The sequence below is a fragment of the Tursiops truncatus genome, chromosome 5 (assembly GCF_011762595.2).
Source record: "Tursiops truncatus isolate mTurTru1 chromosome 5, mTurTru1.mat.Y, whole genome shotgun sequence".
In the NCBI taxonomy this organism is placed as follows: domain Eukaryota; kingdom Metazoa; phylum Chordata; class Mammalia; order Artiodactyla; family Delphinidae; genus Tursiops; species Tursiops truncatus.
In genome coordinates, this window is record NC_047038.1 from 17999495 (window position 1) to 18071583 (window position 72089).

The 72089-nt window shown below is 42.3% G+C and overlaps 1 long non-coding RNA gene across 2 annotated transcripts; it reads right to left on the minus strand.

The window, feature by feature from the left end:
* Positions 1-13505: 13505 nt before the first annotated feature.
* On the minus strand, positions 13506-56296 carry LOC109548766 (uncharacterized). 2 transcript variants are annotated; one of them, XR_002174910.3, is made up of 3 exons: positions 55158-56296; positions 49287-49383; positions 13506-15410 (listed from the first exon to the last, which is right to left on the minus strand). It is a non-coding gene; the product is annotated as an uncharacterized lncRNA (long non-coding RNA). The 2 variants fall into 2 exon arrangements; XR_002174911.3 differs by lacking the exon at positions 13506-15410 and adding an exon at positions 23342-26490.
* Positions 56297-72089: the final 15793 nt, after the last annotated feature.

The following is a 72089-nucleotide window of genomic DNA, read 5'->3' on the forward strand; positions in this document are numbered from 1 at the left end:
TGAAATTGAATCAAGACAAGTAAGAATTAACCAAAAGCTCTTTTACAGACCCAGAACTAAACATAACTCCTTTAAAAGCTGTGGATTTTGAGTGTGGTTTTGTTAGGTTTTGTTTTTGCAGAAATATAGAAAACAGCAAAAGAAATTTGACCCCATCACGTGATAATGAATCTTCTCATTTTTTTCAGCATAATTTACATTTTAAAAGGGCTTACTATGTCCCATGCACTGTTCTAAGTGATTTGTATGTATTAAATTAATTCAGCCACTACCTTATGAGACTGTTAATATTATTAGTCTCAATTTACAGATTAGAAAACTGAAGCTTACTGAAATTTAACTGTGGTTTATTATGCTAAAATAATAGACCCAGGGTAGAGTCGTAGACCTATGCTGAAACACTGAGCAAGAAAGAACCTTGCATCTAATCACAAGTATTTTTAACTTCGAACAAGAGATACAAAGGGCCCTCCAAAAAAGTGACAAGAAACAAACCCATATTACCCAAGAATCAGCGCTCCTGGACATAAATCAGGTTATACAAAGGGGTGTGCAAACTTCCTTATGGCATTCCAGGGATAACGTGGTTAGGAAGAAGAAAAAAACCAGAGAACAGCTATAAGCCTTCTTGCTTGCAGGGGAAACAGAGGAGGAACAGAGAGACAGATGAAAGAGAGTTCTGCTGCTACCCGTGTCTCCAATGTAACAAACCACCAAGCATCCAGAACTGCAATGGGAGTAAGAGGCTGGCTGGAGGAAATGAAGGTTGGGAGAAAGCAATAACTTCAGTTTCGGGACATAACTATTAGGTTGAATCATATAAAATAGTTCTTTGACCGTTTTTCATCTACTTTGGTTGCGTGGTACAACCAAAGGTTTTGAGAGATCCAAATGGCGAGGTTTCCGATAACAGTGTATTACTCTGGATATATGTCTGTTACAGTAAGAGCTGCATATATGGATTTATGAGTCACCGAGACATGGCAGATGACTTGAAGCCGTGTCAGACGTTGTATTTCCTAGGGTAGAAAACAAAGAGGATGGCCAGGGATACTCACAGTTTGAAGAGAGAAAGAAATCAGTAACATGTGAGGATAAATAAGAAACTCTGCCATCACTAATGTTAGGCCAGAAGTGATTAACATTTCGAAAGGTAAAATCAGAAGCAAAAACTTTGGGCACAGACAAAAGATGACGATGGTATAAGGGATTTCTGTCAAATGGCAGATTGTAAGGGCTGGGGGTATGAAGGGTGGATAGTAGGGAAATATGTAGGTATAAAATGTATACATGCATTCCATGAGCTTACTCTTAGGAGGGAGATAAATATGCTTTTTTCTTTCTTAATGAGATGACATTATAAATAAGAAAGTGTGGAGATTGCTTGGTACTTTCTCGAAGACAAAAGAGACCCAGGTATTTTTTTTTTTTTTTTGCGGTACGCGTGCCTCTCACTGTTGTGGCCTCTCCCGTTGCAGAGCACAGGCTCCAGACACGCAGGCTCAGCGACCATGGCTCACGGGCCCAGCCGCTCCGCGGCATGTGGGATCTTCCCGGACCGGGGCACGAACCCGTGTCCCCTGCATCGGCAGACGGACTCTCAGCCACTGCGCCACCAGGGAAGCCCGACAGTGGTATTTTAAAACATAATACCAGACGCCCATTAAACTACAACTCCCAGCCCCCAGAAGGCAGAGGCAACATATCCTGTCACCTCCATGTGAAACGATCATGTTCTTACCTGGACAGGAAAACACATTCTTCACCTCTAGGCCCACCAAAACATCAAATATTTAATTATTTCACAGCTCTCTACTGCAGCTTCTCAGATGATGTTCAAATACCTCATAAGACTGAACTAGCAGCTGGGAGACATAACTGAGGAAGCAATGACCCTCCAGCCAGGAGATGAGAATGATCAAGCTCAAGATGCCAGGCCCTATAGGTGCACATCTAGTTACAGAATCCAAGGTCATTGCAAAAGGACTGTTGCATTTTAATTTGAAAAAAAAAATGGATGAGTGGATTCTGCCCAGTTTGCCTGAAAACAAAGCACCTGCCCCCAAATGAAGAAGTACCCCACAAAGATAAAGTTCTCTTTTCTTCCAATGAGAACAAAGAATTGTAACTCTACCATATTTTTGGTATATCCTTATAGCAACACTATATTTAAGTGTAACCAGATTACACCTAAAGACTGTTAAAGGTTAACTGTCATCAACCAGAAAACTATTATTATTCTTGTTGTTTCCCACCTTTGAGCTCCCCCAATAGCTTAGGCTGGCTGAAATGTCCAATACTGCAACAATTTCTTTCAAGAATTCCAAAGCCTTTTTAAAACCAGAGGTTATTTTTTCTTCTCATTAGCAGAAGGGAAATCCTGTCCTTTAGTCAAAACCACAGAAAAGTATTTGGTGGATCACCATGAAACACAAGAAAAAAAAATGTAATGATTTCTCATCTTCAGAAATTACTTAGCATTTTGCTTACAGTTCAACTCAGAGAGAATTCTTTGCAGAAGAGCATAGGACAAGAGGTATATTTTCTCAGATTAACAGATGGAGGGGTGGGGGGGGATGCATACCACTCGTGTGTGTGTGTGTGTGTGTGTGTGTGTGTGTGTGTGTGTGTGTGTGATTTAAAGGAAGTCTCACTTTCACAGGAAAACCACCCGCGGTACTAATGATGATGACTCTGACCCACCAGGTTGGCAGCTGGGTGCCGATTCCTGGGAAACCAGTCTCTGTGGTTCACCTCACTCTCTGATAATGACAGGCCCTTGCCTTACTCTCAACCCTGAGAAAGAAAAAAGTCAACACTCTAAAAATAAGAAGAAAGAAAAGGGGAGTGAAGTTCTTGCCAATGCTAGTAACCAGGAGGTCTAGAAAGAGGCCACTGGATACCCTGCTATTTATTGCCCATTTCCACCCATAGGAAGCTGAGCTGAGAGCTTGCCAAAGGGAAAGAAAAAATGAAAATGTTCTCCATCCTTCCTGTTTACATTAATAGAACAGAGTCACGTACAGCATTCCAGCTCTATTATTTTCCCCTTCTACACAAAGCAGCTTTTTTAGGTCAAAGTTTTTAAGAAAAAAAATGTTAAATAATATCTTCAAGTTTTAAAACCCTACCTTTCCTGTATCTTATACTTTCTTCTATTACTCAGTTGAATTTATAGAAATAAAAGGTTGCTTTCATCACCTTATCTAAGGGGCCATGTTTGCTTATTTTAATGAATATAAGTTAAACAATTAGAAGTTCCCCGAGTCCACTGTTCCAGAGTGAACCAGCTAGTTAATGAAACTGAGTTTACACTTTTAAAGAAACTTCTTCCCAAAGGAAAAATAAGGTCAAATTCCTAGGATAAGAAACCATAAGAAATGTAACTTCACTGCCCAAGCCAGGGGTTTGAGGAAAGCTCAACCCAATCCCCTAAATCATTATATCTTTAAAACAAAGAAAGTAAACACTGTTACTGATGCACAATTATTTGTAGAAATTTATAAATTATAAATTTCTGAGTAGAAATTTTACCACATGGAAGGATTCCCCTAAAAACAAAAGAATTTGACTTATTATAGACTGTAAAGCCTACAGAGAGATGGAGTGCTATCATGGGGGGCTTCCCAAAACTTTTTGTATATACAGTATAATTTCCCCCAGAGTCTCAGGGCTCAGCCTTGCAGCCTTTTAGTCAGGTGCTGCACAGCATCTAGATCCTTGCTTCTAGAGGCTTTCACCACCCTGTTCCCTCAGCCTGGGTAGACCTTTCCTTCCCCCTTACCACTCCCTTGGCTTCTCCAACCCCTCTTGTCACTTCCTCAGAAAATTCTCCTTTGTCTCTCAGACTATATTAAATCCCAGGCTGCCCTGCCCTCACCTCCCTCCACCCCCCGCCATTCTTTGCTCTCATGCACTCTCACTTAGGGTCCAGAGCCCTTAAAACATTTGTGATAAATTAGTTCTTTGTGTAATCATGTAGTTAATGGCTATGTAATTTTTATGTAACGCCTGCCTTCTGCTCTTAATAAGCTCCCACGCAGCAGGGGCTGTATCTTGCTTGGTTACTGCTTGAGCATAATAGAGACACTCAGTGAAGTGTTCTGAATGAGGGACTGAAGTTTTGAGCAAAATATTCATTACGATTCTATCAACTCCGTATCCTTTTCAATTTTCCGGAAGCCCTAGAGAATAGGGTTGGGAATACTTCATCAGAAATCATCCTGTCTGAAGCAATAACATGAAAAAAGGAAAACAGGGCTTCCCTGGTGGTGCAGTGGTTGAGAGTCCGCCTGCCGATGCAGGGAACACGGGTTCGTGCCCCGGTCCGGGAAGATCCCACATGCCGCAGAGCGGCTGGGCCCGTGAGCCATGGCCGCTGAGCCTGCGCATCCGGTGCCTGTGCTCCGCAACGGGAGAGGCCACAACAGTGAGAGGCCCGCGTACGGCAAAAAGAAAAAGAAAAAAGGAAAACAGTCCATGAATCTCTGACCTGTGGAAAAAAAGGATGGCCAATAAAATAAACCTTCCTGAACAGAGGGCCACTGATTGGGATGGATGATAAATCTACAAATGCAAGTTGGGGGTGGGAGGGTCAGATTATGGAGAGTTAAATTCAGGCTTGAATGTAAACAAGCAAAAGTGTCTGCATAATAAAGTGACATGATAAAGTTGTGAGGTTTTTCCAGAGGTCAAATACAATATTGACTCAAGGGGTAGAGATTAAAGGCAGCAACCCATTAGGAAACTAAAATAGTCTAAGTTTGAGGCAAATAAGAACCTCAGTGATGGTGGCAGGTGTGGAAATGGGAAATAAAGACTGGATTATGAGAGATCATGAAAGAAAGACTGATAAGACCTGGTGAGGGAAGAGGGTGCAAAGTTCCTAGAGACATCAAGCCTGGGTGCCAGGGAGTGGGGATCCAGCACACAGAGGTCTTCCCTCCGTTCTCAACTCCCTGGGTAACCTTGAACAAGTCACTTAACCTCTTCAGCCTCATCTAATTAATGAAAAGATTGGACTAGATGATCAGCAACATTTCACATTCTCTGAAATCAGCTATTCACGGAAACCAGGGGACAGCAAGGGTCCTGGGCTGGGAAACAAAAGATTTGTGTTTCACCTTAGCTATGTTGAGCCCAAGGTAAAGTGAGACAGCCAGAAAAAGATCTCCATCAGGCAGCTGGGAATACAGGACAGATGAGCCCGGAAGGAAAGCAGGCTGGAGACACCGAGTTAAGAGTCAGGCGCCTCAAGTTTTAGTTGAGGTGATGGGAGTGAAGAAAGCCGCAGAGGAAGATTTTGAAGAGACAGGAGAAAGTACCCAGCTCAGACCCTCTCTAGTCCTAGGAACCTCAATCTCAGGTCACTTGTGGCCATAAGTCTCTCCCGGGGGTTAAAGGGTTCATTTCTGCTCCAGGAATGGAAAGGTCAGGACAGGTCTTCTGAGCCCACTGTACACTTGGACCTGGTTTAATTCAGACAGGTAGTCAACTGTAACCCCTAAGTAAGGTGGGGTAGGGGGAAGAGGTAAGAGCTTGCACACCCTATTGGTCCTGTAGCAAGTGGAGAATCCCTGAAGTTGTGTTGCCAACGCAAAAGGGCTCTGTGGCCTTCAGTGCTCTCCACCAAAAAGCCAGTGAGCCATTGCGCCTTCTCGCTCCTGATGCCCCTGCCTGGGACCACTTCAGAGTGACCCAGCGGCACACCCGACCGTGGGGGAACAGCGGTGCGCGCACAGCATTCCCGCAATGCCGAAGGGGCAGTTCTGGGAAGAGAATCCTGGTCCTCTGCCTTTCAATCCAATTCTCTTTTCCAGTAATCATCCCGCCTATTAAAAGCATATGTGCTACACCTTAAAATTCCCATTGCCCTTAGCTGTGAATAGGGTTTCATTGTCCGCTGCCATCCTACCAGAGAGGGAGCATTGTGCACTTTGACAAAACTCGCACCCTCGAGCAGCTGAGGGCTCAGTTGCCTCCAGTGATCCGCAGGCAGGCGATCATTGCCAAGGGCATGCTTGTATATTGGTTCTCCTTGAATTGAATATAGGAATATTGTTGCTATGTGGCCCGAGCCAAACAGTCCAAGTCACCTGACATCCTCCGTCCAACATCTAGGAGTCATCAAACTTAATTTCCCCTTTGTGCAATAAAACACCAAGAGGAAGTTTTAATAGATTGTATTATGTAACGGTTCTATAAAAATAGCAGGCCAGCACTGGAGCACTTCCTTCCTGGGGCCCAGTAACCTATGCTGAAAGGATACACACTGGTTGCCCAGGCAACCATGAGAGATGACACTAGGGAAAAAAACAGCAACAAAAGGACCATTTTTTGGCTCAGTCAAATGAGGTCTGGCTTCAAGCTTGTGATACAGTGAATACAGACAGCCCAGCACAGAGAGAGGGAACCAGTTAACAATTCTACTCAGGCACCAGTAGCCTTGCAAAGCGGCCCCTGCTTTCATTTTTTCTTTTTTTTTTTTTCCCTCTTGTTTCTTTAAAGAGGAAAAAAAAAAAAAAAAGCCTTCCCCTAGTAATTTTTTTTTTAACTTAAAAAAGCAAAATATTTGAGTGGAGTTGAATTGTAGCAGTCAGTAAACAATGATTATACTATTTTTTCTTTCTCTTCCCAGGGGCTTAAAAAATAATTCCAATGACATGCAATTGTCTTTTCTCCTAGATTCTTGGGGATTTGATCATGAAGGAAACAACTAGTTTAGTGGCAGTAACCCTTATAAACAACCTCTAAATAAAAAAATAAATCAAGGACACTCAAGGAATAATGCATGATAAAAGTGAGAACCATTTCTGGAATCCCTCTTCACAGTAGACATCAAAGGACTGTTTTAACAGACTATAATCTCCTCTCTCCTGCTGTACTGAATTAGAACCCCTACATTTTATTAGCATCATTATCATCATCATGATTGCCTCGAAAAATGGACTGCCGTTTTCATTTCAGAAAATTGATTTTCCCAATATAATGAGACTAGTGGCAGAAGGTTCGTAAACTCCTGACATGCACCTAAACGTTTTTCCTCTTACACGGAGGAAATGGACCCTGAGGGATTTACAAACATGATTTGGAACCTCTGGAAAATAAAACCAAGGATGAATCAAATGGGATTAAGTTCAGATTTCTAATATAAAGCAACATCAATAGTTCTTTCAGAATGATTCTTGAAATCAGTGCTCATAAATATGTAATGCACTTTTTATCCAAAAGACCTGTTTAAATCCTCATATAGTAAATGATTTATTTCAAGATTAGGCACTCAGCACAAAGCAGGCACCCTCTGATCAAGTGGGAATAAAAATCTGTGAAAGCGAGTGGTAAAGCATTATGTAAATGTAAACGGCTGTGATGATGATTATCCTGTGAACTGGTATGTTTGAAGGAAGAAAACCAAAAAAAAAAAAAAAAACCAGCTATGTATTCTTCAGAAAAATATTCACTATCTGTCCTTTCTTTTCAGGCTCTGTTCCTACCTCTTGCTGCCTTTCGTCCATTAATTCAAACCCTTGCAGCACCTTTTAATCATCTGCCTATTGGCAATTAACTAATTTTAAGACTGTCTTTACAAACCAAAGGGAAATGGAGATTTAGAAATTATTCACTTATTTTTATCAGTGTATGTTGCCAAACTGGAGATTTTTGTCTCCGAAGGGTAGGATTTGAGGCAAAATTCCAATCCTTCCCCATAAAGTTGGTTGAATCATCTCTATTTACTACATCTGGGCTCTCCTCAGGATGGATTTAGAGACAGATTAATCTTTAAACATCAGATGCTGTTGAAACACAAAACAGCCTTTATTATCAAAGTTGCAAACTTCAGGCTTAAGTCTTTTAAGACCCGAGACCCTGTATCTTTGGAGAAAACATATGCAGAATGCATGTGCCTTAAGTTACTTAGCCTTATTTTCCTTTTGTGCTAAGGGTTTTGAAATCAACAGGATTAAGTTGCAGATAGTTGGGTTTTATCCAGATCTTTATTTCTGACTCTAAAAAAGGATTGAAGAAGGCTTTGATGAAATGGACATAGAGTTAGCATTCAATAGGGGCTCAACTCCAGGGGAGAAGCCTGACTTCGAGGAAACAGAACAGTATATGTTGCTTGATTTTCTGGTCCGTGATTTCAATTCACTGATGCTTAAGCACATGCCACAAAATAAAGTGTACAGGAGTTACAAATCTTGGTATATGCCATTAAATCCATAAATCCTTTTCAGTTATTGAAGAAATACTAAATAACATGAAGCTAGGATAAGTATTTCCCAAGCTTCAGGTTTTCAATTTAGCGTCTCCTCTGATTGCTTCCTGAATGGACTACGTCAACATGAATAATGATGTTAATCATATGGCCATTCCTTTCAGAGGTTACAGAATCTACAGTACTCTGCGTGTATTTATCTAGGAGGAAAAGGACATCATAAAGTATGAGATAAAGCGCTAGTGTTCATTGAAGCTTGCTGTACGCAAGGCTGTTCTGCCTTGTAGGAGTTTACAGTGTAGATTTGGGTTTGGCACATAAACTTATACAAAGATAACTTCCACTACTAGGCACTCGGTAAGCCCTAAAGAAGTACTACAGCTAACAAATGCCAGAGGAGCTTTTTGGGTAACAGAGATCTCTGTGGGCTGGACGGGCCAGGGAAGGCTGAGAAAAAGATAGAATCTAAGCAAATAAAGAGTCGTGAGAATGGGAAAGGACAACATACTAACAAAGGGGCCCAGATACTCACACTCATGGCATACTCAAAGCACTATGGGGAGACAGAAGGTGTGGAGGTGAAAATACAGGCCTTGAGGGAGACAAAGGCAGGAAATAGCATTAGTTGAGTTTATAGGAAAGAAAACGTAGACCATTCACCATGTAATACTGAGCTCCAAGGAAACTGAGAAATCATTTTCATGTAATTTGGGGCAAGAGTCTTAACCTGTGCTTGCCTCAGTTTCCTTGTCTAGAAGACGGAGTTAATAACAGTCATAATGACACTATCTTATAATGCATTAAACAAATATTGGTTGTCAGCTTACCCAGGCCCCTCAGCTTACATTTTCATTTCATTTCATATACCATTTCTGTGTTGATTTAATCAGTCTCAACGTGCCATGTCTACGCAGTGAGGCTAGTACCCCCGAATCCAGCCCACAACGTGTCCTCTTTAAAAGGAATTGAAGGCAGTAAATTCTCCCCACTGGCCGGGAGGAGAGAAGAGGCCCTGAGAGAACAGGGATCCAGTTTCCCAAAAAGATCACACCATTTACCCACTGAGGTTCTGATCCAAGGGTGGCCATGGGAGAAAAGCAACATGGCGTCAGGTCAGAGGGAACGCCCACCAGCACCTCGTCTCCCCGCGGCCAGCCAGCTCTCTGACTTACAGTTTGAGGTTGCTGATCAAATAGACCAAAGGCAGTGGATGCCTGGAACACGGACTCCCGCGTCTCGGGCTCCTCCAATGGCTCTGACAGCAGTAAAGTTACTCATTTTCCAACCTTGGCACCCTGTCAAGGGCCCCCAACAAGAGAGGAGACGCCCCTTTGCCCATTTCTTTCAGAGCATCTTGATTTTTTAGTAATGCCTCTCTCATCCCTGGAGCACATCAAGCCACAGACTCATGGAACCGCTTCCTTGCAACCCACTTCTTTTTGTTTACTTAAAGATTGTTTTCGTGACTTTTAAAAAGCCATGCTTGCATCTGGGATTTGTAATTCTAAGTCAGAGAAAGACAGTTGTTATGTATTGTTTAAAATTTGTTTAATAAAAAGGAATTTCTTTGAAAACATCAGGCCAAGCTTATGATGTAAATTTACTGTCTGTAAATTTACAGTGTAGTGACAGAAACTATAACACAGTATGTTAATTGATCAGTGTTGTAAGAAACGTTCACTACAGCAATGAAAGAGTATATGGTGTTTTGTTTAAAAGATATTAACTCAAGATGAGAAATAAGATGTTTTTCTTTGGGGTAATTTTCCCTTTTATGGTTTTTTTTTCTTTTTGTCCATCTATATTTGCTAACTTTTCCATAACAAATATAAATGTCTTACATAATTAGAAAAGAAAAAGCAAATAAGATGTTGATAATACGACTTCAGACTACCCAGCAGGTGATCTTCAACTGAAAATTAGAAATTAATCCTGGCCTTTGGCAACGGTTCTTTAGAAAAGGAAGTGACATTTCAAAGGAGCACTTCTCTTGATGCACCGAGTCCGCAGTCTAGATTTCCATATGGCTCAAGCAAAAAGACAGCAGGAGACAGTAAGGTCTTTCAGAGACCTCACCTTGGTTCTGCATTACGTAAATGCTACCTAAGACTTTCTTTTTTCTTAATTTATTTGGTTGTACCAAGTCTTAGTTGAAGCACGCAGGCTCCTTGTTGTGGCATGCGAACTCAGTTGCAGCATGCACGTGGGATCTAGTTCCCTGACCAGGGATCGAACCTGGGCCGCCTGCATTGGGAACGTGGAGTCTTAACCACTGCGCCACCAGGGAAGTCATTGTACCTAAGACTTTTCGTCATATAAAAGCAAATCCTGGGACTTAAAACCTAAAATGCTCCCTAGCATTGGGGAGAAACCACTTGGCATAGTCCTCTATTCAGTGAAACATGTACTGAGGATCTATGCTGATCATTGTAGGGAAAGGAGGGCAGAAAACACAGCCCTCATTCTGAAACCAAGGAGGCTATGTCATAGAAGGGCAGATAAAACATGAACTGTACCATGAGAAAATGGCCCCATGACACAAGGTAAGACCATGATTAGTGCCATTCCCAGATGACTCTGGGCCTCGTTCTTCTGAGCACTTGGTGGGGTTGTTCCTCCCTGCCTCTTTGAAGTTAGCTGGGGCATGAGATTTGCTTTGGCTATTGAAATGCATATCACTTCTGAGCAGCAGCTCTAAGAACTAATGCACAACTCACTCCATCCCCTTCCTCTTGCCACATTGACTGTGCTATTCCAGTTAGTGACAGTTCCAGCAATATGAACATTCAAGGTCCCTGAATGTGAACATTGTAGAGCAGAGTTCCTGCCAGCCTGATATGGACACGGAGTGTGAGCAAGAAATAAAATTTTGTGGTTTTAAAACACTAAGATTGGGCTTCCCCGGTGGCACAGTGGTTAAGGATCTGCCTGCCGATGCAGGGGACATGGGTTCGAGCCCTGGTCTGGGAAGATCCCACATTACGTGGAGCATCGAAGCCCATGCGCCACAACTACTGAGCCTGCGTTCTAGAGCCCGTGCTCTAGAGCTCGCGAGCCACAAGTACTGAGACCTCGTGCCACAACTACTGAGCCCTCGTGCCACAACTACTGAAGCCCGCACGCCTAGAGCCCGGCTCCGCAACAAGAGAGGCCACCGCAATAAGAAACCTGTGCACTGCAGCGAAGAGTAGCCCCCACTCGCCGCAAGTAGAGAAAGCCTGCGCGTAACAACAAAGACGCAACTCAGCCAAAAACAAATAAATTTTTTTTTAAAAAAACAAAAGACACTAAGATTTGGGTTTGGTTTTTCCGGTAAAATAACCTCACTCATCCTGATTAATGCACAGTTAATTGTCACACCAATTCTGTTAGTTACTCATTATCTCCATGTTACAACTTTAGGAACTGAGCCATAAAGAAAAGAAGCTTCCCCACGGGAGGTCAAATGGGGATAGTTCCGAACCATAACCCATTTCATATTTAAGGAAACTGAGCCTTATATATTAAATGGGCTGCCAAAGGTCACACAGACAATAAGTAAAAGGGTCATAGTCAAACCGGTTCTCTTCTCAGTGCCTCAAAGTAAGTGGTAAGGGCCAAATGATTGGTTTAACAAGAGGTGGCCTAAGTAAGAAAGACCTCTAGACCTCAGAAATACGGCAGCTTTAGAAAAGAACTAGGATCTGAACTGGAGTCAGAATGGTCAAGTTTATTAAGCAGTGAACAGGCAGGAGAAACAGCGTCACGCCCAGGTAGAGATGTAGGGAGACCACTTGGCAACACTGGATCCAGGTCCCGATATAGGGGTGGTGGTAGAGGATTCTGAAAAGGCAATCTGGAGACAGATTATATAAATCCTTCAATGCCGTCCTTAGGAGTTTTGACCTATTTGCTGGCAACCGGGAGACACTGGATGACTTAAGGGAAGTGGTGGTTCAGTATATTAATTTACCAGTTAACCATTCAAGTGATACGTTTGAAGGGCCTGAATAGCATTTTAGCTTTTGCAATAGAGAGGAGAAGATCAATCTAATATACTTCATGGAGGAGGAATCCCAGGACCAGGCTAGTTGACTGATTAGAGGAGAGGCAGATGGGAATGAGTATGTAAATATCTGTGTTGAGTGGAATGCTGCTTTATAATTGCACCCATGGGGAATTTACTTAAATATCTAAGGCTATAAATTTACCAGATTCATCTATTTCACTAGCAGCTCAGACCTAGGAATTCTAGAAAAACAGACTGTAGGCATGGGTTTTCATGAAAGATTGGCTTGCCACTTACTACTTGTGTGACCTGGGAAACTTGGTTAAAGTTTTACAGATCTCAGTTACTGCATCTTTAAAATAGACGTAGTAAGACCACCTCAAGGGATTAAATACACAAGTACATATAAGGACCCTGCAAGGTTCCTGGTTCATAGCAGGCAACCAATAAACATCAGTTTCTTTCATTAGCATTCCAAACTAGATGGAGGTCCATACTGTTATCCAACATTGTTTAATACTCCCTAAGAACCCACAATGTGGATTTTATAAATCTTGACTCAGCTAAACTACTTTGCAAAATTCTACTCATTTTTCTTAACTTATTTTTTTTTCTAAAATCTCTTACTATTAACTTACTATGACTATTTATACTTTAAAAATGGAAAAGTTTAGACATCATGGTAAAGTTGCTCCTTGACAACTTGGTGACATAGAAAGAACTGAATTAAGAACTACAAAAGATCATTAAGCCTTTCTCCAGTTTAGAGGATATTCCACAACAGACATTGACCATCCTGAGCAGAATGAGGACCTAGAAGAGGCTAGAAGTCCTACAGCTTCCTTCAGCCACACATTCAAGACTAACAATACGGGGCTTCCCTGGTGGCGCAGTGGTTGAGAGTCCGCCTGCCGATGCAGGGCACGCGGGTTCCTGCCCCGGTCCAGGAAGATACCACATGCCGCGGAGTGGCTGGGCCCATGAGCCATGGCCGCTGAGCCTGCGCGTACGGGAGCCTGTGCTCAGCAACGGGAGAGGCCACAACAGTGAGAGGCCCGCGTACCACCAAAAAAAAAAAAAAAAAAAGACTAACAATACTTCACTGTGAAAGATCAATCTCTCTCCAATATTTATGATAACCTATTACTGCCACCTCTTTCCCCAGCCCTGATGCACATTAAGTTGGGCAGAGAAATGTTTAAAAGAGTGGTGGTCACACCATAGCAAAGGCAGCTAATACTCTGATCCACTACCATGTTATCACACACAAAACCTCTTTCCAAGGAAGTGGTGTCTGGGGAAGACAGCCTTTCAACAGGAGAGACATACCTCCTGGAACATACTAAAACGCCTGTGCTAGAGAGTGAGTTCAGGCTTACATGTACTGAACATTAAGTAAATATACATTGTAAATATCTTGTTTTCCTATGCATTTTATTATTTCTCATAATAACATCAATAAATAGCTGCTATCCATGTTTTAGACACTATTTTTAGCACTTACAAAGTAAACATACTTTTAAATTCTTTGGTATTGTAGGAAGGATTTCCAGAAATTATGCTGACCCTAGCACTGTATGTTGCTCTGTTGTATCAAGTATAACTTTCTCAAAGCCTTGAGAAGTTCTCAGTTTCTAGGGCTACAGCATAAAAGAGCGCCAAGAAATATTACAAGCTTAATTCATTTTTGAGCGATCAGTTGACATGGAGGTAAATAATTTTGCTAACACAATAATTTACAATAATTAAATAAGTTTATAATAATTTTATAACACAAATTCCCTGGCCAAATAAAATAAAATAAATAAATACCTCAAATACATTTCCATGCCTGAAGTTAAAAAGGCAACCAACCGCTATGGTGCATGCACCCAGAGATTCACTCACTGTGTGCATCTTACATCTTAGAACTGAGCTGCAATCTTGGTGCTGAGCTGCAATCTTAGTGCTGAGCTGCAATCTTGGTGCTGAGCTGCAATCTTGGTGGTGAGCTGCAATCTTAGAGCTGAGCTGCAATCTTAGTGCTGAGCTGCAGTCTTAGAGCTGAGCTGCAATCTTAGAGCTGAGTTGCAGTCTTAGAGCTGAGCTGCAGTCTTAGAGCTGAGCTGCAATCTTGGTGGTGAGCTGCAATCTTAGAGCTGAGTTGCAGTCTTAGAGCTGAGCTGCAGTCTTAGAGCTGAGCTGCAATCTTGGTGGTGAGCTGCAATCTTAGAGCTGAGCTGTACTCTTGGTGCTGAGCTGCAATCTTGGTGCTGAGCTGCAGTCTTAGAGCTGAGCTGCAATCTTGGGGCTGAGCTGCAGTCTTAGAGCTGAGCTGCAATCTTGGTGCTGAGCTGCAGTCTTAGTGCTGAGCTGCAGTCTTAGAGCTGAGTTGCAGTCTTAGAGCTGAGCTGCAGTCTTAGAGCTGAGCTGCAATCTTGGTGCTGAGCTGCAGTCTTAGAGCTGAGCTGCAATCTTAGAGCTGAGTTGCAGTCTTAGAGCTGAGCTGCAGTCTTAGAGCTGAGCTGCAATCTTGGTGCTGAGCTGCAGTCTTAGAGCTGAGCTGCAATCTTAGAGCTGAGTTGCAGTCTTAGAGCTGAGCTGCAGTCTTAGAGCTGAGCTGCAATCTTGGTGCTGAGCTGCAGTCTTAGAGCTGAGCTGCAGTCTTGGTGCTGAGCTGCAGTCTTAGAGCTGAGCTGCAATCTTGGTGCTGAGCTGCAATCTTGGTGCTGAGCTGCAGTCTTAGTGCTGAGCTGCAATCTTAGTGCTGAGCTGCAATCTTGGTGCTGAGCTGCAATCTTGGTGCTGAGCTGCAATCTTAGAGCTGAGCTGCAATCTTAGTGCTGAGCTGCAATCTTGGTGCTGAGCTGCAATCTTGGTGCTGAGCTGCAGTCTTGGTGCTGAGCTGCACTCTTGGTGCTGAGCTGCAATCTTGATGCTGAGTTGCAGTCTTAGAGCTGAGCTGCAGTCTTGGTGCTGAGCTGCAGTCTTAGAGCTGAGCTGCAATCTTGATGCTGAGTTGCAGTCTTAGAGCTGAGCTGCACTCTTGGTGCTGAGCTGCAGTCTTAGAGCTGAGCTGCACTCTTGGTGCTGAGCTGCAATCTTAGAGCTCAGCTGCAGTCTTAGAGCTGAGCTGCAATCTTAGAGCTGAGCTGCAATCTTGGTGCTGAGCTGCAATCTTGGTGCTGAGCTGCAATCTCATCTTTCCTCAGCACAACGTTTTCTTCCCTAGACCCCGACGTGTTGAAGAATAAAGAATCAGGTCACCATTTCCTCTGAATACCAAAATTTCACAGCCTAGCCACTCTTGTTCACTGTGGTCCAAAGCACAGTTAGAAATATGCAGCAAATTTTATCAGCATTTCACTCAGACATTAGTCTCCTCACTACTTAAAAGAATGAAACTGTCTTAACCTGGAATTCACATGACAGGAAAAACAAAACAGTTCTGAATAGCCAAGCGAGTTATCCAATATCCTTATTTAAAAACAACAGCAACAACAGCAATAGTTAGGGAATCTAGTTAATGCGGGTAAGAGCATATTCTTTAAATTGTAAGATTCTTTTGCATAAACCAATTGCAGTTTAATGAGGTTTCCCTGTAGTTCATTTCCAGTGAGTTTATTATAAAAGAACATCTGCACTATTCCTACTTTTTAAGAATCCAATCGTTCTTATCTCTATCATGTTAGTTGTTTGTTATCATAAGTTTACCACTTTTTTATTAAAGATAATTGCAATAGAATTATTTCTTGAGAAAGGGAATAGGAAAAAATTAAATCCCAGGAGGAAAAAAGATTCTATCTGACTAACAGCATTATTATTAATAAAGCATGCAACAAGGAAACCAGAAAATATCTTGTTAATTAGAACTGCTCTCGAGTAAGAATTTTCCAAAGGATGTCATAGGCCTCAGTCATGACTGGTTCTTAAATTATATATGTTTACATGCACTGTGGTATTTTTTTAAAGTTTACCAATAACCCAAAAAGCTCTGGGCGCATATACAAAAAATAATTTTTTAAATACCACAATTAAATTAGATTCTGTGGTTAAAAAAAGAAAATCTAAACCTTAAACTACCCCATAAAAGAGGAGGAAAGAAAAAATAACCCCACTGGATAGTCACAGAATGCCAAACCAAAACTAGATACTTTTGTCCCATGCCCCAGATGTCAAAAAACTTGGGATGAAAACAACCACAACCAGCCCTCATGCCACCTTCTATACCCAGCCACACTGCTGGCACACAAACCCCGCATGTGATGTTCCAGTGATAACCATATGTATACATCTGGTCAACTGCTTTCCAAACATAGGAATGACCTATAGACTTTATTCCATCTTTTCTGAGGAGAGAGGCAACATCCAGCTCTGAAACCACAAACCACACCCTAGCCACTTCCTAGCCTCAAACCCGCTGGCCAGCAAAACCTTTGGGAAATGGGCCAAACGGCTATGGAAACCGTACAACTTCAATGTTCTCTTCTGGTCCAGTCATTTACCAGAACTGTAACCCAGTAGCAAAACGCACTGGTTTGAGTCTCAGCATTTTTTGCTTTCCGTCTTCCACCCTCTGGTAGAGATGCTAAAGAGCAATCAAATCTCCAAGAGGCTGCCAGCCAGATAACAACACTGTCCCTCAGATAGTCCAGAGGTAACTGGGGCTTCTGGAGACAACACAGGACATAAGCACACAGGATCCTACAAGAACAGGCTACAGCTGCAGCAGGACGTGAAACATCTTCGAGAGGAGATCACACCGTGGCACTGGATATCGAAGGAATAAAATACATGCATTCTAAATGCCAAGAGTCCTTTCAAATATCAGATCAAGGTGTGACACGTCATCCGAGTTCCCTGGGGCTGAGGACACAGGAAAGCAGAGTGAAGAAATCTGGTAGTGGACAGCCTTCTTACATCTACCTTTCCAGAGTATAAGACAAAAATTGCTACATGATTTGTCCTTGATTTGTATCGTGATCAATACAATCCTGTAAATAAAGCTCTGGCACCACCTCTGGCTTAGGTAGGTGGTCAATAAATGATATCAACTTGATTTATTCATTTCACAACTCTGACAGCACCTACTACCTACCTGGCAGTCCGTTGATCACCATGATTACAGAGACTAAAATACCTATTTCTTACCTTCAGGGATCTCCTCAGCTCTGTGATGCTAAAGGTCTTCCAGAGCAAAACCAGAAACTGGAGAAGGGTTGTAGACTATGCAACTATTCTACCAACAGAGAGCTCACCATCCCACAACTTGAATCCTCAACAATTCCAAAGAGAGTATGAAATGGCCAAACTCCAAGATTCCAGGAAATTCAGTATGAAGATGCTACTCAACAGAACAAAGGAGGAATCATCCCAGCACCGTCTGACGGTGGTGCATCTCAGCGTGCAAAAACCATGTCTTTGTTGATTAACACTCCTGATAGTGGACTACAAATATTTCCTTTCATACTTCATGGCACTATACAAATTCAGAAGCAGGAGGGTCCTAGAAATTTAAGTTCTCATTTTAGAAATGAGACTCAAAGAAGTAAACACCCAACCTCAAGTATCTGTTAAGCAAGTGCAAACAAAGGAGTGCAAGGGAGGGAGATAGGAAGGGAAACAAATAGTATTTGCTGAGGGCTGACTGTTTGCCAGACCTTGTTATATTATAAATGTCCACTGCTCACAACCAAATACCGCAAAGTAGGTAGGTATTCGTATCTCTATTTTACAGATGAGGAAACTGAAGCTCAGATAGGTTAAGAAACATGCCCAAAGCCACACAGCCAACAAACAGGAAAGCGTGTTCATTCAAAAACTCATGGCGCTGTCACAGGCCCCCTTGATCAAGGCTGCTCTTTTTACAACTGCCTCTTTGGAGTAGAAATCAGCTTATCATCCTTGGTAAACTCCCAGCTGCAGCTGACCCTGAATCTTGAGGACTGGTGTGATGTAAAAAAAGGAAAAACCATCCACTAAAGTTTAGTGATCTTTCCTCATCTAGAAAAGTTGATGTTGTTCAGATAACTGTCTCCCCTATAGGCTATCCTTCACAAGGTGTTCTATCTAGGTCTAATTTTCATCTTCACGGTCAACCTTGATATTCACCACGTGCAAGTATTTAGCTTCTAAACCACAAAATTATCAATCTCTAGCACATTATTGTTCTTCAGCTGCCAGAAATCTCTTCAGAGGCCTCATCAGAAGTGGTGGTAATCCTTCAAAATGCCACCTGGCATCTTTTCCAAACTGTTCTGCAACGTTGTCTCAAGCAACATCCTCTCAAGCCACATCCTCCATGAAGACCTCCAGGAGGTAAGGTCAATACTTTACTGAAAGTCTTCACTACACATGTGGAACTAGCTACAGATGAGGGGCTGTAATATATTTAAGAGGTCACTGTAAGTGCAGAAAGGAAATAGCTGCATATTCTACTCCCAAGACAAAGTCTGTTTATAGGAATTATTGATTAAAACTATTAAAACAACTTGGGTATCACAGAGTACCTTCCTTTCAGTGATAACAGTCACCAATAAAATTGGCGGTTAAAAGCTATCTTAAAATACGTCCCATGTTTAGATTTGAAAACACTTTAAGCAGAGCAGGAAATGTTGAATTGTTCTTAGGGGCGTTAAAAAGAAAAACCAATAAGAGGGTCGCATAACGAGATTTCTTACCTTAACTGCCATAAATGAGACTGCATCTCAAAATCTTTTTTTTTTTAAATTTACCAAATTGCAGGGAGAATGGAGAAACTAGGACTCTGTTGTCCAGATTCTTAAACAACCTGTGCTGCAGTCATCAATGAATTGTTTAAGCCTCCACTTCCTTTGGTCTGGGTGTTGTTGGGTTGGGAGGGGAAGGAAAAGAGAAAGGGAGCACATCGAAAACAGATGTGGAAATAAATATTTATCAACACAAAATCTTGGCAAACCTTGATCTTTATGTTGCGCTTGCACTGTATCTTCCAAGTTCCCTAGTTCCCCCAATCCCCAAAGCATTTATAGCCAGAAAGGAAGGTCAAAACCGTTTATAGGTTTTCCACAGTGCGAGGGAAGCTTCTTTGGCGAATTCTGGATGCCTCTCCCTTAATCTAATATTAATAAATATTTTTGACCCAAGGAATTCCTGCCAGAGAATGGGAGGAATAAAAGGTTCATTTAGCTGGGTTGTCCTGTCCTTGGACTTCCAGGCAGAATAAACAGCACCTTGTGACAAAGGCGGACCACACGCTGGCAGAGCTCCAGGCAGACACTGGGGGATGCAGTCTGTTTATCAGGCAGCACATTGTCTTAACCAGGATGTGGTCGGCCTTTGTAACAAGAAGTATGCAAATGAGTTTCCCAGGGCCCCAGCACCCTGCCCCCCCACCACCACCACCCAACCCCCCATCCACTTGTTCCTTCAGTAGACACAAGCCAACGGTGGCCGTCCTGAGAACAGAAGACAGAGCCACAGAAAGACAAGGGAAGAGGAAGCGGCCAGAATTAACCAGATTAGCCCAATGGCACTTTTCAAGAAACACACGGCAAAGAATGCACCTCCAAACCACCCTGCTTCCAAAAAAAACAAAAACAAATTTTAAAACAGGATTGCGTGTTTTTTAAGGTTCAGGAACTAAAAGCATTCTGAAGCTGGCTGATTTATTCCCGGGGCAGGGGAATGCAGTGTGGCTTTAAAATGCTCCATTTTCTCGCAGGAAAACTGCATCACCAGACTCTTCGCAAGACAGCTGCAAGGGCATCCCTCTCATCTTCAGTGGCCTCGTATAGAAAATGGTGCTGAGAAGAGTACCTGTGATATTTGGTTGCTGGGAGGATTAAAGGAGGTAATTAAAGGGAAACAACTTTTAGCACAACGCCCAGCACCTAATCTGGGCTCAGAAAATGTTGCCACGTTTTATATTATGCACATTGTTGAACCATGTATCATAACAGCACAAAGAGTGAGAGGAAAGTACCAAAGGAGAACAGGGGTGGGGAAGGCAATCCTGGAAAGGGAAACAGTACTCCGCCTTCTGGTTTAGAGAGTTTAATGAGTTACTAGCGGGGATAGACTCTGGATCCAGACAGGCCTGGTTTCACATACCCTTGGGAAAATTCCCTAACCCTATCTGAGTCTCAGTTTCTTGACCTGTAGTACGAGCACAACACTTCCTTCACGGGGTTAAACACATGAAAGTGCCTAGCGCTGCACCAGGCCAGTAGGAGCCACTCCACTGTGGTGATTATTTGCTTGTTTTAGTGACACAACACTATGGTTGGGTTCAGATTCACACTCCGTAGCTGTGTGATATTCAGCAAATGGTTTAACCTCTCTGGGCCTCAACCTCCTCATCAGTAAGCCAGGGAGGATAATAATACCTACCTCACCAGGTTTGCAGTGAGGATTCAATAAACTGCAAGGCCCTTAGACTAGCTCCTGGCACGAAATGAAGGCTGGCCATTCTTGGTGGTGATCGTAGGCTAATTTATTACTTGACATGTACAGTTAATCTCATTTTACTGCTAAATTCATCGAGGCATGGGATGGCTACTTGGCATACCTGTGATCGAGCTGTCATTTCTGGCCATTAGAATTGCACCAGGTATCTTGGCAAACTTTCACATAATCCTAAACACTGACATTAATTATGCCTCATTATTTCAAAATGGTTTCTTCAAAGCAGGCAAATATCCTGATGGTTGGCCACACTGTCTTTACGTCCCTAAAATCCCCTTTCATCTTCTAAAACATCTCTCTCTTAGCCAGGGTCAAGGAATAGGAAAGCAATATCAAAATCATTTTGGAAAAAGAGTCCAGTCTTACAGACTTCTGTTTTGCAGTATGTTTTATACTGGAAAGCGTTTCATCTTGCTACCTCCCCGTTTCTACAGGAACGATGCCGGATACCTTTGTAAGCAAATGTAGATGACCCAACAAACACACGAATGAAGGTATTTCAGAATTTTCTAATGCATTTTAATAAAAGAAGATGTCCCACGTATATGCTTTCCTAGCCCCCCTTTGATGCCTGGAATATAAAACTTATCAGGCTTTATTGTGGTTTTTCTTTCACTTGCCTATCTTTCCAACTACTGAGTATTCAAGAAGAGTGTCTCTGCCTCATTGGGATCTTTTAACTCCTGAGACTGCATAGCAGTGCAGAGTCTTTGCCGAGGTTCAAATCCCAACTTTATCATTTAATAGCCATGTGACCTTGGATAAGTCACTGAAATTCTCTGTGTCTCAGTGCTTTCAACTATAAAGAGAGGATAACAAGAGTACCTCATGAGATTATAAGGATGATTAAAGACCTAATATTCGGAAAGGGCTCAGAACAGGACTAGACTGAAGGATCATAATAGATGCCATATTATTTTGCTGATATTATTAGTATTATTACTAGTGATAACTGACAGACATATTCCTACTCTCATGCAGCTTACATCTCACTGCTTGAGACCAATAAAGAAATATATCAAAAGAGTAATCAGGTAGTAAATGTACGGTAAAGAACATAAAAAGGGGAGTGTGATAAAATATCTTTGGAAGACTACTTAGATTGGATGGTCAGAAGACACTCTAACGACGTGACAACTGAAAGCAAGACCAGGGAGGAGCCAGCCTTAAGAAGTCTTGGAGAAAGAGCATTCCACAGATGGGGAAAACTAGCCCCAGAGCCATAGGCAGGAAGGAGCTTGTCTAGTTCCAGAGCAGAAGAATGTCAGTGTGGTTTGGCTGGAGTGTGATCAGCGAGGAGGAAAGGGGCAGGAGATGATGCTGCAGAGGTAGGTGTTGGCTAGAGAACAGAGCCCGTGTAGAATCAGGGAGAGAATCGGAATTTTATTTCAAGTGTAAAGAGATGTCTTTGTTGAGTCTTGCAGACTCACATGATCTCATTCATATTTTTAAATAATCACTCTGGCTGCTCTGTAGATTAGAATCAGGAAGATAAATTTGGAGGCTCTTGCTTCAGACCCAAACAAAACAAACAAAAAAGAAGGTAGCTTATATTAGGATGGTAATGGTGGAGACAGCCTAGATGGTGTTGGGATAGGTTTGGAAGATAAAATCAACAGGATGTGCTAATGGTTCAGCAACACAGGTCATTGAGGTAAATATACTTATTAAAGGAAAAAGATGTTCAGGTTACATGGTACTTTTCTTTAAAACTCTGCTTTAGATTTATCTCTGACTTAAAGCACAAAGCAACTCAGAGAGTCAAAATTTGTAAAATGGACATTAAAAAGGGATAAGGCTATAAAAGCATTCTAATAAGTACGAGGAAAGCTGTAAACACCAGGGCTAGCAGCCCTCTCCCCCCGCCATGACCTACAGAAAGCTGCAGGCCTCTAGGAACACGCCCCTCACTGCCTAGTGCCATGTCAACATGACATGAGAAAATTGGCAACATGACTGATTGAGCGGGGGATGGTGGGCGGGGCTGGGCCCAGCAGCCTAGGATGGTGGTGTTTCCTCGAAGTCTGCATATAGCTCGCAAGGACCAAGATGTTCCTATGTCCCCTAGTAGGGGACCCAGAAGAGCTAGACAGGCCAGTGGAGCAACAGAGATGGAGCATCAGAAAAAGTAGAGGCCACGGAATACGAAAACTTCTCACCCCAATGCCAGCACCCCCAAAAGCCCAGAGAACACCAGTCCTACCTCATCAGACCCTTGCAACACAGACCAATAAGGATCCGGAGAATGGTGACGGATCCTGCCACGTTCCATAAAACAGCCTCTTACACCAAGATGCCGCCTTGAGGACACGCAGGGAGAGGCGAGGGGCATCCGAAAAACCTGCGCATTTACCCAAAAGAGCATGAGTAAGCAAGGGGCCTGGGATACCATTAATTAACAAAGTTCTGGTTTCCTTCCTTTCTAGCAGGGTAAATGGCCTATGAAGAAAATTAGCTCAGGTGTGGAAAATAAAGGAGCTATGGTTTTCTTTGCTCATCTAATTTATAATTATTGCATTTGTAATACAATCATAAATGTTGGTCACAGTATCAGTACTAGGTAAGATTAAATTCAATCAAACATGTTAAGCAAAACAAAGAAAACTTTATGATAAAGAATACAATCGACAATGAGAGTATAGTTTAGATGCACAAAATAGTTATTTTAAATTCATATAGAGACCATGAGAAATGCAAAGAAAAATAGACCAAAATATAAGATTAGGGGACTTTAAATCACAATTTTAGTCCACGGAAACTCAATTAGAGAAAAAATAATTAAGCATGTTGGATGTCAATTAGATAACTGATGAACATGAACATAATAGATATATAGAAATTACTATCCTAATTTTTAAAAACTACATCTGCTTTACAAGAATTTATGGGACATTTATAAAATTCTGACCATAAATCAAACCAAAAAGAAATAGAAATAGCACAGAATACATAATCTGACTGTGACCTCCAGTGATATTAAACTATAAATAAAGAGGAGGAAAAGGAGAAAAAGAAAAGAAGGACAGGAAGGAGAAAAAAATTAGATCTCATAGAAATTAAGAAATTTACTTTGAATCAACACTTGGGTCAAAGAAAAAAACAAAACTAAAATTTCGAAATATCTACAAAATAATAATGAAATACATTACATACTAAAACATATGTAACAACCTAAAACTCTTAGGGTTTAAACCACAGTCATAAACACATTGTTAAATAAGAAAGAATGAAAATAAATTGAGCGTTCAAGTCAATACACTAGAAAAAGAACAACAAAATAAAATTAAGGAAGTGTAAAAAGGATGAAAAAAGTGAATTAGGGAAATTAAATTGGTTAATTTTACAATACTAAAAAATAAGAGTACTAGTGATAAATAAATCAAATATTTATCAAAAATATTTATCAAATCAAATAACTGATTCCTTGAAATAACAAACCATTAGCTGGCCTAACCCAGAAAAAAAGAAAGTTAACAAAATTAGAAAGAAGAAGAAATAGCCACAAATATGGAGAAATTTGAAACAATCATAAGAGACACTCAGACGAACGAATATGTATTTATTCATACTTTTGGAGTTGGTCTGAGACACTTCTCATATACTGCATTTCTTTTTGGTGTTCCTATTATCAATGTCAAAAAATGTCATAGCAAGGCAAAAGAATTTTTACATTATTAAATCAAGAAAAACTTCAAGGTTGTTTAAATAAAACTTTTGTGGATTTTTGGTTTCTGCTGTTGTCAGCGGCAATTTTTTTTTCTCAGAGCATCTCTCCCTGACTGGACTGATTACTTCATGGTCATAACAATGATTAGGTTACATTTCTTAAGTGATTTTATCCTAAATATAGAATTCTCTGATGGGGCTAAATCTTAGCATCAGCAGGAAATGATATGCTAAGTATATTCTCAGCCTCCAACCATCCCCAAAACTACCGGTCAAATAAATTCCACCAATTTACTCTAATTAAAGCTAAAAAGTGTCGTGTGTGCTTTAAACGTCAGTCAATTTTGAGGTAATTATACCTGAAAGCAGGAATCCATCAGGGTCTCTTTTTTTAGAATTAAATTCAGATGGGAAGTAAAGGAGTCAAGGGATGTTTGCACATAATTAGTTCCATTCCCATCTTCCTCGGCTGTTTATTGACAGTACAAGAATTGGTGCATTTTTGGAAAGATATATAAAGGGTTTTTTTTCTCATCTCCATTCCATTTCCTTCAACTGGGTCAATTTCATCGTGAATTTATATGAAACTGAGATTTCAATTTGAAGGGGAAAATGCAACCTAAAATATGGGAATAAACCCTTACACTTGTAGAATGCTTTACAGTTCTCAAAGTGCTTTCAGAGACACCATCTCATTCCATTCTCACAATAGCTCTTAAGGTAACATCATCTTTATTTCAGATAAAGAGGATCAGAATATGCCACCCCAAAACAGCCCACTTTGGCATAAGGATTATTTTGTGCTGAACACAATTAAGAAACAACAGACAAGGAGGAACCTCTCTGCCCTCCCCCTTATTTCCTAACAGCAGAGCATCAATTTGTCTTTGCGAAGTTGTCCTCCTTCCCCTCTCCCGTGCCAGGAAGAGGAGAATTTCTCAGTCACTGAAGATGGCACCCTTGAGTCTGCATAACAAGCCTTATTAAAATAACCCTTATCTTCCATTAGTTTCCCCCATATATTTACCTTCTTACAATTTACCGCCCCCTAGAAGCCCAAATCCCTTTTCCTTTGTCATTACTTTCCACAATTTACTGCCCTTTGTTAAATGATGTTTAATCTCCCAAGCCTAACCACTTCTATGGGTTTTCACTTCTTTTCTGTGAAGCTCCCATGTGCATGCAAAATAGACCTTTTCTCCTGTTAACCTGTCTTCTGTCAGTTTAATTCACAGGCCCCATTCACTAAACTTAAAAGGGTGGAGGAAAGGATCTTCTGCAAGATCAAAACACTTGCCACAAGATTGTGCCTCAAGCAAACTTACTGTGTGCACAATTACTTCCCCCTCACGCACCTACAGCAGACATTACTAATTCATCAAGTTGCTCTTTTCTGCTGAGGCCAAACATTCCCAGAATCCTCAACAGTTTCCATGAAACCCCTTTGCTATGCCTGCATTACGATTCCTAATAATGTTCACAGTGTATTGAACATGACAAGTTTTCTTCCTTGCTCCAGGGAGAGCCCTCTTTGACAACAGAAAATCATCTCTGAATCTCCTTCCTTGAGAATCTTTATCTGTATCACTTTGTTCTAAAGAATTTTCTGAAATTAAAAAGACGTAATATTTCCTACAAACTTGGTGAGACTCCTAGAGTCTCTCACCCAGAATCCGTAATGCACCCTTTTCCACAGAACTGGCATGAGGCCAATTCTTGGGCTCTTTCTCTTTGAAGAAACATCCTTTTTCCTGGTTGACCATTTTCAGTGTTAGCCAGGGGCCGTTCTCTTGACTTCTGGGGAAAGCTAATGTGGTCTGGCAAAGACTCTTCATAGAGCGATTCTCCCTTGAGAACTTATCAATTTACACATGTCCCGAGGTTTGCCAGTACAACAATCTCAATTTCTTCCTCTCGGCTGTCACACCAATTTCCTCAGCACAGAAAAGCTTAAGAATTGAGGGGAAAAAAAGTGAATCAGACCTCAACACTACTGACAGAGTCTCTTACTGTAAAATTGTTTTATCTTTAAATGAGGTACATCAAAAGGTGAAATAAAATTCATATAACCTTTCCAATCATTTCTACTTTTTGATATGTTCTGATCGGCCACCAGAAAAGAACTTTTATCCAATGAGTGCAGATGAAGTCAGCTGTTCTCATTACTGAAGTTTCTTCGGCATCAAGATTACACGGACTAAAAACAAAATTTGAGAAAATGAAGCAGTTTATTATTTCTCTATTTTTTAATTGATCAGCATGTTCCAGAGATTATACATTGAATTTGTTGCAGATTCCAGAAAAGGGTTGTATTTTCAGTGTTACTGAACTGGAGTGAGAAAATGATATAGTAAAAGAGAGAACAAATCACCACTCTCCTTCTTTTTAGAAGTATCTGTCTGGGGCTTAGGACTCTCTCTACACCGTGATATAAGCAAGTTTGTGATGAAACATTAATGGCCAATAATACCCCTCTACCACATAAAATACATGTATTTGAATATGTCCGAAGGAAAAAAAAATGTGAGTTTTCAAACACTAAAGAAAAAAGATAATGTTGCACAATAGGTTCTTTCACCACCCCTAGAATCTTACCCTATGTGTAGGTCTATCGCTCCTAAAATTAGAGCCTCACTAGCAGCCAGAGTGTTGAAAATAATCACATCCATGAACCACAGTTTTGTTTAGACTTCTATTATGAAGGACAACTGGAGTCAAAAACAAAGATAAAAATAAGCAGTTATACTAGGACTACAGGTCCACCCATCTCCTGAATGGCCTGAAACAATGAGAGTTTAATTTCATCTGTGATCACCAGGAAAACTGGATGTTCAGGCTTGAAAGTAGAAACAGGAAAAATGGATCCAATAAAATTAATCTTACCTTATCTTGGGTTGGGTCAATCCCGTGATGCTAGAGAAAAAAGTTAATATACATACCCTTGTTTTTACAAACATTTGCTCATTTCAACATCAACCATAAGAAAGAGTCGTGGCCTAGCTTAGAATGTTTGTCACCTGACATCTCAAAAATTTTAAAACATGCTGTAGGACCAGCTGGATGTCTCCAAAAGAGAGCTTGAATACTCAGAAGTACTCAGGAGTTTGATTTTAATTTCATAATTTGGGCGGGATATAGAGTAATACAAAAGGGAAAGGTACATAATAATTGAAAAGGTATCAATTCCTGCAGATACTTTAAAAACTTTAGGTACAGCTAAAGGTACACCTGCAGAATCAAAAGAGAATCTGTTTTGATCTTCATTACTATACATTATCAGTTTTCTCCTTTAAAAACTGGTCTTTTTCTGATGGGTGAGTTGATACCGAGTTGTGGGCCACAGGTGCTCAGCCTTCCTTCTCAACTTCAACACTAACTCTACCATAAATTGCATAATAGAGGTGCAAGATGGTTGTTATTGATAACGATGTGGGTGATCCCAATAATTTAGATCAGGGTTCAGGAAACTATGGCTCCAAATCTAGCCCATGGCCTATTTTTCTAAATAAAATTTTATTGGAACACAGCACACCTATTCACTCACATATCATTTATGGCTGCTTTCATGCTACAAAGGCAGAGCTGAGTAGTTGGGACAGAAATCTCATGACCCACAAGGCATAACAACATACTTACTATCTGGCCCTTTAGCAGAAAAAGTCCTAAAACTCTCAACCTAAAAGATCCCTTAGGAGTCATTAAATAAGTGGTAATTGTCACAAAGTGTTTTCATGTACGACAAGTCACAACATAAAAGTGTTCTTTAGAATTTGGTGTCTTGTAAGTCCGTCAGTCTCACCTTCAACCTCCCCCTGTGTCCAAGGCCCTGATCTCCTTGTTTGCCTCCCCTCCCTATCTGGGGTTAGTCACAGAAGAACAGGACATAGGGCGCCATAGATTTTTCTTCCTTAGTAACCACAATGTAATGAATATTGAGGGAAAGGCAATGCTAAAAAGGTTCTTAAAATGCATTAGAAGTAAACAGCAGGGATTGTAAGTAAACTTTTATTCTCATTTTAGATGGGATGCTTGACATAACCCATTAAGCATCCCTCTGTGACATACCTAAAGGCTGTTGCTTTGAAAACTGAACTAGTAAAATCCAGGATGAAATATGATATACAGTTCAGCCTATGATCAGAAAGGCTTGCACTTCTGCCTTAACTAACCTGTCCCAGTCAAATGAATGATAGCTGATAGCAGAACCAGAATAACACAAAACAAACAAAAATATATTGCTTAGAATATCAAAGTCAAATGCAACACAAAGCCAAGGATAATGTACATTCTCTCGCAAGAAATCTTATCCCTGAGGTGTAGTAACTTTCCACATGATATTCTGGAATTCAAGAAAAATCTAAATATTGATTTTATGGGGTGAATAGAAGGTTTTCTTCTTTCCTCTGCAGTTGTTCCATTTGACATTCAAAAAACTCTCGTCCTTCTCTCAGAAGAGTTGGAAAATATCAGAATTTTGAACCGGAAGAATCTTCGTCCAACCCTCTGAATTTGTCTGATGAAATTAAGGCCCAAACCACACAACTAGCTAGACATGGAAAGTGAACTAAAATTCGGATCTCCTGTCTTTAGTCAAAAACTCTTTTCTCTACATCACATTAGTTTAATTTATCTTCGCCTCTTGGATGGGGCAGTAGGCAAGTTACTTGGTGAAGAAAGTCTAAGAGGAAGTGTTGTTACATAACGCTTCCTCTGCGGTGACGTAAGTTAAATTCTGGGCCCCCAAGCAAAACTTTTAGAAAAGGTCCCATCACTCTTGATTAACTGCAAAATAAGTGAAGAGTAAACAGCTGTGTAATGAAAAGTCCTCCCCACACGGCTGACCTCACTAAGATGCAGACACCCGTTCAGGCAGTAGTTACCACCATCTGCCTTTGGAAAAAACTTTCAGTTCTTTTTCTGGTTACTGTCACGGCCCCTCCTGTTCTCTAGAGTGCACGGTAAAGACTAGATGCCTTCTGTATAATGACTGTGGTCAACTATAAATATAAGGAAAATGAACACGCGCCATCTTGATGTCAAGCTAATTTTAGCTTAACAGTTTCATTTTAAGGATGCCCAACCTAGACTGGGCACATCATGGCTCAGCCAAAGAAGTTTTAAAAATGGAAATTACAAAACCACAGCGTGGAACCAAAATTGTTCAGATGGTAGTAACAGTGATTGAGATGCTCTTAGCAATGTTGCCAAGAGGAGGCCTCTCGGTGCACAGCGGTGGGCTCTTAAACCACACGGATAAATAGATTCGGTCATCGCTCTGAGGTGAACAATAGATCCTGTGTTGTGGCCTTGGCATTGTTGTAATGAATGTAAATAGTTTCTCACCATTCAGATGTGTTCTAGAGCACGTGCCGCGGGCAGGTGTGATCAAGGTTTCTTACCACGTCGTACGTACTGTCTTCTCAATATTTCACCTTAGCTTTAAGCGTCAGCAGCGTCTGACTACTGTTTTCAATCCACAGAACAGCTACAGAATATGTCTGAAGATTCCAGCCTGTTATTTTTCTTCAAATCTGGGTTTCAATCTTGGTTAATGTTTACCCAGAAATATGTGATTGCGGACTTCCTCCTCATAAACCCTTCCAGAGCGCTGGCTGCCCGCGTGCATACTATTATTATCTCTTTGCCTGGGGGCTAACGTAGGGTGTGTCCACATAGTCACAGGATGGATAACCTGCTCTCTGCCAGGAAGCCTGTATGGTTAGCAGCTGCAGCTAAGAGAAAACACAGCTTGCATGTTTCCAATAATATTTGTTTTTCTTCTCCTTTGGATAAACAAAATGGAACTGGTTTCTTTATTAAAAACTCACACTTGCCTTTCCCTATATTTTTTGGATCACTCCTCATTTACTCTGTTTCCATCAGTCACTGTGATTTGGATGTACTTGACCTACTCCCTCTCCCTCATTCAACCCATCTTCCTGGGGAACTTTTTTTCCCCATCCATCACATGTAGCTTCCTCTGCAAGGCCCTCCCCGCTTACAAGCTCCCATCCTCAAAGACGAGCACACACACAGACACTATTAGAGTTTATTGCAATCTTCTGTGTGCTACCCGAGCACTCTTACACCTCTACTTAAAAAATCCTGCTCTAACTTGTATTTAACTGTGTCCATCCAATCTCCTTCAGCCAGACTGATCTTACTGATCTCTTCATTCTCGGTGTTTAGCAGTTATCTCAGTCCTAGGATGAACCTAAATAATTTTTTAGTTTTGAATTTAGGTACAACTGACCTATGTAAACTTCACCCTTTTTAGTATATGGTTCTATCATGCAGTTTTGGTAAATGCATACAGTCATGTAACCACCACAATCAAGGTATAGAGAAACTCCATTGCCCCCAAAACGTTCCTGTTCCCCATGTAGTCAACTCCTCCCCTCATTCCCAGCCCCTGGAAACCACTTTTCTGTTTCTGTACGGTTTCTGCAGGCCCACAAATGAAACAACACAGTTGCAGCCTTTTGAGTATGGCTTCTCTCACTTAGCATAACGCGTCTGAGATTCTTCCACGTTATTACTGTGGCCGTTCATTCCTCTCGATTGCTGAAGAGTATTCCATTGATGAATATACCACAGTGTTTTTACCCATTCACCAGCTGAGGGACATTGGGTTGCTTCTAGTTTGGGGCCGTTGTATGTAAATACAGCAGCTACAAGCATGCACATCACGGTTTTTGTGTGAAGATAGTTTTTATTTTATATCATCTGGATAAATAATTAGAAATAGGATTGCTGGGTCGTATGGGCAGTGTCTGTTTTACTTTATAAGAAACGGCCTGGCTATTTGTCAAAGTGACTATTTCATTTCACAATCTCAACAGCTATATATGAATTCTAGTTTCTCCACATCCTCACCAACACTTGATATTGTCTCTTTCTTTCTCTTTTCACCATCTTAACAGGTGTGTGGTGGCATCTCATTGTGGTTTAAATTTGCATTCCCCTAGAGACTAATAATGTTGAACATCTTCTCATGTGTGTATGTGATAGCCATACATCTTTGGTGAAATGTCTATTGAAATACTGTTCATTTTTGGAGGGTTGTTTGTTTTCTTATTATTGGGTTTTGAGAATTCTTTTTATAGTCTGGATATTAGTCTTTTATCAGATATGTGAATTGCAAATATTTTCCCTCAAACTGTTTAATAAATATTTTTAAATAAATTGAAATCTCATATGGAAAAAACAGTTCTTTTGAAAACGGCTTATGAGATTTAAACCTACAAAAGATGCAGCTCTGTACCTTCACCTCCTCAGGTGAGTCAACAAGACGCTTACAATATTGTAATAGAAAAGTTGGTAGTGGCCAATCTAAATTAATAAGTCTGACTGGAAATTATTTAACTGCAGCACACAGGGAGATTTTATCTAAGGGTTATGGACATCCCCCAAATCACTAAAAAAATGATTTATCATTTAAGGACTTTTTTTCTTTGAAAGAAAGTCATAATAGAAAATATACATTATGCACATTTTTCTGAGCAATTAGGTATTCGTTTTTCCAATAATTTCTACCATAGAAATCAATTCTTAGAATAGGTATATACCTCTACCAAGACAAGCCTGATGGGTAAACCACTCAGTATTGAAAACTTCCTCCTCACTCGCATTGAAATCAGTCTGTTGAAAAGTATATTAAAGGATTATGCAGTCAACTTTTGTGCATAGATACATATAGGCTATTCTTTACTTTGAGGGCCACGGACTTAATGTTCCTAAGAGGATCTTCAGTCCTATAATAAAATATTCCATTGTCATTCCTTGCTTGAAGGGAAAATTTTACAGGAATGGGAGGAAGTTTTATTACTATTTCTGGAAATGAGGTATTCTAACATCGAGTGAATACCTGCTGGGTGAAAGGACCCACAAGTGCCGCAAAATGCTGCATTTTTCAGGCATATTTATTCCCAACCAATCACTAAGCATATACTATTTGTTCCATATTATGGACATCACAGAAGAACTACTAGATATAGTTGCTACCTTCAGTGGGAATTCCTCCTAGTGAAGGAGACAAGAAAATAACACAAAATATTAGCAACAACACCAGACAGTGTTGATTATTAGGTAAAGACCAAAGATAAAGAGAACAAGGGGAGTCCGCTGAGTGGAAGGAGAGGAAGCTATCCATACAGACTAGATATTTCTCTACTAACGATTCAAAAGGGCCACCCAATACTATTCTACTTGCGACAGTTCATTGGGACAATGAGGTTCAGGTCTAATGATATGAAGTCAACTCTTAAATCTTAGGTTTTCACCACTCATTCTGGCTGTAACTAATGTAGGGGTTCAGAAGAGGAATAAAACCAAAACCTAGAGGCATCAGAGAAAATTTCATAGAGGAAATGGGATCAAAGCTGAACGCTGAAGCATGGATAGATTCTGCTTAACAGAAGAGAAACAGGAGAGCAGTATGAAGGAACCAAAAGGGCAGCTGTGGAATTTGTCATTCTTGGGTCTCCCAGCATCTAATGTCCCTGATTATCATAGAAGGTAAAAGTGCCAGGTATTTGCTTTCTGAGTCTCCCCGACTAGCACATCATGGCATAGGCTCTGCCAATTGAATCACCTGCCCCAGACTTGGAATCACCATCTGGTGCTGTGTCGGGAGGAAGTAGGTAGCATGCAGCATGCACGTGGACGATGTGTGGCCGGATCCTCATCCCAGAGGCAGCCAGAGCAGGGGCTCAAATAACAGGACCCATGTCAGTGAGGCCAGTGGTGTGGTTAGCGGCAAAGAAGTGTCTTTAGTGGGTCCAGCCCACAGTATGATTTGGGGCATTGCTCCTGGATACGTGGCCTCCAAGCCTAGGATTTTTCTGGAAGTCTGTGAGCCGTTCAGTATCTTTTTAAGAATTTTCTTTTCTACTTCAATCAGCTAAAATCACTTTTTGATACTTAGAGTAGTAATGGGCATTATATTCTAAGAAGCTGTTTATCAATTTTCATGTCCCCGTGTAAAGCATCCATTAGGAGTCCACCTTCATTTTTCTTAGCAGGCAGCGTAGCACAGGAGTCAAAGGCATGTCTCTGGAGTCTTGTGGCCCTGGGCCTAAACTCCAGCAACATGTGAAAACAAGTCTGTGGGAAATTCTGGGGCCCTCAGCAAGCTGTATGACCACATCATATACTTTCACACCTTCCTCACTCGTTCCCAGTAAATATGTGTTTGTTGAATATGCATTCAAGGGTCCAAGATCCTTTCCATTCATAACTTTCATTAGAACCAATATAGATTTTCTGCCCGTGCATAACAGAATTAAAAGATAATAAGATCAAACTCAGTGACCCTTGGTATAACCCACCCTTCTAAGCTCATTAAAACATGGCCCAAGGGGCTTCCCTGGTGGCTCAGTGGTTGAGAGTCCGCCTGCTGATGCAGGGAACACGGGTTCGTGCCCCGGTCCAGGAGGATCCCACATGCCGTGGAGCGGCTGGGCCCGTGAGCCATGGCCGCTGGGCCTGCGCGTCCGGGGCCTGTGCTCCGCAACGGGAGAGGCCACAACAGTGAGAGGCCCGCGTACCGCAAAAAAAAAAAAAAAACATGGCCCACATTTAGCCCGCATTAGCACATTGCATTTCTTCTAGTGGTATTTAACTTCTTGTTCGCTATTTAACTTCTCACCAATTGCCTCACAAATAAGCTTGTTTCCTGGAAGACAAAGACTGTCTGTATCTTTGGATTTTACCGCTATACCCAACACAGGGCTGGGCATGTAGAAGTTACTCAATACCTATTTCCTGAATGAAATAAAGTCTGTGGAAGTACCTCGGAACAACCATTTTATTGTTTCTCACGATTTTGTGGGTCTGTGATTTGGGCAAGGCTCAGCTAGGTGATTCTTCTGTTGCATGTGTATCGATGTAGGTAATTCTTTGGTGTCCAAATAGCAGCTGGGCTTGTCTGCTTAACTTCCATGTCTTGCATCTTGGCAGGGACAGCTGGAAGGCTGAACTCAGCAGTAACTGTCAACCAGAACACTTAGGAGAAGCCTCTCCAGGATGACAGCTGCAGAGTGGTCACCTCTTGCTTGGCAGTTCAGGGTTCCAGAGCAAGTGTTGCAGTCAACAAAGCCAAAACTGCCTGTTCTTACAACACCTAGCCTTGGAAGTCTCACAGCATCACTTCTTTCACACTCTGTTTTTCAAAGCAGTCTTAAGTCTGTCCAGATCCAAAGAGAGGGGACGAGACCCCTCCTCTCAATGAATTTGCAGCCATGTTTTAAAACTGCCACAGTCCTCCCTCTGGCCACAAATGCCAACATACCTCCCACATTAAAAACAGACTCAACTCCCTCCCAAAACCCTCCATTATGGCACCAGATGCTGGCCTAGGCTCAGGATAGAAGTCCAGGATCTCACCATCAAAATCAAGTACTTATCAGGAGTTTCCTATAGGCGCCTCATTGATAAATCTTAAATCTTGTTTCTATGAACTCAGTTGAAAGTCAGGGATTAATCTGAAAAGTAAACTGAGAATTATATTTTGCGTAAAAAGATGGAAGAGACTAGAAAGAAGCATTTCAAGGAATGCTTTCAATTTACTTCAAATAATATATCAAATATTACCAACAATAAAACTCAAGGAGCTAAGGTCTCCCCTGGGCCTGGCCATAAACGAGGCACTTAGAAAAGCACAGTGAATCTGGAGCCACTAGGGGATCATTTGATGTTCCATTTAAGGCACATTCCTAAGCATCTTTCTTATTCCCAGGAACGCTGCTCATCAACTAACATTTATTCAGTGCTTAAAGGTTCTGACCTGTCGTTGGAAGTGCTATGGGGGTTCATTCAAATATGTTTAATCCAAACATGTCTACATTCTCTCCTTCGCTCAGTGCCAAGGACCATGAACAAGTGACTCATAATGCAATTCTCACACTGCCCGTAGAAGCTGAAGTAGAAAACAAAGAGGTCTGGGGGATTTTTAACATTATTTTGATTAAAATGATGAACAGCGCACATCCACAAACAAATGCATTAAATGTCAAATTAATGGGTCATCAAGGACTGCTGAGGCAGGAGAAAAAAATGGCGGGAAATGGACCTGGGCCCCAGAAGCATGGATTTAGTGTCTGATTTCTGCCACCTTTATACTCTGAGCAAGGCTTTTCCCCTCTTTATGCCTCAGTTTCTATAAAATGAAGACTCTAGAAAAAAAAATGAAGACCCTAGGAGTTACTTTACCAAACCCTTCTAAAGATCAAATGAGGTAAAAAGGGGAATAAATGTTAAAAACTGTGAAGTGCTGAAATAAAGTGTCATTAGGGTTTTTTTTCTTAATTGGAGTATAGTTGATTAACAATGTTGTATTCGTTTCAGGTGTGCAGCAAAGTGATTCAGTTATACATATACATGTATCTATTCTTTTTCAAATTCTTTCCCCAATTAAGTTATTACAGAATATTGAGCAGAGTTCCCTGTGCTATACAGTAGGTCCTTGCTGGTTATCTATGCTACCTATAGCAGCGTGTACATTAGGTTTTGATTGACTTTAATAATCAACTTTCACTTAAAACTCCACACAGGTATGTAAATTTGTGGTGGCAATCTCTCCTCCCAGCGACCTAATACACATGAATATTTATTGAACACATTTATTCCTCATTTAACCTTGGACTTAATGTCAGTCCTCCATTCTTTCTATTAACAGGCACACAGATCCATTTGGTGACGTGTGTCACAGGGTGTTACAAGTGCATTAAGTGTAATGTGGCAGAATGAGGGCAATCTGTCTCCGTGTGCTTCCTGTCATCACTTCCCCCCAATTCAAACCTCATCACCTCTCCTCTAGATCACTGGCCTCCTCAGGAGTTTTCCAACATGTGTTTCATCAGATTGAAATTGATCCACATTGCCAAAAATTAAGTACCTATTCCTTATTCTGGCACTCAAAGCCTTCCACATATGTCCCCCCAAATACCTTTCCAGTATTCTTTCTCAGAAACCCCCTAGAGAACACCTATACTCTAGTTAAACAAATCACCTGGCTTTTCCTAGGACACGCTCCGCCTCATTTTCTTGCCTGCGCTATTTGCTCCACTTGAAAACCTCTACACCCGTCTCCTGTTAAAATCTGACCAATACTTTAAGGCAACTTACAGACTTGGGAAAAATAAAATGAAGCCACATCAATAATGATAATACTCGTACAGAAAGTCACAGGAACTAATCTGGTGTGCCAGGCAAGACCACAACGTACAGACAGCTATAGAACTGGGAAGATAATGTCAGTGTGTTACAGCTGAAGTTTGCATGGTTCCTGCCATAAGAATTTTGGAAAAGTTCCTCACCCCTGGGACTTTACTGTACTGAACAAGTAGACGGTACCCAAAAATCTGTCAACTATGACAATAACTGGCTGTCTTTTATGTACAGTTCTCATCACATAAGCCCAACTTAATGGTGCCAAAACAATCCATCATTTTGTTTTATTTGGTATTTTAATGCAAAACAGGTCTCCCAAAAATCTATCCAAAAGTTGTATTTTCCAGACCTTTGACAAAGAAACTTCTTGGTTGTTTTGTTTTGTTTTTATGTCTTCTGAAACCTTGGTAAAGCGATTGCAAGCACATATTATCTTGCATTTTTTATCTTCACAGAGGCTTTAACATTTTTTTTAACTTCTTAGCTTTATAAAGTTTGAGCAAAGGATCCACACACAAGTAAAAGTGAACTTAGATCAGATTTGCAACCACCTATGACTCGCAGAGAAATTGCCGTCTACTGCCCAAGACAGATTTATTTCAAAAAGGTTTCATTGGCTCCAACCATTTAAGAGTATGCTAACAATTGGAGAAAATGTCTGCAAATCACACATCTCATAAAGGGATAGTACACAGAACATATTTTTTTTTTTTTAAAAAAAAACCTCTTAAAACTCAAAAATATAAGAAACAAACAAATAAATAATAAAAGTATGCTAGCACTGAGTGGTGAACTCAACGCATAAAGTACTACAAGCCCATAAAAGTAACCCTCAAACAAAGGCTACATGACAAAAGGCCATCCTCTGATGTAAACTAACCAGAATCCGCAGAAGATGGTTGGAATTAGTGATCCGCTGCTGAGCCACTCAGCTGCTGAGGCGGCACAGGGAGTCCCAGCAAGGACCACTATAATTTTTAAGCCTGTAAAATTGGCCAGCAATGACAGCATAACAATCACAGCCCTTCTCAGAAAAATAAATGAGCTTTTCCTTTCCTCTCATGGTAGCTTTTATATTACATACAAAATATTGACAAGCACTGATTCGCAAGATGACTTCCCCGAGGCAACCCAACCTACAATGTGCTTTGGAGATAATTTGCCACCAACAAAAGGATCTCACGCTGCATCATCAAGGCCCCCCTAATATGAAATCAATTACCCAGTGCGTCCTGAGGGCCTATTATGTGCGATGCCTTACAAAGAAGATTAAGACAAGACAGGCAAAGAGGTCAGCCTTTACTCAGCACGTGGTACTAGGTATTCAGCCCAAAGTGCTTTCATAGCTACATCACTCAATCTCCATGAAACCCTGGAGTTAGGTATTATTACTCATATTTTTACAGGTTAAAGAATTGAGGCTCAGAGTAATTAAACAACTCTCCCAGGTCACAGACACATAAATTGTGGTCAAAAGTATCCACAGTTTGAACCCAGGCCTCTCTTCCTTAAAACGCATGCCTCTTCCAGTGCACATCTGCTTTCCTGAAGTACAGCTCTTGCCCTCAAGGAATTTACCTTCTGGTAAATCTGAAACCTTTGAGACTCACAACATGTAAAGCGTGTTGGAATGAAACAGTTTGGTGGTCAAATGATATAAGCAGAGGAGTACCTTAAATATAAAAGGGGGAGAAAATAAAGAAATTTAGTGGTGTTTTGCTGACACTGTGGGTGACAGAAATGGTCTTCTCAAACTCGCTCTAATTAAAATAGATTGTCTACTTGACAAGTATTTCTATTTAGTGGAGAAAACTGATTCCAGAGAATAGCAGAGCTGGAAGAAAATATACTTTTAAAACCATCCAACAAAACTTCAACTATATTTACTATATTTCTAAGTGAGATTCTCAAACAGGAATGCATTGGTCAGCTGACCCAAACATCCAATTCATCAAGAAGTTAGATATTGCATTATAAATTCATAAACTGACCTTTTAAAAAGTAACACCTAGTCTCAAAAATTATATAAATAAGACTTGGGCTTCCCTGGTGGCGCAGTGCTTGAGAGTCCGCCTGCCGATGCTGGGGACACGGGTTCGTGCCCCGGTCCGGGAGGATCCCACATGCCGCGGAGCGGCTGGGCCCGTGAGCCATGGCCGCTGAGCCTGTGCGTCCGGAGCCTGTGCTCTGCAACGGGAGAGGCCACAACAGTGAGAGGCCCGCGTACCGCAAAAAAAAAAAAAAATATATATATATATATATATATATATATATAAAAGTAAGATTCATATGCCCCTGCCCTATTATCTCTGGAAAAAATAATAAAGTCAAATATCCAAATCTGCTCAGTAGTGACCCCCACCAAGGCTCAGGAGTCTAAGCTCCACCAGGCAGAGTCCCAGCCTCAATTTTCTTGCTTCCTTCAGCACTGTCAAGGTACTCCGTGGAATCTAAATCTTCTCCTAGTTGCAGGGAGACATTCATGCACAAAGGAACAAAATCATCTCCCAATTAACATTCTAAGAACCTTAAGGAATGGGTATGCCATACATAACACTCTCAGTGAGGGAACAGACACTTAGAAGATCATATATAGGGTTGTGGTTTAAATCAGGATATTATAATTTTCTTTTCCAGTAGAGTGCATTTCCTCACCCATTTGTAACAATTTTTACTTGACTGTACTCCCTCTTAATTTCACACTCATAAGAGCTTGGATCCAAGGATGGCTGCTGAACATGGCTTTAAATTAGAGAGGCTGAACAGTATGAAATAGCCAATAACCATTTTTACATACAAAAAAAAAAAGCAGTATCATATGTACAAACTAATAGAATGAAAAATCCCAAGGGTTTCCGGTGTGCTAAAGGGTCTTTAAGTAGAATCTTTTCTTTCTCTGGAGGATTTCAATGTTTCCCTGAAAGGCATCTCTAGGTTTTTTCCAACCCTCATAGCTATTTGTCAAAAGTCAATCCTCTAACTGCCTTGGGAGGTTTTGTTTCAGAGAAATTATACAGCAGAAAAATCCAGGCTTCTTTCAGAGGATAATTCCGAAACCATAGGAAATAATCCGATAAAAATATAGGACCTTTTAACGTGTGAAGGCAATAGAAATGCTTTCCGAAGTGTAAACAGTTTAAGACTCTGTAATACCTGGTTCTTCCACCTCAGCAAAGGAGTTTGTTCCATCTCTGCTGAAGAAAATCTCCATCAAGACATTACAGGTGATTTAGCTTGCAAACTAGTTTAGTCCTGTATGAGCTCCACCAAATTGTATTTATGGACTTTCATAAAGTGAGAGCAACAAAGACGCTTCACCTGGGTCCCCAAGCTGGGCTGGCACAGGGGCCAGTGAAAGCAAATGCCTTATTTTAAGATCCCTACATTCACAGCCGTGCTGCTCTCCACCTCTCCCAGCCCCACCTCGCTGGGAAGTGTAGATGGAAGGATTTGGTTTTATCCCCCAGGAGGCCCAGTACAGACACACAGCATGAAAATAAAGCATACAGGATAATATGCTTATTCTCTGGGGGGGTAAATGTTTACACTACACTTGCTCCTTGCAGATCCTGCACTTCCTCTTACCTGCCCTCCTCAGGCCAGCATCCAACAGTGCTGCCTAAGAAGATCGCCTAGGCCTTCTCTTGCAACAGCACAGAAATAACTCATCTTGACAACGATACGGATGTGGGGATGCAGGCGTAGGTAGACAGAAGAACGCGTGTGCATAATCCTTTTTTCTCTAGGCTATGCCGGTTCTGGCCAGGATTGTGAAGGTTTGGTTACTATTTATAGAAGAGGCGACAGCAAAGAGGGTGAGAGGTCTGGCTCTCCCCAAAGGAAGCAATGATCATCGGTGACCGCTAAGATCACGAAAGGGAGACAACACTTACTAGGCACATCTTCTGAATTATTCTTGCTGAAAAAATATAATATCTAACCTGAGTGAGGTCAACCTCTAAATCTAACTACCAGTTCACAGAAAATGGAGAGGGACAGAGGAACGAAAAGTAAAGCCACAGGTCCGACGTAAGCAGGAGGGTAGATGTGATGGTGGCAGCACGGGGAGTGCTCTTTACCCACTAGACAAACTAGATGCCCAGCACGTGGATCCTTCTACGGTGTCTTGCCGTGCGGACATTCCTTCACTCTGTCTAGAGGGATCCCACACTTGGGCAGATTTTATTTTATTTTTTTTTAACATCTTTATTGGAGTATAATTGCTTTACAATGGTGTGTTAGTTTCTGCTGTATAACAAAGTGAATCAGCTATACATATACATACATCCCCATATCTCCTCCCTCTTGCGTCTCCGTCCCTCCCACCCTCCCTATCCCACCCCTCTAGGTGGTCACAAAGCACCGAGCTGATCTCCCTGTGCTATGCGGCTGCTTCCCACTAGCTATCTACCTTACGTTTGGTAGTGTATATATGTCCATGCCAGTCTCTCACTTCGTCCCAGCTTATCCTTCCCCCTCCCGGTGTCCTCAAGTCCATTCACTACGTCTGCGTCTTTACTCCTGTCCTGCCCCTAGGTTCTTCAGAACCTTTTTTTTTTTCCAGATTCCATATATATGTGTTAGCATACAATATTTGTTTTTCTTTCCGACTTACTTCTCCCTGTAGGACAGTCACTAGGTCCATCCACCTCACTACAAATAACTCAATTTCGTTTCTTTTTATGGCTGAGTAATATTCCATTGTACATGTGTGTTGGGCAGATTTTATATCACCCCTTTATTTCTTCCTCTCATTGAGCAAACGTCTACCTCTTTTTGTGCTGAGAGTGCTATAGTCCACGTGGTTAGACTGCCAACTACTCTGCCCGGATTCTCTTCCCTCCAGGGTTCTAGGTTGGAGTCACCAACAGAGACTTCGGACAAGACCTGAGAGGCACAAGTGAAGTCTTCAGTAGGACGTGGTGACAGAGGAACAAGTCCCAGGGGGCCTCGTCCCCTCTTCTTCACACGTAGCTCTTTTTCCCAGGTGTGAGCCCTGCCGAGCACCAGTGTCCCACTACCGATCACGTGGTCACAGACCCTCTGCAGCTACCCAGAAGCAGCAGCTTCCCGAGGAAGCTTTCCACCAGTTCCCCCTTCCCAGTCCCACTTCAGCAGCCACATGGCCTGTCTCCTCAGATCTCCCCACAGCTCTGACTTGCCCCCTAGGCCAGTACTCCGCCCATTTCTTAAGGAAGTGACTCCTCTGACCTTCCAACTCCCCTTTCTGGACCTCCCCTTCCCCTGACCCTCCCACAGTGTGTAAGGTTTAATTCCTATAATAAATACCTCAGCCCATACTCAGAGGGCACTGTTTCCCCGGGGAACCCTGTATGACACACACCTATCAACTCCAGGAGCTGGATCGTCTTCCCAGAGCCTCCCAAGGTAGACAGTTCTAATCCTGCTTCAGGAGAGCCTGTGAGGCCTGGAGGGTGCCGGTGATTTCTCACCATCGACCTCACTGCTGCCGGTGATCACACCCAGCACCTCAGCGTTTCTGCTGGGATGCGGTTTCACCCCTCTTACATCAGGTCACTCTCTCTCCGAAGACCACCCATGGCATTTAATCAGTTTCTTTTGTTTAACTGGAGCTCATTTACTCTAGCTTTTAGAATCATTTTTCCAAGTGCTTTATTCCACACATTCAGTGTTTCTTCTAAATAGTCACATTTGACCAGTACGTGTTTACATCTTTATCTAATCCATTGATCCGTGGGAAAGGGCCCAGGACAAATTGCTACTGTTACAGACTCCTCTCAAGGAGTCTCTTTTGGATATGACTGTCATGTCCAGGTTTCCACGGAACCCCAGGTAAATCAACATCTAATGCAGGAGACTTGGTCAAATTAGGTAGTGTAAAAGTTAAACAAATAAAGAGATATACCAGTGGCTTTAAACGTGGGAAAATAGTGCATCACTGAAAATAGGAAGAGACAATAGGGCAGGTGTTTTCACACTGTATGCAAGATATCCAAGATGATACATTTAATTTTAGATGCCTTAGGTTGGAGGTCTGTGGAGAAATACCTGAACTCAAATGGACACTTGCATAGGAGTGATACTGTATTTGAATACACAAGGGTAGATTCATTCTTTAAAAGGTAATAAATAGGTAAAGACAGAAAAAAGGGGGAGGCCAAAAATAGTACATTAGTAATGTCTGTGTCATATGCACATATGATCTCCTGAAAGTTAGTAACTGCTCCTAGCACATTACCATTTATGCAGATACATGTAACGTTAATTTACATACTTATACCAATTTGGATCTCCAGGACTAGAAACCACATGGAGAGTTAAGAAACCCCATGATTCTCCTATTATCACCTCCTGAAGCCCGGTATTGTTGAACAAGGAAGGTTCTCTTAACTTATATATACATGATGACCAGGAGAGTGACCCAAATTGTAGAACACATTTTATCTAAGTTTGCCGCTTTGCTGGAATGGGACTTTTTCCCCCCATTTAAATATCTTTAGACTTTGATCCACATATGGACAGAACTGTGAGACTGCCCATCACTCGGGGACTGGTTGAATAAACTCTGCAGCTCTCAAGGGGATGAGAAGCGTCTATATATCTGCTAAGTAGTGACCGTCAAGATACATGGCATAAAAATGTGAAAAGCCAAGGTAGAGGAAAATATGTATCTCAAGCTAACATTTATCTAAGAAAGTGGAGATGGAGGAGATACCCGTCAGCTGCAAATTGGCCCTCGCCATCTACCTCTACAGGGATTAAATCACGTGCTGCTGCAGCTGCTGATTTTCAACACCCCCTGAAAGGAGTTCAGGGTGGAGAGCAGAAGTGAGGCACTCTGTGCTCTGGGAAAAACTGGCAGAACAGGTCTTCAGATAGATATTTTCAGGAGAGGATTTTATGAGCCCAATTCTTGTATACTCATATCTAGAGAAGCACTAAAATCCTTCATGGTGACGTCTGCTCCCCGTGACTAGCAGTAACCTTCACGACACTAGCAGAAACCTCTGCAAAAAATATGTGCTTGATTGCATTTACTCCCCATTCACCAAAATCACATATATACTGACCTTCCCCACTGCGTCTTAGGAGCAGTTTCTCCGAGCTATCTGAGATGCTGTCTCCCAGGCTATAGTCCTCATTTTGCCCCAAATAAAACTTAATTCACAACTCTCACATGGTGCATTTTTTTTAAGTTGGCAACCAATAGCTACACGTACTTGCTCCTATTTAAAAAAAAAAGAATGATAAACAATGAAATTTTAAAAATTAGTTAACGGTGGATGGGGAGACAAAAATGGAAGCCAGACGTCTCTGAATAGATCTTGTTTTACATAACTTCAAAACAAAATTAAGTGAAATTTAACATAACTACACTACAACTCTAAAGCAGAATGAAACAAATAAATTTAACCACCAAGCACATTTTTAGATTGTACAGAGAACAATTCATTTCAAGTGACTTTAAAAGACAATAATTTGACTGTACATCCATGGTGGTATATACTCTAAAGATGAATTACACAATAAATTCAAACTGGTTTTGATAATCATATTTTAATACTATTTTATATTTTTATTCTGAAATATTAATTATATATATAGTTATATATAAATTTATAAAGAAAGAGAAAACAAATAATTATTGGTAACAACTCAATAAATTGAGTTACACAATAAATTCAAACTGGTTTTGATAATCATATTTTAATACTATTTTATATTTTTATTCTGAAATATTAATTATATATATAGTTATATATAAATTTATAAAGAAAGAGAAAACAAATAATTATTGGTAACAACTCAATAAATTGAGTTACACAATAAATTCAAACTGGTTTTGATAATCATATTTTAATACTATTTTATATTTTTATTCTGAAATATTAATTATATATATAGTTATATATAAATTTATAAAGAAAGAGAAAACAAATAATTAATTATTGGTAACAACTCACTATTTAGTTTCTCTTTATAAAGAAAGAAAAGGAAGAAAGGTGCAAGGGGGAGAGAGGAAGGAAGCAAGGAAGGAAGGAAGGAAGGAAGGAAGGGAAGGAGGGAGGAAAGAAGGAAGGAAAGGAAACAATGACCACCCTAGTAGCAATAAGCACCCCCCATACCCAGGCTGTGGTCTCTAAATAATACTGTTTCCCATGAAGGAATGCCAGCTCCTTGGAAAAATGCTTAATTCCAGGTTAGGGCAAGAAATACACAAGATAAGCCTAGAACATCTTGTCATACCAGAAAATAAGGGGGCTGCTGAATATGACTGAAGGACTCATAAACCAAACTTGAAGAGGCTCCCACTGACCCAACGGGACAATCTGAGCATTGATAAGAAAAATCCATCAAAGAAGTACCAAATACGTTTACTACAACCATTAATATGTTTAAACATCCATAAGTTCAATATGCTCCTTGAAACACATGAAGTGATCAACTTTGGCTGATGTGAAAAAACCAACTCACTGAAACTAGTAAAGAGAGAGAGAGAGAGAGAAATAGAGAGAGAGGCGTTTGTGAATCCAGCATCTATCTGGGCTTTCCTGTGCATACTATACATCAGGATAACCAAACTGTTGGTATTGGGAAAGTATTACAGTAAATAAATGAAGAAGAAATGAAAGAATATCACAGATCTAGACAATCATCTTCCAAGCTGTTAATGTCACAAAGATAGAGACAATGTGCGTCTTATGGAAGAGTGTGTTTTTTTTAAGCCGTTACTTTTTTAGCAGTACTTACTAAAATATTTATGGATGATATGTTATGATGTCTGTGTTTTCTTGAAAATAATCCAGGAAGGGGGCTGGGAGACCACTAAGGAGGTTGAGATACAGATAGAACAAAATTGGCCAATGGGGCTTCCCTGGTGGCGCAGTGGTTGAGAGTCCGCCTGCCGATGCAGGGCACACGGGTTCGTGTCCCGGTCCGGGAAGATCCCACATGCCGCGGAGCGGCTGGGCCCGTGAGCCATGGCCGCTGCGCCTGCGCGTCCGGAGCCTGTGCTCCGCAACGGGAGAGGCCACAACAGCGAGAGGCCCGCGTACCGCAAAAAAAAAAAAAAAAAAAAAATTGGCCAATGGTTGTGACAGCTGGGAGATGGTAAATGGAAGTTCATTGCACTGTTCTCTATACTTTTGCATATGTTTGAAATTTTCCATAATCAATTTTTTTAAACTGATGAGGCTCTGAAGCCAAACTGCCTGGGTTTGAATCCCAATTCAGCTACTTAATAGAGATGTAATCTTGGGGAAATTATAGCAAGTTGTGTAACTTCTCTGTAACTCGCCTTCCCCATCTGTAAAAAGGGATGATACAAATGGCCTGTTATGAGGATCAAATGATATAATACATATAAAGTATCTAGAATAATTCCTGATACACAGTAAACACTTAAATGTTAGCTATTATCATCTTTAGGATCCACAAAATTGGATGAAGTCTGGGCTTAGAGTTTCTGCATTGTTAAATGGTTAAGATTGGCTCATGAGAAATTGTTATTCCTTCTTCTTACTGAGAAGCAAAACAGGCGTCCAACAATCCCCCTTCCTCCACACAACAGCTAAATAGACTACAAAGATTGACCAATCTTTCAGTCTTCACCATTCTGATGCACTATCTGCTGCTCCCAAAGAAGGAGAGGCTTCAGGTCAATGCCGCCACGTGCTTCTCTCCACTCCCCAAGGGACTCCTCTTTCTCTCCCAGCACCATGTCCAGGGCCAGCCCACAGTCTCTTGCTGAGACCTCTAGTGGTGGTGCAGTTTAGCAGAAAACCGGTAGACTGGAGTCAAAAGCCCTGGATCTTCATCTTGTCTCTGTCCCTGAATAGCTGTGCAACCTTGGATAATGGCTTGATCTTCCCAGAATCTGGGCAACAAGATGTTGCCAACATTTTTGGAACGCTTGTCTTGAAACTCCCTTTGCAGACTATTAGAAAATTCTCGTGAGCCCCCTTCAATGACAGCAAACCTTCAGCCTCTGAGGGTAAAATCATAACCATACACAGCCAAGATGATGTGAAGGAAGTACGTCATAAAGCTGGCTTTGGTTTAAAACCTGATGTAACTATTAATAAGGGAGATCAAATTTCCTTTTAGGAAGCATATACTGACTTTTAAAAACAGTCCTGAAGAAGAGCAGTGACCAAATTCCCAGATTAAACATAAATGGCTTCTTCAGAAGATGTCTGCCTTACAAAACTTTCCTTGCGCTATGTTTGCTAATTTTTCTTTAAGCCAACTTTGTTACTTTTAAATCTCACCTTAAAAAGAATCATAGTCATGCCACCTACAAAGTACTTGAGTGTGTGGGCTTTGTCCTTTGTATAGATGTATTCACGTAGGTAAATTTACAAGTCAAAAAATCATAAAATGATTCCTATTTCAAGTTAACAGCTTAAAGAAATTCAGTACCAGTGGGAGCTTGATTGATTGTGTTTCATCCTCTGTAAAATGGGGCTCAAAGTAATATGCCTACCTCATAGGGTTGTTTTAAGGATTAAGTGAGTAAATATACGAAAAGTATTTAGACAAACTAGCTTATAATAAAAGCCATATATGTGTTAGTTACTATTATCCTTATTAATGTTTCACTGTTTCCAGTTCTCAAAAATAAAATGTCTCTCATTCGGTTTCATTTTTCATTCATCCTGTTTATGGCAAATGTATTGATAGATTCATACCTGAGTGCACACACATTTCTGAGGATTTGAAAGGCTCTTAAAATTTCTTCCTATATTTAGGCAGGCATTCTTATCTTGATAGATAAGCTTATATGCAAATACATGGGTTTCTACATAAGGGCTCCAACACAGACACTGATTGTGGGATGACTACCTATTTCTGGTTTTCAGAAAATACCTATACATATCTATCAATCAGCAAATATTTACTGCATGCCAACTCTACCCAAGTTAATGTGGTAGGAAGTATGGAAATACAGGGAGAAAAAGGCACAAGCCTACTCCTGGGGAGGACAGTATCCCAGTTGAAGAAGGAGAAACATTTGCATATGAATCTGGTGCACCAGTTATGGTTACAGGTCACCTGTGAGTGCTAAGTGACTGGGGCAAAGGTAATGATGTTCTTCCACCTGCAGTGGAAGAACAGGGGTGGGGAAAAGGCAGAGAAGGCTCTAGCGACCAGGATAGTTCAAAATCCTTTCAGAGAAGATGGACCTGAGCCGAGGCTTTAGCGATGAGTAAGATTCAGAAAAGGGAAAAGGAGGGGGAAGGGCATGAACAAAGGGAAGGAGAGATTCTGAGTGGACACTGGGACGATCACACAGACTCAAGCAGAGAGCTGAGGTAAAGAAATCGTGGCAGAGAGAGTTAGCACAGGTATCCAGACTCTGACACCAGCCTAAAGAATTTCAACTTTATGTCGGAAAGTGAAAAACAAATACCGTATGCTAACACATATATATGGAATAGAAAAAAAAAATGGTTCTGAAGAACCTAGGGGCAGGACAGGAATAAAGACACAGAGGTAGAGAATGGACTTGAGGACACGGGGAGGAGGGAGGGTAAGCTGGGACGAAGTGAGAGAGTGGCATGGACATATATACACTACCCAATGTAAAATAGATAGCTAGTGGGAAGCAGCCGCATAGCACAGGGAGATCAGCTCGGTGCTTTGTGACCACCTAGAGGGGTGGGATAGGGAGGGTGAGAGGGAGACAGAAGAGGGAGGAGATATGGGGATATATGTATATGTATAGCTGATTCTCTTTGTTATACAGCAGAAACTAACACATCATTGTAAAGCAATTATACCCTAATAAAGATGTTAAAAAATCTAAAAAAAGAATTTCAACTTTATCTCATGAGTGATACAAAGGTTATAAGGGTTTTGAACAAAGCTTTGACATGAGTCAAGTAGTATTTTAAGAAAATTTCTAGATTTGGGTCCAAAGAGCCTTCTGTGGCTGAACTATTTGCAGATATGGAAATTTGTGATTCCTTTCTCTCCCATTTTCAAGAATTCTGTGGCCCATTTGCCTGTGTTTACCACACTGTCGATTCGTATAATCCCTCAGAGTTGAGTTCCCCTTTCCAAAACAGGACAAGACTGAGGTAGCAAGCACGTGATTTGCCAAAAACTAAATCCATCTCGTACTCAGACTGCATGGCCACGTGATCCTTCTAAATTGGGTACTGACAACTCCTCAGGCTCTGAAACTGTTAGAAGAGAGACACATGCATTCAAATGCCGGCTCTCTTCCCTTAGTAGATTGTTATGGAAATAGAGAAGCATTGCTTTTTTCTTTTTTCCTGACAGTAAAAATTTTTTCTTGTTTTTCCTGATTATATAAATAATACATGCTTACTGTCAAAAATTAAAATACATCAAAGAATAAGGAAGAAGTCACCTGGAGTCCCAATCCTTCTGAGACAACCATCATTAATATTTAGAGATTCACTTTCTAAGCACCTCAACGTGTACAAATACCTAAACCCACATATTTTGTAATTTAATCATGGTTTTCAGTAACGTGCTGGTAATGTAAATGCCTTACTATTTAGTCATTTTGTTGCCTTTCAACTTTCCCTTCTTCTCTTTCCCACCCCTCAGTCCTGCCCTTCCTATACCCAGCTTTATATACTTAGTGTGTATCTTCCATAATTTTATGCCCTTATAAACATACTACATATACACATATAGGATTTTTACATTTCATTGTTAAATTTATAAAAGTAGCAGCCATCAAATACATTTCTCTGCACATATGTCGCCCACTAAACGGTGCATGATGAAAATTCCTCTGTTAAGTGATATTTAATTCATTCTTTTCAATATGTCATGAGATAATAATATTTATTGAGTACTCACTGTGTGCCAGGGACTCTTTCCATATTATGTTGCCACTTTTACTTAATTCTCACAAAAACCTTCTGAGATTGGTATCGCTGTTGTCCTCATGTTATGGCTGAGAAAACAGAGGCATAGAAGCTTAGCACCATTCCCGAGGCCATTCATCATACATGTAAGAGGAATATAGGGATTAAAGCCCAGGCAGTCTGACACAAGAGCCGTGCTGTTCACCCCTATACCACACGGCTGAGCCAGGCATGGTGGGTCTCCCAACCAGCCCATCACTAATGGGCATTCTCTTGATTCCAGTTTTTTGCCACTACAATAATACTTCAATAAATATCCTGATCTATGGGTGCTTTATTTCTTTTATCCAACAAATATTTATTGAGGACCTACTCTGTGCCAGCAACTATTCCAGATGCTAGAGTTCCAGTGGTAAGGGAAACAGGTGCAGTACTAGTTTTCATAGAGCTCATATTCTTGCAGGAGAAGACAATAAATGAATGAATGAACAAACAAGTGAACAAATGAACAAGAAAAATAGGAGATGATGCCATTGAGTCATATGTAGAGAATTAAAATAGGGTAATGTGATAGATAGAGAGCCACTTGGTGATAACTACAGATATTTCTTGTATGACACAGATCCCCAAATGGGAGATTGCTGGGTTGAAAGATATGTTTTTTTTTAACTTTAATAATTACTGCTACTTTGCTTCCTAAAAGGCTTATTTCCAATAAATCTCATTTCTAACAACAGAAATACAGATTTAAAAAATAAACTTTTCTTGTCTTCCTTTTTGACTCACTAAGGGAAGTTTTTAAAGATTTTTCTTTCTCTGCTAACTATGCTGACCTATTTCAAATTCAACGTATATAAATGTACATCGGCTACAAGGTAAACATCAAAAATTAACTTTATATTACTTTACGTACTTTTTAAAGCTTGTGTACTTTTTTTTCACATCTTTATTGGAGTCTAATTGCTTTACAATGTTGTGTTAGTTCCTGCTGTACAACAAAAGTGAATCAGCCATAGGTATACATATGTCCCCATATCCCGTCCCTCCTGAGCCTCCCTCCTACCCTTCCTATCCCATCCCTCCAGGTCATCACAAAGCTGTGTACTTTTATATCATTTTGTGTATACTTTGTGTACGTGTGTATGGCTATTCCTATGAAATCAAGAATATGGGTCTCAGAGAACACTCTCAAAGGAAACACGTGGATTTGTCAGTGAGCTGGGGGTGGAAAACTGTCTTGCTCCTATTCTTAATACAGATAGTGAAAGCAAACATTTTTAAAAGCTAGTTGAACACCACTCAGCTTTACAAAATAGCAAGGAAGCAAGTCTCGTAGATTGAAAAGAGACGCCTATAAAAAAAATCTTGATAAACATTAAAAAGCAACCTTGAGGGGCTGAGGTATTTCAGGAGCAGCAATCAAAAGAATACCACTGAATCCGCCACCCATAGCCTAGGGAGCTAGACTTTCCCACCACATCCCTTTCCTTATTTATAGGCCTGTCTGGTTATCACAAGTTCTCAGGGACTGTCATTATTTAAAAGACTTATAAATATGCAACAGGTATTTCATGGGAGAAAATGCAACTGAATAACTTCCAATCACCCTGAGATGCAGGAAGGAGGAGAGCCTGTCCTACTGGCTCTCACCAGTTCCATGACCCCTCAGCCATGCCAGGGAAAAGTCAACAGCACTCGGATACCTCCTTTCTGCAAAATGCCCTGTCGGATCAGAGGGAGGGCATGGCAGCTTCCATACCTAAACCCAGCCCCTCCATTTTAAAGGGCTACACGCTCTGATTTGTGCCGGAAAGCAGGGTTTTAATTTAACCGTGTTCCGTAAGCAAAAGAAGTGGAAAGAATTCTACGCCTAATCGTTGTGGGGTTTTTTTTTCCTCCCTTGAAATTTGATCATATTCCTAACTTTAGTCATACTGCCTGGTTTCCTTTCCTTAATGGAGTGAAATTTATGTCTGTGATTAGAGAATTGGCTTGGGAAAACCATTTGAGTTTTTAAAGTTACATGTTTTAACAATAATAGATATGGGAACCCTGGAAGAAAACCAGTATGTTTTGGATGTTAATTCAGACATCATAATGACTTGCTATTTCAATCCACAGTTAGTAGGTAATGGTGGTATTAGACATATTCAAGGGGGGAAAAAATTGAGTTGAAAGTTTTCAGAAGGATAGCATAGTGATAAATTTAAAATTATAGCCTAGATGTATAGCTTTTGGGCTAAAATGTCTGGAATTATTTTGAAAATAAAGAATAAGGCGACATGCATTAAAAGAGTAGCTTTTCGGGAAGTGCATTTACTACAAGCATGACATGAATTCTAACTTTCATCGACACAGGAAAAAAGAAATCAGATGTTCTTTGCTTTATGCAATAGATACGTTCCTTAATTCAACCGTATTTTTCAATGTATCAGGGAAACTCACTAGAAATGAAACGATGTGGTCAGACCTTTAGGGGAAGACGAGCAAGGCCACGAAATGCCCTTTGCCCAACACAAACACGCTAAATACCTCCTGGCTGGAGGCTGCTGGGGGTGTCTAGGAGCTCTGTCCTCAGAGCTGCACAAATCTGCATGTAAATGTCTCTACCTTCTTGCTGTGTGACTTACTGAGCCTCATCTACAAAATGGGGTGTTAGCAGTACCTCAACTTCAGAGGACATTATGAGAATTAAATGAGATAAGGTACTAATGTACATAAAACAGAGAAGACGTTAATTACATTTCAGTTCCTTCTTCCTTCCCACCCAGTTTTTATGTTGGCTCTGCGATACTTGAGTTGGAAGAAAGGACTCCCAATGGAAAAAAAAGAGGTGGATGTAGGGGTGAAAAGGAAGAGCTGTCTGGGAGCGGCCTGTACTTCACTTGGAAAAACAATCTCAATTAAAGAACCAAAGAAACACCACCCATATCTGAAGCATAACCTGTGGACAACCCTCTCTTGTAGCACAGAATGCTTTTTCTATATGAATAATTGCCTCCTAATGCTTTTTTTGGTTTTTTGGTTTTTTTGGTTTTTTTTTTTGCGGTACGTGGGCCTCTCACTGTTGTGGCCTCTCCCATTGCAGAGAACAGGCTCCGGACGCGCAGGCTCAGTGGCCATGGCTCACGGGCCCAGCCGCTCCACGGCATGTGGGATCCTCCCGGACCGGGGCATGAACCCATGTCCCCTGCATCGGCAGGCGGACTCTCAACCACTGCGCCACCAGGGAAGCCCGCCTCTTAATGCTTTTAGTTTCTAAGTCTTTCTGATCAAGGCGTACTTAGTCATTTACATAGCTGAGATTTAATAAATATATAATTTATGTCACCCACTTCAATACTGTTCATTTAAATGCTACGGGTCTAGGATACTGTTTGTCCCCAAACAAGTATTAAAATAGTTATTAATTCTAACAGCATGATAGCCAAAAAAAAACTTCCAAAATATCATAAGCATAGCAAAAACGAAAAGCCAAATCTATGCTCGCAAGCGGTTATTTAACATACAAATTCTAAATTCTTAAATATCACTACAGCATATAGCATTCTCCATAACATGTAGGAAAGTACATTCGAGAAGTCTAAGTGACTCCTGAGGCTTCTTAAGAGGTTAATGACGTTAAAAATACAGGATTAAAAATTGTATAGAAGTATTTTCTGACTAAGAACTTTCATTTTCGTAGACCCTCACTTGCCGTTTCCATCAGTCTCTCGGGTGACTTTGGGTGAAGGTCCATTTTTCACAAGGGACCAAATGTTGATCACTTGACAAGAGTTGCGGGCTGCCTCCGTCGGGACACGTGAAGAAACGCAGAATCACCCTGAGGCGCTGGGCACTTTATTCGCTGCAGAAGCCACTTGTTCCCACGCACGGGATGAAATGTCAGAGCTTTGGGCCTGACGGAGATTACACAGCATCATGGGCTTTTAGGATACCTCGTGAGTAGGTGAAATTGCCAATATTATCTCCCTAAATGCCAAAGGCCAGCACTACAGATAGAGGAATCAGGATGCAATTAATCACACCTAGCACAGACAGGAACTGAGAGCAAGAAGACATGTTTTAAATCAACTTTAAACCTAGTGTCTTTTGCAGGCATCTCTCTTTTTTTGAACGCGGATGGGTAATAGTCAGATACCTGTGGGCCATCCATGCCCTGCCTTAAAGAGACCGGTCTGATGATAAAGCGGTCTTGACTTCATTCAACAATCTAAATTACCCAATCTCCTTACATGGTGTGAGAAGTCATTTGGCAAGGAGAATTTTCAAGTTCATTTCTTTCTTTGTTCTCCATGTCCCTGAGATCTACCTACAGAGCCTGGTTTTCTAGACAATTTGCCACAAGTTGTTTCTCTGTTTTTGTCTTGGTTTTTTAATTATAACTAAAGACTACTGAAATATTTGAGACTCTTTTTATTCCACATTTAAAAACAAATAATCATTCACGTAAGTTACAAAATCAATTCAGTAAAGAGGGGGAAAATTATACAAACTCGTGATTTGCGTAACACAAGTCCACACAACTAGACTGTCTCCCATCTTCTTTTAAGCTTTTAACTAGTTCTTTTGGCATCATATTTAGATGGTTTTACATAGCACCAATCCTCTAATTAAAATATTTAAATAAGATTTCATACTAACGTGGCTTTATCCTAACATTTCTTAAACGAATACAGAAAAAAAATCCATTAGAGTCAATTCTCGGCTCCCCATTTCCACCAACATCCACTCCATCACCACTGCCAGCCCCAAACTGCTTTATTGCAGTGGAATTATGTTATAATGTTAAATTGCTGTAATTCAAGTTTCCAGACTAGAGGAAAAGCAGCCTTAGAGATAGTCGTTCTCAGGCGAATTAGCAAATGAAAAGAAGTGTGTTGAAGGAAAAGTCAGGGAGCTGGGGAAGGAACTCCCACAGGCTGTTTCCAGGCCCTTTTACCCACCTCTCACCCCCATCCCTCTGTGTCTTCCTGGGGTTTTGTTGTTGTGGATTTAAGCGTGTTTGAAGTAGTGGGAGGACGATTGAAAGGTGATGGCCACTTGGTGCTGGGGCTAAAGAACCTTGAAGAGTTCAACTCGGGCTCCCACTACTGCCCACTCCGTCTCTCTCCTCAGCTCCTAACGCCCTCCATGCTCAGCTGGGTCCTTTCCAAGTGAAGAGTGGCTGAAGCAGGGACCAGAGAAAACATTTCTGGAAGATAATTCCTTGCTGTAGAAAATGAGCTGTAATCAAATCAATAAAGCATCATTCCTATGAGCCTCTACCTGACATAGAAATTACATTGTTCTACCGAACACTCCTTTGAAATGAGATGCCATCGCTCCCCACATCCCTTCATTGAATAAAGATTCATTCAGAATTATTACGTGTCAGGTCCTCTGCCAGACACAGGGGGGAGACACAAAGATGAAATGACAAAATGATGAGCCCTGCCCTCAACGTGCTGGGAAGGGGGTGGTGGAGGGAAGGAGTATAAACCCTAACTTCTCTTTGTAGCTCTTTTTCCCCTTTAATCAAGCCCACATGTTTAACGCAGGGGAACTGAATGTGGTGAGGAGGGAAGGATTATAAAAATGTTCACTTTCATCCTACAGATATGAGAAAATAAGAACATATTGCCATTACTCGACAACTTTATGGCTCCGAATAACGCCAGCACACAGTAAATCAAGGCAGCCTCGCATGGGCTTCACCGAACGGGCACCTCACGTTTGCTCGGGGAGGGAGCCCCGGTGATGCCAGCCCAGTGCCCGGCTGCCCAGGGCCCCAGACGGGAGGAGAAAGGGCCGAGGAAGACAGGAGCCCCATCTGCTCTCAGAGCCAACAAAAAGCCCACCAACCCCCAGGCCCTCCACAAACCTTCCTTCTCTTCTTAAGAAATGACAGAAATCAGGAAATATTACTTCAGCTTGCAGGCTTCTGTCCTGGCCTATCAAACCCACAGAGAAGTCCCAGCAAATTACTGGAAACTGCACTTTGAACTTAGCCCCTGGCAAGGAGCCCAGTCAAACACAAATGTAAAAAGTTCCTCTCCTCCGAGGGGCCCCTGCGCCAGGGTGTCCCTATAGACACTCGGAGAGCTGATTGCAACAGGTTGGAATGAGGCCCTGAGTCAGGAAAACAAGCCCTGACCAGTATGATTTCCTACTGCCTGTGTTGTTTCTCAAAAAAGTTTTTTTTGGCTTCCTCTCCCTCGTTTGTTGGACTGGGTTACAGGCTCAGGTCCCATCGAGGAAAAGATTGGCACCATGTTCACAAAAATGCTGGATTGTGTTTGGTTCCCAAACTGCTCCATCAGCCCCGCTGGTAAGTCGGGTCATGTCAGGGGACAGCAGGGGTCGGGGGACCGGTCAGGCCAGTTGCTAAGCAAATTCTCTGAGCTCCTAGGGCCTCCAGAAGTAATTAGCTGGTAAACCCTGAGGATATTTCCACCTCCCACAGGGAGACAATCTTCCTCTGACCACTAGACTTCACTCCACGGTGTTAAAAGACACCAACAACAGGGGCTGTCAGAGCACAAGCACCTTCTGCGGTGCCAGGTCCCCTGGCGGCTTCTCCTTCTTCAGAGGAAACGACTAAAACATGGGCCTCTTTCTAGCTCTGTTCTATTTCTAAGAAAACTCAATTTGCACACACAAATAAACTGACTCATTATAAAACTAAGAGGTCAAAGAGAGACAGATAACACTGAAGGTTAGACAGCTGGAGAAACAAGCCTCTATTCCAGCTGCAGTGGGAGCTCCTTGGAGGAAGCAGTAAATCCCCGGGGGAGCCAGCAGCGACCTGCGAAGTGGAGAGGCTGCCCTCCTCCTCCACTTTCTGTCAGATCAAACATTCCTTTCCCCGGAACCGAAGCGGATGCAAATCACCGTCAGATCGGCCAGCAGTGACCTAACGCTCCTAACGTGCAATTATTCTAACTGCTTTCTCATAATGGGGCTTTTCCCTATGATACTTGTATTGTTTCATAGGCAGGGTATGAAGAGTGCAGTGATCTACTCTTCTGATAATTTTATAAAGAAAATTCCCCAAAACGTGTTTTTTAAAGCCCTGTGTTCTCTCTACGGATCTCGCAGGGATTGCTAGAACTGCTTGTTCCATCTCTAAGCCCACAGCTTCCCCCCTTCCCTGACCTCTGACTGACCCAGTGCTACAATAACCAACAGTCAATGAGCACCACACCATTCCCCCCCAAAATGCTATTGGTAAAGTCTCCCTTATAAGGCACTCCTGGCTGGCCCTGGCATATTCCAGGGTGCTTCCCAGAGCTTGGGCACTGTGATTGTTAAAGCTGAACGCTACCATTTGCTCCCCCTCTCCTACCTCCCAGTGGTTCTAGGAGAAGTAACTCAAGAAGAACAATACACCCAGATCCCATATAAAGTCTATCAAGATGGTGCGTTCAGGTGAATCGCCCTCTCATCCATGCACTCAAAACGCATTTATAATGATTCTCCCTAACAAAGCCAATCTTACCACGTAGATCGCTCTCAGGCGCTGTGTCCTCATCTACAAAGTGACCTGGGAGAAAAGTACCTAACACTTCGGGAGGTTGCCCCAATAGATGGCCAGGGTGAGCGGTCACACTCAGCATAGGGGAGAGGCCCAGGGAATAGCTGGAAAGAGGAGATTTGACGCAGGACGGGAAGGGAGCCTCTGGTGCCTCCCAGGAAAGTGAAGCCTGCCAGTGTATGAACCTCCCCCCATGAGAAAAGGGCAAGAACCAACAGCAGTGTCAGGAACTGAGTTTGGTGGGTATCAGGCATTAGAGCAGCGTGTCTTGAACTCAGGTGTCACGAGAAGCCCCAGGAATGCTTGATCAGCGGGCAGACTCCTCAGCCGTCCCCAGCTTACTCCCAGAGGTTCTGATCCACTTGTCTGGTCAGGCCCCAGGGGATGCTGATGCTGGACATTCATAAACCACAGTTTGAAAAACACGAACTTAGAGAATGAAAGGAAGAAGAGGATCAGGAAGGGTGAAAACAGAGAGGCGTGGAAGGCAGCAAGAGACAGTCTAGAAAATGGAAGAACCAAGATGGTGTAGCAGTAGTTCAGAATGTAAAAAGAAGACAGGGGCTTCCCTGGTGGCACAGTGGTTGAGAATCTGCCTGCCGGTGCAGGGGACACAGGTTCGTGTCCCGGTCTGGGAGGATCCCACATGCTGCGGAGCAACTGGGCCCGTGAGCCATGGCCGCTGAGCCTGCGCGTCCGGAGTCTGTGCTCCGCAACAAGAGAGGCCACAACAGTGAGAGGCCCCCGCACCGCGATGAAGAGTGGCTCCCGCTCGCCGCAACTGGAGAAAGCCCTCGCACAGAAACGAAGACTCAACACAGCCAAAATTAATTAATTAATTAATTTTAAAAAATCTTTGCGTACAATGTGATTTAAATAAAAATAAAAAAATAAAATGAAGAGAGTTTGCCAAGAAGCTGGGGCGGGGGGCGGTGGTGGGAGGGATAACGGGGTGGCCAAGGACATTTTTTTTTTTCAACTTATTTTTGGCTGCATTGATTCTTTGTTGCCACACACGGGCTTCCTCCAGTCGCCACAAGCCGGGGCTACTTTTTCTCGCATGCGCGGGCTTCTCATTGTGGTGGCTTTTCTTGTTGCACAGGCTCTGGGCACGTGGGCTTTGGTAGTTGTGGCGCACGAGCTTCAGAGCACAGGCTCAGTCGTTATGGCGCACGGGCTTAGTTGCTCTGCGGCATGTGGGATCTTCCCGGACCAGGGATCAAACTCGTGTCCCCTGCATTGGCAGGTGGATTCTTAACCACTGCACCACCAGGGAAGTCCCCCAAGGATATTTAGATCTCCAGCAAGGCCTGAGTCTCTATAAGACCAAGTCTCCATAAGACAAAGATAGGAAGTAGATTATTTTGGTTTATTCTGTTAAATGCTCAAAAATACAATAAACAAACAAGCATTCTTAAATTCGTATGATGCCAATATGATGTTCAAGTGAAAATATTCTAAAACTCAAATTAACTTTTTCAGAAAAACAGCTTTATTCAAGCAATATGGACAGCTGGCTGCCTGGAGGTATACAACTAAATCGCCAGGATCTGTATACGAATAACAACAGGTGATGCAATTGTAACCATCCACTTCTTCAATTCATTAGTTACATTAAGGACCCAGACACATGTTCTAAGCCAAGGAGACACAGAAAGCTGGAAGAACTGAGGTTGCAAAGAAGGCCTCCGTCTCCATTCAGAAATCCAAGGAACCAATGAATTTCAGTTGTGTCAAATCACATGGAAGACTAGAGCCACGTGGCTGGGTGAGGACTTAGTGAGGGGAAAATTCAGAGCGCTTCCCCACCAGAAAACGTCCTGGTGCCAAAAAGCCTTCCCACCCTCCCCCACTCCATCTCCAGTCATTGGACCACAACCACCTTTTGATGACAATAGAAAAAATTATTTTTACTTACCCTATAAAGAAGGCAATACAAAGATCCACAGAATATAAAGCAAAGGGATGAAAAACAGGAGAGAAAAGATGTCCAGGAGATCCACCGTGCGACTAATAGGAATTCCAGAGAGAGAGAACAGAGAATGTAGCATGAAGAAATTATCAAAGAGATAATACGAGAAAATGTCCCATACCTGAAGGACACAAGTGAGGGCCCATGAAGGGAGCATCACACTGAATAATAGAAGATTTACAGCAGAACACGTCAGTGTCAAGTTGAGAAGATCCTAAAAGCTTCCATAAAGAAGAAAAAGGTCACAAATAAAGGACCAGTGGTCAGGATTGCTATCTCACTCCTCAGCAGCAACACCTTCACCCAGAAGACAAGAGAACAATGCCTTCAAAATTCCGAAGGGAAGGGATATCCAAAATCTAGGTTTATAGAACCAAGCATACTAGTAACTAACACTCTATAGGACACGGAGGCTGGGTGGACAACCCTCTCTTCTCTCACTGAGCACGGCTTTTCTAAGCCCCCCCCCCCCCGCCCCCCGGCTAGGGATTATCTGGCCCAGGTTTTCTCTATTAAGGAGCTGCTTTTGCCCAGGCAAGGTGCACTGAGAGCTCTCCCCATAACACCTGATGCTCAATGGATTTAAACTCTGCTGCCTGACCTCACAACCCCTTGCCTTAATCTTTACTTTCTTGACCACCTTTACTAGTAACCTTGCTATCTGTCCCCGCTCCCCATGCAATTTGGGCCCTCACCTCCACTTTTTTTTTCTTTTTTTGGCCACACCATGTGGCTTGTGGGATCTTAGTTCCCTGGCCAGGGATTGAACCTGGGCCCTCAGCAGTGAGAGCACAGAGTCCTAACCACTGGAGTGCTAGGAGATTCCCTCCACATTTTCAACGTAAGCTTTTCTCCAGGACCCAGAGGTGCTGCACACGGCGCTTTACGTACACTCCTCCTAAATGCAAGGGCCCCACTTAGCCTGTGCCGCCCTAACAGTGGACCTAAAACAGGAAAGGTCAAGTGGGGCCCAATGGAGGCTCAGAGCAAAAGGGAAATAAGGGCATCTGCTACTAAGACATGCCCCGGGACAACAATGGAAGAGTGTTGTGTTTTGTCCGTATTTGAGCTCTCCAGTGTGGAAGAACACACAGGGATTCTGGGAAGAAGCTCTTTTAAGAAATAGGTATCTTCCCAGAACATCATCCTTGTCATAACTCTCAGGATCCTTAAGCCTAACGATGGAAAAGAATCTCTGTGGAGCTCAGGTTCAGCAGAGAAGACGTAACCCCGTTGCCTTACTCCATCATATTAAAAGAATGTCCCTAAATAACAGCATGTGCCCCAAAAAGCATCTGAGGCTTTAGGACATCCTAGATATTAGAATTTTAAAAAATTAGGTGAACTTCCTTTCTATTTGGAAATGTACAATACAAATTGCCCCAAAGCTCCAGTCCTGGTGTACCACCAGCGCCATGCTCCACCTGTCCAAAACCTGATTCATGACCTCCTTCCCTGAAACTCCTCCTCCAACTTCCTTATTTCATTTACTGGCATCACCAGCATCCCTTTCACATGCTTCTAAAATTGGGCGTGTTCTTTGCATCCTTCCACGTGCTCACACCCAGCTGATGAAATCCCGTCAAACCTGGAGAGTCCTGTTGGCCCTCCTCTGCATGAGCTCCCTCTCATTCCCCTACCCACCTTCCCAGGGTCACTCCAGTTTCAGGTTCTCGTTCCCTCCACCTAGTCCATAGCTTCCCAACTACTGCCACTAACTAAATGAATCCAGGGCAGCGTTCTGATCATTTTCTGTAGCAGAGACCACACAAAGCTGCCTTCCAATATCCACTTTCCCTTCTCTCTTAGTAACAGAACCCCGACTTTCAGCTAGTCACATCCCTGCCCAGAATAAAGTGTACATTTCTTAGGTTCCCTGAAACTAAGTGTGGCAATAAGACTCAGTTCTGGCCGATGAGATGTAAAAAACTGGGTCGTGAGGGACCGCTGAGAAGGCTGATTAAAGGGAGCTGACTCAGCTGGGATGCGTGCCCTTTTTCCTTTACACTCCTTCCAGCCTGCAATGCAAGCATGGTGGGTGGAGCCCAGCACCCATCGTGGGCCATGAGGTAACTGTGAGAAGGAAAGCCTGCTTTGCTAAACAGAAACGCAAAACACTAGGAGGGGTCTGGGTCCCTGATGGCTGCATGGAGCTCGCGTGCCTGCCCCAAGTTTGCCAATCTTGAAGGATCTTATATAAGGAAGTAACTCTTCTCTGCTGAAGCTACTATTTTTCAGGTCTCTGTTACTCACAGCTGCATGCAAAACATAACTGACCAAATTTTGCTCTCCAAAATCATTGTTGGCACCTGAATTCCAACGAAACAGTGTCCAGATTGGCCAAGCTCCCATGGCAATCCCAAATCTGGACTGAAACTTCTTTTCCAGCCTTGTCTTCCAACTTCTGTCCTTCGTGCAATTTATAATCCAGCCAAACGAAACAGCTGTGATTCCCAAGGAGCAGGGCCATTACCCACGGCCTTCAAGAGAGCTGTAGAACTTTAGGGCTGAAGACCTCAGCGAGCCTCTAGAGCAGTGGGTTTGTAACAGTTGTTGTCGGTGAGTCTCCCTTTCCATTTAGTAAACAAATATCTTTCACAAAACTGCAATACCTAAAAGATGAGAGCAGAGCCGCTGTGATTTGAAAACCACTGGCCTGGTCCAAGTTTTTATTTTTTTAAAAGTGAGGAAACTGAGACCCACATGGATGGGAGTTGGTATCACGGGTCCCAGGCTGGCTAGCAGCAGGTCCGAAAACAGAACCCAGGCTTCCCAGCACCTACTCTGTTCTTTTCATTATTTTTTACCAATAGGTGATGCAAAGAGAGGTGCTCAATAAAAGCACAACAAAGTGTAGCGAGTTTTCAGATAACTATTATTTCCGGTTAAAGGAAGACGAAATTATACTAAACAAGGATTTCTGGGCCTTCTCAATCCCCATCGACTAGGTTGACTAGGGATAAAGAACAGGTTACCCTGGGTTAATTCCCGTCAATCTGGAATTTTCTGAACACCATGTTTCCCATTCGGACCCATGGCCAAAGGAGCTGCTGTAATTAGCCCAGCGCCCAGAGATGTGGGATTATACACCAGGTCAAAAGACGTGTCTCCCCGTGATACTCATAAAATCCCATGGACCAGTGTTTTACACTATTAGAAATAATCAAGATGCTGGCTTCCCTGAGAAAGCCACATTCTGTTTCGTCCTTTAGTCCCCATGAGTGGCAAACTGAGTTGAAGATGCTAAACTGTGAGCCCCGCCTTTGCCTTTGGGGTACTGGTAAAACCCTGACTCTACCTGACTGTGTTTAAGGAAGGTCACTGCTCCATGTAAAACAGAGAGGGAAGGAATCACTGAAAGGAAGGAACCTCAGAGACCATCAAGTTCCGCTTCATTGAGGTGAAGTTCTGCTTTGTACACTTACTCGTTTTGAATTAGGTCCCTTCTCTCTACTTGGATAATAAAATCACGGGGGACAAACAAGAGGCATGTACAAGGTTAATGTCGCCTAAGGAAGAAAGAACTGGGCTGTGATTGTTGAGCAGGAAAAGACAGAGGAAGGGGAAGAAACAGAACTTGTGTAGGGTCCCAAAGGGTACTGGGGGCTAAAAACGTTCCTCCGGGCAGTTTGCCTGCTCTCCAGAGAGAGGGCAAGGAGAACCGTCTCGGAACCGGGGCGGAGAGGATGAGGCCAAATGCAACGGACCGCTCACCATCACTGCATGTTCAACAGACTTGGGTTTGCAAACGCACCTCTCTCCTCCGGAGTCGCCAGATCTGATGCACACACAGCCTGACTGCGCACACGGTGTGACCGGGGGCACGTGATCTCGCTAAAACATCTGGAGATGATAACACAGTACCTATTTGATGGGCTGTTATGAGGAATAAAGGAAAGTACCACACAGAACGTGGCACACGGGAAGTACTCAGTAAATGTTAGCTATTACCGCGTCGTACACTCATATATATTCCATCTCCCCAGCTAAACCGTAAATCCCTTAAAAGCAGAGACCATGCTCTTACTTCTCCAATGCACACAGAATCCACACTTAGATGCTTTCGGTGTTGGTTGATAGATTAATGGGCACTGGAAGAGGAGGCCAAGCTCATTAGATTACATGTGACAGCATGTTTCTTCCAGAAACTCCCTATCAGCCCTTTATTTGGGGGAGAAAGCTGCAAATCCCCGCACCTTTTAAAAAATATCAAAGTGTCCCCTATCTTCTCCTATTTTCCAGATCAAAGAAGAGAGCTGTCAAGGGCACGCTAGGGACGGCAGAGCCGGGGAAGTGACGGAGGCACGCGGTTCCAGTCCGGGGCCTGCAGCTCAGGCTCCTGCCAGGGCGGCTCGGCCCTCCCCGCGTGCAGCCTCCGCGTCCAGACTTGTGCCGCAGCTCCTGGGACACCCGCTCGGCCTTCTCCTCCGCAGACCGCGCTGCCTTTGTCGGGCAGCCCGGTTCACGCCAGAAAACCCCACGGCCGGCCGTGCCTTTTCACTGGTAATGATCAAAGTGGAGGCCGTCGGGGTCGGAGGCAAGCACCCTTTCAGGAACTCTGCTTCAAATTCAGATTCAAAACAGCACTCCGGGCTCAACCTTCCCGAGTTTTCGGAAACAGGGGCGCCTTCCCGGGGTGGCAGGTGAGGTCACGTGGCTGCCTTCCCAGAGGCCCTCGCCCCTCCCGTCTGGGGAATCTGGTTACCTGGAAGGTCGGGCCACTTCTCCCAGTCTGGGTAGAGGCCGGAGGGACTGGGTGCAGGGGGTGGAGAAACCAGAACCCTAGGAGAAGGGAAACAGGTTTCCTTTTGGGGGGGCACCCGTGCTGCAGGCGCATGTGGCTGGGAGGAAGAAAAATGCCAGTTACCTTTGTTCGTCTTGAAACAAAGACAGAAAGGGGGTGCTTCCCCGCAGCCCTGCCTGCAAATGCAGGTGACATGCGTACCTGAAGGTGTCCTGGGTGGGCACCAAAGACGCTGGCAGCCACACGCTGATGGGGCAAATCACAGGGTCATTGTGTAAGCAGTGGCTACTGAGGATGGCTATATACTAGGCGTATGGTGGAAAGCACACCTGGCTCCTGCAGAGCCGGGGAGTGAAAAATTGCTTTTACGGAGCCATCAAGTGAGCAGTAGGCTGACGGGCTTCCACTGTGTCAGAACGAGGTTGTGCACGATATACAGTCGCAGGTATCGTGCGAGGTCTTCACGGAGCCCCACGTACGAACGAGTGTACGTGCCAACCGTGTGGGTCTTAGGAATATCCCCGCTATGTTTCCTTAAGACAAAGGAGGAACCATTTCCCTCCACTCCAGTATTTGGGGAAATCAGACTCTGCCAGGCCAGTTCCTCCGTCGGTATCTTCTGAGTTTACAGTCAGCAATCTGGAAGTTTACCCTCTAGGAAGGCAGACACCTCCACAGGGGAAATGGGACACCTTCGAGATTAAAACAACCAGAAAAGGAAGAAAAAGCAGATAATATCCTTTCTGCCATCCCCTAATACCTTGAGGAGTTCAAAGGTTTTCCAAGCCTGCGGGCACTTGGCAATTATAATTACACAGTAAAATACCTAAGGTTAATGAATAACCTCTAAAGGAAGTTACTTCACATAATGACAGCAATTTCTCTGAACTAAATGTTAATAATAAGGCCTGTAATACTATGAGAAGGAAATGGTGGCAATTGGCAAATGGAGCTATGTTGCTTGGTAACAAGACCTGAGGTATGAACATTCTCTTTACCTCATGGGAAAGGGGTGGGTGGAAAGATTGCAGCTCTAGCCTGAATGGTTTGAAAGGCAGGCAGTTTATGAAGCCACCGGCTGTCCAGGGGTACGTAAAGTGGAAGCATATGTGGCAGATCACTCTGTTAGCGGAGAGAAGTTTGAGGGGGAATAATTCCCTGAGAATTACTTAGCAGCACAGTAAAGGAAATGGGGTGTAATCTGCAAAGAGACTGAGGGCAACCTAGTTCACATTACCTGGTACAAATCGCTGCTACTCAAATAGAACAGTTCAGCGAAATCCACCCAAGAGCTAAATCTTCTCCCGTGCCTCTCTGCCCCTGTTTGCTCCAGCAGAGACATACACTTTGATCCTCTTGTTTGTTTTTTCTGTTTTGCAGCAACTGTGGCATTTGAGAGATGAATTAGGAAAGGAATGCAATTAAGGCAACCTAAGAGTGCAATGTTCCTCATAGAGGAAAACGGGACACATTTGAACTGCAGGCGTACCTTTAGTTGGGTAATTATTGGCAGTCTGAATTGAAAGATCCTAGAGACAACTTCTTCCAGCTGGTCATTAATCAACAGGAAAGAGCCTGCAACAAGGTCATTATTACCTTAAACCATTACAGGAGCATATTCAGTGAGAGGCTGAGATAAGACTGAAAGTTTTAAATCCCTGTTTGTTTTATGGCAGTGGTTCTCAGATCCGTCAAAGGCCCCATATCACCTGGACAGCCTTTAAAAATACAGCTTTCGGGCCTCCCTGGTGGCGCAGTGGTTGAGAGTCCGCCTGCCGATGAAGGGGACGCGGGTTCGTGCCCCAGTCCGGGAGGATCCCACATGCCGCGGAGCGGCTGGGCCCGTGAGCCATGGCCGCTGAGCCTGCGCGTCCGGAGCCTGTGCTCCGCAACGGGAGAGGCCACGACAGTGAGAGGCCCGCGTACCGCAAAAAAAAAAAAAAAAAGAAAAAAAAAATACAGCTTTCTGGGGGCCCACGCCTGGATATTGAGAAAGTAGGTCTAGGATAGTACCTGAGAATTTATACGAAATTCTCCATGGTATTCAGATCATTGGCCAAGTGTGAGAACCACTGCTCTATGTTAGGAGGAGTTTCTGGCTGGACAAAAGACAGAACGTGAGAGTGTATACTTTCTTGCACTTGGAATTTAATGCAGTTCAATTATTTCCCTAAGAGAAATTTTTAAAAATTTTAAAAGAAACTTAAATATACTCATTCTAAATGCATTGTTTCATCAAGTTTCCTTTTTTTAATATTAAAAACGTTTTAGAACGGATTGTAATACCAAAAATAAATTTGCTTTCTGACTATACCAGCATTTAATTTGTGGCCATTTACTGTAATTTCAGTAGCCAAATAAAATCATCGGCCCTATCCGCCTTAAAAGGCTCACCCTATGCAAAACCATAAAACGGGCCAAGTTTGCCCCCAGCCTTGGTTATTTTTTCACGGGGTTCCTTATCAAGAGTTGGCCGGTGCTTTCTAGAAGCCCTCAGCAGATTTCCCTTTCCCAGATTTTCCTTCACCACATGCTCCCTCTGACCTCTACCTTGGGATCTCTGACTTCTTTAAAAGCAGGAATAATCCTATGTTATTTAGCTATGGTTCTTAGTGGGCTAATGTTACAATGGCCAAATTACACAAACATATATTTACAAAAATTGGCGGGTGGGGGGAGAGAGGACTTCATTCAAAGGACTCTTGGATAGTGAGAAGATGTTTGAAGTAGATTGGGCTTCTGGCCCTGAAAATGACACTGTCTTACACTTAGATGGAGCCCTAAATCCTTCGAATCTCTGCATTTACTATGCACGGTGCAAGGAATCACATACGATTCAGACTTTCTATGTTCAAGGAAATTAAAAGCCATCCACTAAATAATCAAGAGAAACACCATCAAAACAATTAAAAATAAGCACCAGTGGAATGTCTGGATCTCTTGAACCACCAGAAATGTTCCCTCACAAAGCGTGGACTTGACAACTAGACAAAAGCCATTTCCGCATCTCCCAAATTGCATAGGGGTCATTAACATGATTGTTCTGAAGCCGGAAGCAGTTTTACCTTAACCTCAAATCCTAATTTATTGGAAAGTTCTTTAAAAAGAAATCACTAGCACCATTACATCCATATTCTGGGATGAGTAGGAACCTCTGGAAAGCTCCACTGCGGTGCATCTCTTGATGTTTAGAAGAACAACACCTCTCAGTCCTGAACGCAAGGACACATGCCTAAAAGATCACAGGGACGTGCTGATTCACCAGCCAGCTTGAATTGAGGTCGCCTAACGTAGCTGAAAGCTGTGAGAGCTATTTACCCTCACGTCTCCTGGTCTGAATAATGTCGGTCGTACAGAAACGTGATGGTCAGGCAAAAGGAAGCTACGCCTTCCCTGTAACACTGCCACCTCCCCCCTCCCCCCTGCCACCTCCGTCTACGCTCTGGGCACCTGTGCATGACTCCAGTGATGCCTTTGCCATGCTCCCACGCTCATGTTGACCTATCTGTCTTCTGTGATGGAAGACAGGCTCGCTGAGGGCAGGAAGTGGATTTTACTCAGTCTCACTTTGCAGGGTTGAGCACGGTACCATAGGTACTGTCGGGGCGGTGGGGGGGGGGGTAGGAATTTTACTTCTACCCTCTTTGAGTCCCTGGCTGGGCCTGAGAATTAAATTGACATAAGATAGATTAACGGGAGAAAAGCATACAGGTTTATTTAATACAAGCTTTACAGGATACAGGAGCCTTCAGAAGGAAATGAAGACCCAAAGAAGAGGCAAAACCTAAGTGCATTTATATACTAGGTTGAACTAAGAGGCAATTGTGGAAGAATAACTAAAACATATGGGGAGAGCAAAGGAAGATCAGAGTTATTTTAACAAGGTCTGTTTGTACAGAGTTCTCTTGGCCTCCACTCCCCGCCTCTGGTGATAAGAATGTTCCTTTCCTTCTGGTACCGGGAGGGCATCTTTCACATGAGAGTTTTATCTCCTGCTTTGGGCAAGAAAAAGGAAGATCAGAGTGTCCTTCTTGCCCATATGCCCAAGTGACATATTTTGAGGAAGCACATTCTGCCATCCTTCAGTACCAGGTACATTCAAGAGTTAGGTACCAAAGACTAATGAATGCATAAAGATCTGTGCTGCTAATGGTCGCTTTCTCTGGGTTAGCCATTGTCCTCTTTTTTTTCTTTTGAAAATAAAAAACGTTTAGCGATGCACTTAGCAGTTAAACCTTGGTATGAGCCATTACAGTTGGTGATTCTTGTCCAATTTGGAAACACTGATGGACTTGAAAATATAGGTAGAGAACAGGGAAACCAAAGTCAGAGTGAAGAACCACAACTCTAAGGGGAAACCTTTTACTAACATTTCACTCTGTCCGCTGGGCGATCCTGAAGTGTCCCCATTCCAGTGCCTTCCCAACCCAAAGCAGAGATGGTGATGAAGTGGCTTGGTGATTAGCTGAAATGAGTTTGTCTCATGAGCTACCTCTAGGATACTGAAGATACAGTGAGCGTCCTAACTGAGGCCTGAAATGGGTAGCAATAGTTTCTCGGTGAATTACTTGTCCTTGCAAAAACGCACCCCTCAGAACCATCCTATGGCAATCCTGGTGCGCACTTGTAATGGAGTCACATGGAGAGGGAGAGAGGTGTGGGCAAGGTACAGAGGTTTGATCTTGGAATCTGGAGTCAGAGAGACCTTTGTTAAATTTCTTGTTCCGTCGTTTACCACTTGGATGACCTTAGACAGGTTATCTAAGCCCCAGATTTTTCATTTGTAAAATGGTAATAGTAATACCCTTACTTTCTTGCAGAATTGTTGAGAATCAGAGATTGCATATGTAAAACAACAGGCACCCAGGCATGTAACCACAGTAGGCATGATATTACTATCATGTGCTTCATGAATGTTCATGAAATGGAATGGAATGGAACGGAACGGAACGTACTTTGGAATCCCTCTGGTCCAGATGCCGTAACCCATGGCTTTTACTTCTAGGACACACAGCCCACTTTAGGCTTCCCATTCTTAATGCATGAAAGAGTGTTAAGTTTTGCTAAAGACTGAGTCTTTGTAACACAAAATGAATAAGAGATTCAAATATTTTCCAGTTAATTTGATCAGTAAACATGGTTAGACCACATAATTCAAACTCTTTTTTGGTGTGACTGATTGAATATGCTCAAAACTGTAAAACTGCATCTGCTAATGAGCATAGGGACATAGCACTAAGAAACCTTATTCTTTAAAAATCATGGCCCGGGCTTCCCTGGTGGCGCAGTGGTTGAGAGTCCGCCTGCCAATGCGGGGGACGCGGGTTCGTGCCCTGGTCCGGGAGGATCCCACATGCTGCGGAGCGGCTGGGCCCGTGAGCCATGGCCACTGAGCCTGCATGTCCGGATCCTGTGCTCCGCAACAGGAGAGGCCACGACAGTGAGAGGCCCGCGTACCGCAAAAAAAAAAAAAAAAATCTTGATCCTTGAGAAACCTCGCTTTTTGAAATCCTATCTGGGATTATATGACCAAAATGAAACAGCTTTAAACTGAGTAGAGGCTAAATCAGCCCAGCTTTGGCCCAAGAGCCGATCAACATTATTCCCTGATTCTGTTAGAATTAATAAAAAGGTTTCTCTCTTCTCTTAGAACGAATCAAAACCCTCTGTACTCACACAGAAACGTATATATAAGTCCTGCTCAAGCAATCTTCAAGTAAATTGTGTTCCAATATTCTACCTACCTCCCTTGCTCAACAAGATAAATTCAGCTGCTTTTTCAGAATTGACAGTCTTATTATCTGAAACATAGAGCCCATAGGATTTATAGTTCTCAAAGCCTCTGTGAAGACACCCTGATCTTCTGAATGTCCATTTTTAGGTAACTTTATGCCATTATTACCTCAAGAATTGAGGGGTTTCTCCTCCAGAGACCATGCTCCTGAAATATTCTTATTCCTATGGTACCTACCCCTGTACCATGTCCTCATATGGTCACTGCTTAGAGAAAATTCTGAACACTGAGGTGATATCACAGGATACAAATTAGGTAATTTCCAGATACCTAGGCTTATTGAACTTGACCTAGGCGGGCACACATCAGGATTGTAATGACACTGGTTCACCTTCAAATCTACTTCCCAAGGACTGAGCATGATTCTCTTGGTCCTCATGGCCTCTGGAGGGGGCTGGGAGTGAGGGATAACTCTCTGTACCTCAATTCCAGGCCTACCCCCTTGTTTCCAGTTGAAATCATCTTTCTTCTAGCCACCCAAATCAAAACACCCAGTGGATAAGGGGGACAGAGATAAATTGGGAGACTGGCATTGACATATACACACTACTATATATAAAATAGATAACTAATAAGGACCTACTGTATAGCACAGGGAACTCTACTCAATACTCTGTATTGACCTATATGGGAAAAGAATCTAAAAAAGAGTGGAGATATATAGAGAGATATCTATATATAGATATCTATATAACTGATTCACTTTCCTGTACACCTGAAACTAACACAACATTGTAAAGCAACTATACTCCCATAAAAATTTTTTAAAAAAGAAAAAAAAAACCTCTGCAGCTTTCCTGGGTTACAGTCATTTTTCCATTTTTCAGGAACAGAACTCAGGTCTATTACCAATGCTGCCCCTGCTGCATGGCTTCCGCATGCTGTCCCTGAGCCCAGGTTCTTTCAAGCTCCAGGTCCCACCCCCTACCCCCTGCCCCCCAGCTCTTCTCTCCAGTCACTTTCCCACCATCACCTGCCTCTAACCCCTTATCTAACGTTTTAGTCTCACGTCTTTTTCCTGACTTTTGGGAACCACTTCTTTTAAGGAGATTACCAATATTAGCATAAACATTTCTAAAACTGATGACAGTATTAGCATAAACATGACTAAAACCAATCACATTTCATTACTAATCAAGGATGGGTGACTCTCTAACTCCTCATGCTTTTTAAGCAAAGCCATGATCCTGCTTTCCTGAATTGCCAGTGGGTACTGGTAGTTTCAGGTGGTATCCCAGATATAGCAACAAAATGCCACCTAATTCACTTGCAGGTTGTTTGCTAAAGTCAACATAAGAGGTTTCAGATTTCCACTTAGTGTCTTGCAGACATAACTGGTATCAACACTGACTAAATGAAACACTTTTTATCTCTTTAAAAATAATATATTTTGTCATTTATAGACAGTTATTGTAGCTGATGCTGTTATTAGAGTGCTTCATCTTCAAGAAGATTCACAGGAAGGCTACGGAAGCAGTTACAACAGCTCCATATCAAGATGATGGCTACTCGAGGATTCAGGGATTCCAACCCTCTGACTCGAAACAAGAAGCTGTCCTGCCCCTGGGGCCCCTAGATCAGCATCCAGAGATTTTTACTCCCTGACAGGCAGGGTTGACGTCCCTACTCAGCCCTGAAGCAGCTACAGAAGACAGACCGTCGCCCCTCTGCTTCCCATAAGGCTATGGAAGTAAAATCTCTGAGGGGGGAATGAGACAGGAAGGGGGCAGGGCACAACCTTTAAAAGAATGACATAGCCGTTGAGGACACGACATAAACTGATTAGAACCAACTAGGTCCAAGATGGCAGACTAGTTGACTTCCAGTAGACCTTGAGCCTCACTGTAATACATCAGCTAAATGACACACCCACAGGTGCCATGACAGTTCCAAGGCCGACCATAAAAGGCCAAAAAGTGGGCAGTGGCCCGATTCCTGGAAATCCCGCCCCTTCCCCAAAATAGTTGGAATACTCCGCCCACTCATTAGCCTATGAAATTTCCCACCCCTATGAAAACTAACAACCCTGTACCCTGGGGCCTCTCGCCTTCTGAGATGGCCCATACTCTGTCTATGGAGTGTGTATCTCCCTGAATAAACCTTCTTTATCTTTAAAAATAAAAATAATAATAATATATTGGGCATATGCTGCATGTAGCACACGGCAAGCTGTGTGTAGGTGAGGAAAAAATCCTTTCCTGTACTCTCTCAGGTGCAATGACTAAAGTCTGAGAATTAAACTGACAAAAGACAGATTAGTAGGAGAAAAAAGGTATTATTTCATGTGCATGTGGGGACTTCACAGGAAAGAAGAGAAAACCCCAAAGAAACAGTTACACCCAGTGTCTTATATACCATTTTAACAAAGGGTGATAAAGTGGGATGAAGGGAGTAGACAAAAAGGAGAGGGTGGCCAGTCTGGGTTTCTGGCCTGGGGGTATGTTTTAGAAGACTAAGAAATGTATGATAAATAAGGGTTGTTTAGGAAGGTTTGTTATGCAGACTCAAGTTATCTGAGGTGATAAGAGTTATCTCCAGAGATTTACAAAAGAGGAGAATAACTTTACAAATGGAAACTTGCTTTACAAATGGAAATTGTCTTTACAAAGGGAGAATTTATGCCCTGCTTTTAGACAGAAAGGGGGAGGGCGGAGAGATCTTCTTGTGTTCTCTGTTTCTTAATCGCCTTAAGCTCAAAATGGTCCTTATGCCAAAATGGCATACTTGGGAGTGGCATTTTCTGACCCCCTTCATATGCAAAGATGACTA